The 72,089-nt window shown below is 37.0% G+C and overlaps 1 protein-coding gene across 15 annotated transcripts; it reads left to right on the forward strand.

The window, feature by feature from the left end:
* Positions 1-31,590: 31,590 nt before the first annotated feature.
* Positions 31,591-50,249, forward strand: LOC104223029 (F-box/kelch-repeat protein SKIP11-like). Of its 15 annotated transcripts, none has more exons than XR_011400810.1 (5): positions 31,912-32,775; positions 33,183-33,473; positions 41,461-41,539; positions 45,267-45,350; positions 50,009-50,249. XR_011400810.1 is itself a non-coding variant. In XM_070150418.1 (5 exons), exon 5 carries the CDS (start codon positions 48,354-48,356, stop codon positions 49,629-49,631), a length of 1,278 nt encoding a protein of 425 aa, XP_070006519.1. In that variant the 5' UTR covers positions 31,912-32,775; positions 33,183-33,473; positions 35,280-36,528; positions 41,461-41,539; positions 45,267-48,353; the 3' UTR covers positions 49,632-49,926. The 15 variants fall into 15 exon arrangements, 13 of the variants coding, with proteins under 13 accessions (XP_070006527.1, XP_070006525.1, XP_070006519.1 ...); XM_070150418.1 differs by lacking the exon at positions 50,009-50,249 and adding an exon at positions 35,280-36,528 and having other exon boundaries at positions 45,267-49,926; XM_070150420.1 differs by lacking the exon at positions 50,009-50,249 and adding an exon at positions 35,280-36,528 and having other exon boundaries at positions 33,183-33,461; positions 45,267-49,926.
* Positions 50,250-72,089: the final 21,840 nt, after the last annotated feature.

Raw genomic sequence — 72,089 nt, forward strand, 5'->3', positions numbered from 1 at the left:
AGTATTTGAACTACAGGTCCAAAACTATATGTCTTTCATATGAAACCAATTCTACTTGAATTGTTACTTTAGACTTAAGATCCTCATATATATATGTAGCCCTATCATAGATGTCGTCAACGAAAATTTGTATTGGTTCCAACCTCTTTATTTTTCAAAAAGACATAACATAGAGATCTGTTCATTCATATATTCAGGTACCTAAATCTCTCTTGAGATTTTATGAAGTATTATGTCATGTGATCTTCTAGATCACTTGTCTCCTTATTATGATCATTGGCTCGTTTTCTTTATCAAGAATTATATTTGAAACTGATTTGTCTATACGCTTTAAACGTACCATAGACTTTGTCCTTCTAGGACTTATTCTAATAGGAGCATTTTCAGTGATAATATAGTTACTTTCTTTGGGTCAGCAAATGCATCTGGCACGTTTTGCAATATATTGCAGATGAATTATCTTTTTATGAAATTCAAGTTCATATTATCTTATTCGAGGATCCATATGTAGAAATGATAATTCATTCCACATAACTTTTTTTCAACTGTTTATCCTTTCTCCCCCGCATGTTAGAAAAACTAACTTGCTTCCTCAACTTTGGAAGCTCACCTTTGTGCGTTATGATGTTAATCAAAATATACATCACATCAATAATAATAAGATATAATTATTTGTTTCCACACCTGAACCACTTGTGATGGGAGAATGTAATATACTTTTGTATATATCGTATGTCAAACTGATATAGATAACTTTTTTATCATAAACAATAGTTTAGATACTAAGTTAAGTCACTCAAGAAATTATTTGGCTAAACCAACTACGATGTAAACCAACTTATCAAGATGAACTATCTTGAATAAAAAAATATGGAATATGCTCTAAATTAAATTTGAGCAGTAACCTCGCAAACACCAGGTTGTAGGTTAATAATAATCGCACATGTAACTATCTCATAAATGCATTTTATGTGGTATACATGGCATGTGAACGGGCTCATATTCACCTTTGATATTTCCAACATTCATGAGATTCAATCCCATTTTTAGTTTGGTCTATTAATTAATGAGAACAAGCAATATAAGAGAATTCGTAAAGAACTTTCTAGTTCTTTAATGTTTAACCATGTGATTTTTTTTTTGCACATCATACTTAAATTAACATGGCTAAACCAATTATCCCAACCGGATAAATTATCAATATTGGTAAACTTCAGGTTAATACCATGACGTGTGCAATTATTAATAAACTCCAAGTTTATTACGATATAAGTTTTTATATCAGTAAACTTCTACTTTATTATTGCATACTTTTTATTTGCGTAGTACAAACTGGAAAATAAAACAGGTAGCTTTTCATATACATATTACCCGCTACAAGTTATAGTAAAAGAAGATATTATATCTTTCCTTTATTTATAGTGTCAATATAACTAACCGCTTTTGTGAATACTTTAGAAACTAAATAAGTTTCTTTGATACTTACTACAACACAATACCTTATCGATTATCAATTTTATTTCTCCAAAATAGTAGCTCTTTCAGAACTCTCAATTAAATTTTGTACTACCACATATTTATCAACATATATATGGTGTATATCTCTTTCAAGGAGAAAGTTATATCATTATGGTCATAATCAAAATCATTATAGGCAAAATAAGTTGTTTTTATTACTTTTGCCCGGTAATAATCACATTGCCATAATATTGCGGCATCATCACAATAGGTACGTGATCAATGACCATTCATGCCATAATAATGAAACTATTTTCTTATTTCATCTCAAACATCTTTCTAGAGGTGAGTGTGATATATTCACAATCACTAGCACGTTCATATTCTTCCAAGAATGAATATGTATTCATAAATCACATATTATCACATTCACATCATAAATGGACCATAATCATCTAATGTGCTTTACAAAATCTCATGTCAAATCAATGATAAACATTACCTTTATAGAGTGAACGATTATTTTGAGAATCCTTATTGTTCTCATTACCACAATGATGCCGATTATAATTTCATTTATTGTCACGTCCACATCCATTGATAATTTCACGGTAATAATTTTATCTTCTTTCAGACTTATTACTATTGCTACCATATTTTCTTAAGGGAATGAGAATGAAGCAAATTCAGTGGAACGAGTTTCCACTTCTTTGCCCATAATCATACATGAATTTGATCATGGCAAGGTATAGAAATTTTACCACTTCGGGTGATTATAATTTCTTATAAACTCAATTAGAGTTATAATCAAAATTTATTGCATTTGCTTATATTTAAAATTAAATTACAGAATTTCAAGAATTTAAAAGAGAAAAATAAGGTAAAATACTTGCCTTAAATCCATAATTTATTCTTGAGGGAAGTTTATGGAACAATTGACAATCATTATGCTCAATATTATGTGTATGCTGAGCACCATGCACGTATCCCAAAGCCTCAACTCAATTGGTTGGAGTTTCTTGCCGATAAGGTGTTATAAACAATAAAGGAAAAAGAAAAGTATTGCAGAGAAAAGTAAAGAGAGAAGATAAATTACAATAGAATAGAACACTCTATTTATAAGGGAAAAATGACTTAGTCACCAAGTAACAAACCCTAAAATCTCTCTAAAATTAGACACTCATCATAAATAAAATACTATTTCTAACACTTATAGCATTATTATATTTAGGTTGTCAAATGTCTCATGCGAGTGGCGGAGCTAGCCTTTCGATTACGGGTTTGGTCGAATCAATTAGCTTTGGTCCAAACTCTATATTTATTTTAAAAAATTTATTGAATATTTACAAATTATTACTTTAGAACCCAGTAGTTTAAGAAACTACATTTTTGAATTGATAAACTTTAAATCCTAATTCAGCCTTGTCATTTTGCCATATATTTTCTAGTTTTTTGCCCTTTTCTGATTTCCATTTCTTAGAAAAAATGCACTTGCTTCTTCAGACAAACCCCATCCCCACCCCCACCCTCAAATATTGTGAAGTTACCATATTGTTTTTAATTTAAGACATTATTTGGAGAATTTCTTGAAACAAGCCAAAGAAATATTAGCATTTTCTAATTAGAAGGAATTAATTGTTCCAGAAGTTGAAAGGTTGAACAACATTTTGTTAACAGCTTGTTTGGATGGTTGTTACGTGTCGTATTGTATCGTATTATTATTTTAATCACAACATATGCTTATTTTAATTGTTACTTAAATTTTATTATATCGTATCGTTAAATCCTTTTTTACGTAAAGACGAAAAATGCCACTTTATAGAATGACCGATTTGGCGTGGTCAGGGGCGGCTCGACATAATATGAGGCATAAAGCGAAAATGAAAAGTTAGGCCTTAAATTTTTTTAATTTTTTTTCTATATATAATATATCGAAATCTAAAGAAGATATAATTGGTTTTAATTATTGCCAATATCTAAAAAAATTGTTTAATTTCTCTTGTGTTATCATGTTGAATTTTATTGATTTAGCGTTAAATTGTTTTTTCAACCGAGGCAACTGATATAGAAATTGTTAACGGTAATTGAATTAACACTTTTACGTGATTGAGTTTGTCAATTAGAGTATTCTTCTACTTATACAATTTCTCTTAGCACTTTTAATTCTAAATATAAGTTGAAATAAATAATACTGTAGTAACTGCTATGTTTCAAGAATTATTCAATGTTAATGACGTATTTTAATAGTTACTTATCAAAGTAGCTTGAAAAATGTCTACAAAGACACTCAAAGAATTAAGAAAAAATATTCTAAACTAACATTGTAAGAAGATCGATTTAATTTGAGACGAACTAAAGACATGAAACAACTAGTAACTACAATTTAAGATGTGTAAAACTTTTAGCTATAACTATTTTAACCAAATGATTTAAAAATTCTATCAATAGTTCATAATTACTAAATATTATATATATTATTTATAGATTTTGGGGGCCTAAAGCCATTGCCTTAGGCTCCAGCCGGCCCTGGGTGTGGTCGTGTTGTTGCCTTATTTTTCTCTCTTATCTTGCCCTTCCATATTATTAAATAATCATATTTTATCATTTACCCTACCTTTTTTTAATAATAATTCTACCTCGTATTTTACTTTTTCTTTATAATATTGCAAGTTTATTCTTCATATTGTTCGCCTCAGGTATTGTATTCCCTGTTGCTATTATTTGGTACTACTTATCATTTATCTCTCCATTTTCTTTTCTCTTCCATCTTCCTTCCTTCCTTGCTTTCCTCTTTCTTCTTCTTGCGCTTCCTGAGCCGAGGGTCTATTGGAAAGAGCCTCTCTACCTGTATTAGGTAAGGTAAGGTCTGTGTACAGACTACCCTTCCCAGACCCCACCTATTGGGATCAAACTGGATTGTTGTTGTATTCTTCATATTGTTGGTACATGATGCAACAACGAAAAATAATATATTCTATCCAAATAATATATATATCAAAACGATACAGTACAATAGAATACACTATAATACATTATGAAACGATACATAACAACCATCCAAACAAGGTGTAAAGGGCGTAACTTATATAAATCACATTGTTAGTATAATTTGTTTAAGGTATTAGTATATTTAACTGGTTATAATAAAATTTAACTGGTTTAATGTATTTTAAGGCTATCAAATTAGAATTACGATGGTTGGTTACATAGTGTAAGTCCTCTTAACCAAATGGTGTAAAAATACTGTGCAATATTAATGCATGTAAGTTAAAAGTTAAACTCACATTTGAATGAAAATAGATCCGTAAGGATGAGTACAAAGTTAGCTTTTAGAAGAATTTGAATATTGTTTAGGAAAAAAGTTGGACAAAAATCACTTTTAACCGCGGATAAAATTATTTATATTTAGTAGCCGCAAAAATATATAAAATTTATCTATTATTTGTATATAACATTTGAATGTAAATACTATAAATTATCAGCTATTATTTAAGAGGGGCGTGTCATTCTTCCCAAAAAGTAGGTTCCAAATTACTCTCTTTTTCTTTTTTACAGAAAAAAAAAAAGGGTACCTAGGCGGAGTTAGAAATTGAAGTTTATGGGTTCTGAACTTGCAACCGATCCCATAGCTCATTAGTTACTGGGTTCGCAATTGAGTATTTACATATATTTAATGGATTTTCTAATACAAATTCAAAGTTTAAACAAAAGCTACTGGGTTCGTCCGAACCCGTACATAGCACTCTCCCTCCGCCCCTGCGGCTATAGAGAAGCTTTTTTTAAAACGGTTGACACATATTTCTAACGATCTAGGGGCAGTAGACTGAAGATAGATATTTTTTATTTTTTTGGGTACATTAGAAAAGTGATAGAATTAATTTCTGTTAAGCTGCTAAACTTCCTCGCATTATGCTCTTTCTCTCTTAATTCATTTCGCACTCGTTTGAGAATCAATTTGACAAAACAATTGGAGTCAAATCAAGTCATACTAATTTTTATCAAAATTTTGGATATTTAGAGATTACATGAAAAATATTTATAAGCTACAATTTTTTTCATATCAAGAAGGAAAAAAAATTGTTTACAAATGCTAGTTGAAGTCCCTTAATCTAAACTATATATGGTGAACATTTAAAAATGAAAAGTTTTCTAAAATAACTTATTAATATCTTATACAATAAAAGTGTTTTCAATCAATTATTTTTAATTCTTAGAACTGGAATTTAATATAAAAATAGCGAGATTTACAACTGATAATTGAAAAATAGTCATAGTTTTAAAAGTAACCGAAATTTTGCATTTTTTAATGTAAAGATAAAATCTGAACAAAAATGTTGGAATTTCATAATGTGTTGGAGTTCCAACATAATATGCGGGAAGTTTATATGTAGGAACTCCATAATCCAGAATATTATGCTGGAATGCTGGAACTTTCGTATTTCAGCAAAACAATGATTATTTTTCAATAATTTTGTAAACACTAACTATTTTTAATTACCCGTCGAAAAACTAGATAGCCCGTGCTATTTGCACCTTTTTTAAGAGGGGAGGGATCCATTATCCCATCACACTCTACGTTGAGAAATAGGGAAAAAAACATTTATTTCGTATTTTAAAGTGTAAGTGCATTGTTACAACAAATAATTCATTCTTTTAGTGTGTGGACATTAATTAAGCGTTCACACACATAACTATTGACAGCCTAGTACAGCTACACGTTGTCGACTCTTTCCTGTTGATTTTTTCGTAGTAATTAATTAAATTTTGTCTTAAAAAATTATCAGATCCACTTAAACCAACAATCAATATTCTAACGACCCCAGGAAGGTTTAATTAATGTGCGAGCTTTGAATTAGCCAATTCACCTTTTATTTTATGAAAATCGTTCGTATTGGAGATGTAGATATAAATTTTTAATAAAAAAGTTACTTGCGCCTTTTGTTTAAATACCAAACAACTTCAACTTACATGATTAAGTGATTTAATCATGTAAAATCTATATTAATTAACCATGATTAAGTAGGAAAAGCTTGTATGTAAACATCGTATATTTATAAGTCTGATGTAAACGTCCGGTGCAAATAAGTCAAAATTAAAGGAAAACTTAACTTTGTAATATAAAATAAAATTTGGAAGAGAAGATAGAATGTTTAATATGTAGCACATTAATGCTTTGGTGTATAAAAGTAGATAAAATAATGAAGTAAACAAGTTTCATGTGAGGGAAAAAGGTAGAGAAGAAACAATCTGGGTTTCGGCTTCAAATGATGGAATATCAAACAGCTTGTCTGCTATTAAATGCAATTAACTACTATGTTTTTTTTATTGTGTTCAGATACTTCTTCCGGTCCACAATAAGTAACCAATTTATTTTGGACACACTCATTAAAGAAATATTAAATTCCAGACAAAAATAGTTAATGTGATTAAACTACCCTTCATTAAATGTTGCGCCATAGTTATAGTAGCACTTACTTCTCTCTCAAATGTAAGGAGTAAATGACTTTTTATGGTTAAGTTCATAAGAGTAATTTTGGAAAAATAAATTAAATTTTTTCAAGGTTATGTAAATGAACATTTATTTTGGACCAAAATAAAAAAGAAAATTGGTCACTTATTATGAACCGGAGGGAGTAATTAAATTTCTGTTATTTTGAGGAATTATTTGGTAAGGTTTGTTGTTCCAAGAGTGGCATCACGTGGAAAAGGAAATAGAACAAGTATAAAATGATGAATCGTTAGAGAATATTTATTCGCACTAAATATTTACACTAAGTCAAATAATATGATAATAAAAGCCACATATTAAAGAAAAAATACATGACTTAACAATTATTAGATATTATGAAGTTTATATGCAAGAAAAAAAATACAAATTTGTCCTCAACCTTTTACAAAGATTTAAAATTTCACTTTGATTACAATTTAATTAAGAATTAAGGATAAAATTGAGATTGTATTGGTAAGATCTGACTTTGACATGTGGATAGATTGCATGGCGATGCGATATTACTTGAGATAAGTTTTATCCCAGGGATAAACCAACTAAGGAATTCTGCCCCCGCGATAAAAATGTCTCTGACTCGGTAACTCCTTCATGGGAGAGACGACAACCATGTCGCGGGGAAGCACTCCAATGATGGTTCAGGGGATCCATTAGTGAAGCAGTAGCTTGGGGTCTAATTTTGTCATCATTCGTTTATTATATGCTAGAGATCCACCCACATCTACTACGCAAGTTACTTTTCCTACAACCGATGAATATATCGACGATTGCTAACTATCAAGAGCGATGTGCGGAAGCAGGACTGGGCATATGAGCTTTAGCTATAAATATCTCTGCTTTCCTCACTTATAATTCAGTCAGAGACGACTGATCTTTCTCATTATTAAGTCTATTGCATCTCATCCAGCCAATCGATCTTTACTTTGCAAGCTGTATTCGGTTAAAATAGGGCCTGCCCGATTTTGCTATTTAATCGAGATCAGAAAATTACGTTGAGGGTCGGTCTCGTAATGGATCAGGTCATAGCACTAAGATAAGATATCGAGCTCGAGAATCGAGGTGCTCGTTGAGTCGCAGCCAACAGCGGTCGAGATCATATATGACAGACTTCAAACGAAGCGCAATAATGGAAAGGCAAGATATATGTAACCGGTCACGGCGATAATCCTGAAACTGGTCAAATCAAGGGCGGATGTTTAGGCTAAACATGGGGTTCACTTATGTAATTAGAGTTATACCATAATTAGGATACCTCTATTATATAAAGAGGAGTCCCCGTCATTTGTAGGCACTTTTATATTCACACAAATCAAGACAATACAATATTCTCTCTTTATTCTACATTCTCTTGTTTATCAGCTCGTTGCATTTTAACTGTTCTTGCATAACTAGCTCGAGGGTATCCAAGCTTGAGGGCTCTGTCCAAACACTGGTTTGCTTTATATTATTATCAATTTCATTACTTATCTTTACGTTTATCAATTGGTATAAGGTAAAATCACATATCTTTAAGACCATATTATAAGTTTAATTGTTATTCACTTTTTAGGGTAAATAGTTTGGTGCCCACATTAGAAGTTTAATAATTTGAACAAGTCGATTTTTGGATGGCAGTCCCCGAGTACGGGGTTGATACCGGAGGCACCCCCGATTCTAAAGGGTTTAGATTCGAAGAAGTTCGTACAGAAGCCTTCCCCACCAAGTGCGGCTCCGAAGCCTATTACGAAAAAGTTTCGCATGCCAGAAATTCTCAAATACAATGGAAATATTGATCCTAATGAGCATGTCACTTCTTATACATATGCAATAAAAAGGAAATGACTTAGAAGATGATGAAATCGAATTTGTTCTGTTGAAAATATTTGGAGAAACTTTATTGAAAGGGGCGATGATATGGTACCACAATTTGCCGCCCAATTCCATCGATTCCTTCGCCATGCTTGCCGATTCATTCGTAAAGGCACACGCCAAAGCGATAAAGGTTGCGACTAGGAAGTCAGACCACTTCAAAGTGAGACAAAAGGACAATGAAATGCTAAGGGAATTTGTATTATGGAACGCATGGACCTACCCCCTGGTTACCGATGATTGGGTTGTCCAAGCCTTCACTCAAGGTTTGAATGGGCGAAGTTCTGTAGCATCACGACAACTAAAGCATAATTTGATTGAATATCTAGCAGTGACCTGGGCCAATATATATAGTCGATACCAGTCAAAGATTAGGGTCGAGGATGATCAGTTGGGAGCCCCTTCTAGTTCTGTTTACCCAAATACATCCAAAGGCAGGATTTAAAGAGATATCGATAGAGAGCCCTGATCAAACAGAGATCGGTACCAATCATATAGCACAGATCGTAGAAATAACGGACCGGGCGTAATCTCGTTCGAAATGATCGAGGTCAAAATTCTCAAGGGTTCATGAGTAAGAGTGACTTCTATAAACATGTCGAGCCTAAAGAAGTGCCACAATTATCGGAATACAACTTCAGCATCTATGCTTCGGGTATTATGTTAGCCATTGGAAGAATCAAGGATACTAGGTGGCCCATACCCCTACAGACCGATCCATCTCAAAGGAACCCAAATCAAATGTGCAAGTACCATGTAACCCACGGTCACAGAACCGAAGACTGCAGGCAATTAAGGGGGGAGGTAGCTCGTTTATTCAACTAGGGTCACCTTCGAGAGTTCTTGAGTGACCGAGCTAAAAATCACTTCATAGATAGGAATGAAAACAAGAAAAACAAACAAGAAGAACCGTATCATGTGATTCATATGATCGTTGGTGGGGTCGATATTCCACAAAGCCCGATATTTAAATGCACCAAAGTGGCAATCACAAGGGAGAAGCATACCCGGAACTACTTACTAGAGGATACCTTATCTTTCAAAGATGAGGATGTAGAAGGGATCGAACAGCCTCACATCGACGCACTGGTAATATCTATCATTATGAATAAAATTCAAGTTAAACGTGTGTTGATTAATCCAGGTAGCTCGGCAAATATTATTCGAACGAGGGTCGTAGAGCAACTCGGACTCTAGGATCAAATCGTGTCTGCATCTCGAGTGCTCAACGGTTTATACATGGCAAGTGAAACCACCAAAGGGGAAATCATGTTGTCAGTAAACGTGGCCGAAACTATTCAGGAAACAAAGTTCCATATAATCGAAGGTGACATGAGATACAACACACTGCTTGGAAGGCCTTGGATTCATAATATGAGGGCAGTACCTTCGACGCTCTATCAAGTATTGAATTATCAATGTCGGAAGGGATCAAAACGGTGTACGTCGAACAAACCACAACCAAAGAGATGTTTGTAGTCGACAAAGTAGTACCAGTATCGGCTTTTTCATCAGCGAAGGAATTAGAGTCGAAGGGAGAACAAGAAGTCAAATAGCAACCACAGGCACCAGCCCCGGCCCCATCAGAGGAGTAGGAAATCTTCAAGGATGAGGATTATATGATACCTCAATCCTTCATTATCCTCGATGATTCTGATGCAACGAAGTCAATGGTTGAGGAGCTGGAACAACTTATACTAATCGAACAACTTCCCAGTCGAAAGGTATACCTGGGAACACGGTTAACTCCCAAGCTCAGGAAAAAACTCGTTCAATTCCTTTTAAATAATATGGATTGTTTTGCTTGGTCCCATCTAGATATGACAGGATCCCACCGGAGATCACAACACATCGATTAAACCTGGACCCAAAGTTCAGACTGGTAAAGCAAAAGAGAAGGCCATAGTCCGAGGTTAAGCATGCATTCATCAAGGATGAGGTAACCAATCTTCTCAAAATAGGATCCATTCGTGAGATAAAATATCCCAAATGGATAGCAAACGTAGTCGTAGTCCCTAAAAAGAGGAATAAACTTAGAATGTGCGTAGACTACAAAGACTTAAACATAGAATGCCCTAAAGTTCCTTTCCTTTGCCGAATATCGATCGTATGATCGATGCCACGGCCGGCCACGAGATCCTAAGCTTTCTCAATGCCTAATCCGGGTACAATCAAATACAAATGAACCCGGAGGATCAGGAAAATACTTCCTTCATTACTAAGTATGCACCTATTGTTATAATGTAATGTCGTTTGGGCTAAAAAATGTTGGTGCTACTTACCGACGCCTAGTAAACCGAATGTTCGAAGAACAAATAGGTAAATCAATGGAGGTATATATTGATAACATGCTATTTAAGTCCCTGCGTGCAGAGGACCATTTGACACATTTGCAGGAAACCTTCAACATATTGAGAAAATACAACATAAAGCTCAATCCTGAGAAATGTGCATTTGTGGTCGGTTCGAGAAAGTTTCTTGGCTTTATGGTGTCAAATCGGGGAATCGAGATCAACCCAGATAAAATCAAGGCAATCGAAGACATCACAGTCATGGACACCGTTAAGGCAGTACAAATATTAATAGGGTGGATAGCTGCCTTAGGCCGGTTGATGTCTTCGGATCGAAGTCACAGGTTCTTCTCACTACTCAAAAAGAAGAACAATTTCGCTTGGACCCCGGAATGCCAACTGGCTTAGGAAGAGTTAAAGCAGTATCTTTCGAGCCCACCAATGCTTCACACTCCGAAGGCGGATGAGCAACTCTACTTATATTTAGCAGTCTCGGAGGTCGCGGTAAATGGTGTCCTAGTTCAAGAAGAGCAAGGTACGCAATTTCCTGTTTACTATGTTAGTCGAACTCTAGGTGAAGCCGAGACCCGGTACCTCCACTTAGAAAAATTAGCGCTTGCTCTAATAAGCGCCTCTAAGAAATTAAAATCATATTTTCAGTGTCACCCAATTTGTGTGGTGACCACTTACCCTCTTCGTAATGTTCTGTACAAACCCGAATTCTCAAGTTGATTGGCTAAATGGCCGTCGAAATCAGTGGGTATGATATCAAGTATCAACCCCAAACGGCCATCAAGTCTCAAATCTTAGCAAACTTCGTGGCTGACTTCACGCCAGTCCTCGTACCCGAGGTTGAAAGGTAACTTTTGATAAAAGTGGGTACGTCTTCGGGGGTGTGGACCCTTTTCATAAATGGTGCTTCAAATGTGAAGGGGTCCGGTCTAGGCATCGTTTTGAAGCCGCCCACAAGCAATGCAATTAGACAATCTATCAAAACCCCTAAGTAGACTAACAATGAGGCTGAGTATGAGGCCATGATTATAGGTCTCGAGATGGCTAAAAGCTTGGGGGTAGAGGTCATCAAGGCCAAGTGTGATTCCCTACTTGTGGTTAACCAAGCCAACAAGACCTTCGAGGTTCGAGAGGATCAAATGTAGAGGTACTTGGACAAACTGCATATAAACCTACACCGGTTTAAAGAATGGATCCTACAGCATGTACCTCGAGAGCAGAACAGTGAGGTTGATGCCCTTGCAAATTTGGGGTCATCAGTCGAAGATGATGAAATTAGCTTGGGGACTGTCGTACAACTTTCAAAGTCAGTAGTCGAAGAAGGCCACGCCGAAAATAAACTCCATAAGCCTAACTTGGGATTGGAGGAACAAATACATCGACTATCTAAAGAATGGGAAGCTTCCATCGGACCCTAAAGAATCGAGGACTCTACGAACGAAAGTTGCACGATTTACATTGGTCGAAGATGAAACGTTGTACAAAAGGATGTTCGATGGGCCGTTGGCAGTATGTGTGGGTCCGGGAGATACCGACTACATCCTACGAGAAATTCACGAGGGTACTTGCAGGAACCATTTTGGTGCTGAATCACTGGTTCACAAAGTCATCCGAGCAGGTTACTATTGGACCAATATGGAAAAAGATAATAAGGAGTTCGTTCGAAAATGCGACAAATGCCAAAGACATGCATCGATGATCCATCAACTTGGGGAGCAACTTCATTCAATCCTATCCTCATGACCATTCATGAAATGGAGCATGGATATTGTCGGCCCTCTACCATCGGCCTCAGGTAAAGCTAAATTCATTTTATTTATGACTGATTATTTCTCTAAATGGGTTGAAGCACAGGCTTTCGAGAAAGTCAGAGAAAAAGAAGTTATAGACTTCATGTGGGATTACACCATATGCCGATTCGTGATACCTACTGAGATAGTATGTGACAATGGAAAATAATTTATCGACAGAAAAATAGCGAAATTCCTCAAGGATCACAAAATAAAAAGGATATTATCAACGTCGTATCATCCAAGTGAGAATGGACAGGACGAATTAACAAACAAGACCATCATTCAGAATCTAAAGAAAGATTAAATGAGCTAAGGGAAAATGGAGAGAAATTTTGCCCGAAATCCTTTGGGCATATCGAACAACGTCAAAATCTAGTACGGGGGCAACACGGTTCTCTTTAGAATATGGCGTCGAAGCTCTAACCCCGGTCAAGGTCGGGGAACCCATCGTCAAGTTTCAATACACAACGGAAGAGTCGAATCACGAGGCTATGAACACAAGCCTCGAGTTGCTAGATGAAAAATGGGAATCCGCCCTCAATAGAATTTCGGCACAGAAGCAGTGCATTAAAAGATACTACAATCGAAGAACCAATCTTTACCACTTTCGAATCAGGGACTTAGTTCTGAGAAAAGTCACCCTCAACACTCGAGACCCAAACAAAGGGAAATTCGGCCCAAATTAGGAAGGACCATATTAGTTCCTCGGTGTCATCGGAAAGGGATCTTACAAACTTAGCACGATGAATGGCAAACCCAAATAATTAGTATGTATCACTCCTCAAATGATATTATTGCTAAGCTATGACTCTCTCCCTTTTTCATCTGTATTTGATACTAACTTATTGCAGGTGTTCGATCGAAGACATCGATAAATTCTTCAACACACAAACCTCAGGTTTTAAAGCATGTGTTGCACTCTTCTTCCCATAGATTGATTTTTGTCCCAAATGGGTTTTCTCGGTAAGGTTTTTAATGAGGAAACAATAATTTGTACTGCCTGGGGATAATTCAACAGTATCCAAGGCTTCTTTACAATCAATCTCAAATATTGGGGGGCATTACCCTCGGATGTTATATTCTTAAGGAAAATACTTTGTATCAGATAGGTAAATTTTGTAAAGGTTCAAACGATCAAATGAACTGTGTCCATAGAGATTACTCGAGCCTCAATGGAAAAACATGTACGCATGAATGATCTATTGAAAGAAATATTTTTTCCTTACAAGATGTTCCAAGCCTCAGTGAAATTTCTACTTTACAAGTTCTACTTTACTTATCCAAGCTATCAACCCCATACTTGGGGACTCCCATCCAAATCTCGACATGTTCGAATTATTAAACTTCTAGCCCATAAGACCTTGAAAAGGCAATCCTCAGCTTTATATAGGCCACAACCACCCCACTCAGGGACTAACACTTCGAACAAGTTCGGAGTATAATTGAAGAAAAAAGCCCAAAGGGAAAATCTCAAGTTAAAGGCTACGGCCAAACTAACACGGTTCGGAGACGTCCGAATTCTGTAACAAAACAGGCCTTCTAATATTTTCAAAACCGGTTTAAAGGGCTACCCTCGGCAAATTTACAAAGGATTTCGATCATATCAACCCCCAAAAAACCCTAAGGGGTATCAAATTGTTCGAACTCCCGAACAAAATCATTTCACACTAAGGCGTAACAAAGCAAAGGGTTCCGATAACTCTAACCCCGGAAAACCCTAACAGATTTATCTAGTGCTAAGGCACAAACAAATTTTTATGATTACTTTTTATGTCGAAAAGGGATAAAAGTCATTCTTTTTAAGGCCATATCGGCCTAATTCAAGAGACTAAGGGCCATTTTTGAGTTTGAGAAATCATCCTCACTCAAGTAAACCTAAGGGTCGTCCTATTTCGAGTTCGAGCAAATACTCACTCAATTATAAGGATACGCTAGTCTGATCTCGATCAAATTGCCTAAGCCTCATGAAAACTTTCAAGACATGGTCAAAACGGAACTTGTACGAGGCAGAAATTAAAATGAAGGCAAATAAAAATGAAGAAAGATATTTTATATACGGAAATATTTACAAGTGTCGGTTAAGACCCTACACAATAAATTCAAAGCGCCTATCCTCCTCGTAAGCCTCATCTTCATCTTCACCGCCCTCGAAACCACTCACGCTCCCAGAATCATCATCGTCAGAAGAGAGAAACGCTTTAGCTTCAGTCTCAGGCTATTTCACACTCTCAATCTCGACAACAAGGTCAAAGCCGAGAGCATGAATCTCCTTGGGAGTTTCTCTACGAGACTAGCATTTGGCATGCTCGGCAATACATAATGCTCAAACCTAAGCAGCATCGGAAATTTCTTTTGCTCGAGCTTGAGCGGCCTCGGTATCGGATCGGTAGACAACAACAATTGACTTAGTGATAATAGGCTAGATTCATGTAGTTTGGCGACTATTTATGCCCCAACTTGACTATACTTCACCATTCTAAGGATAGTTAAATGACGATAAATTGGCTCTAATTGTGAATTTCATGTTTTGCAGGAGCAAGTTGCGCTCATGAGGACTTAGGACAATGTTTGGAGCTAAATTAAAGCAAGGGAAGCCCCTTGGAGCTGAGTACGTATGGAAGAAGAAAGAAAAGAAGAGATAAAATGCTGAACCATCTTAGCGCGGCCTTAGCGCGACCGCGCTAGTCTAGAAAATCGAGGCAGAACACTATGCAATATGTGCGGCCACTAGCGCGGTTCGAGCGCGGCCGCGCTAGTCCAGTCCGGAGCGCATAAGTTCATGGGTAAACTTGGAAGTTTGGGGGTAATTCCACTTAACCTATAAGAGGTCCAGCTCACCCAAAAAGATATTATCAAGGTTTTTACAGTCGAGTTGAAGGCAAGAAGAGGCAAGAGGCAAGGAGGATAATTCGACATCGAGTTCTACCTTTCTTCCTTTTGTATTTATCATTCATGATGAATTTTGATGTTGTTATTATGAACACGATTATGAGTAGCTAATTACTTAGTCTAGGATTTTGATGGAACATGTTGAAGGATGAACTCCTTGTTGTGTTAATATAATTTACAGTTTAATCTCTATTTGTTCAACTACGTTCTTGTTTTAGTTAATTGATAGGATCCTCAATTAGCTGTGCATATTTAGTATGTATTATTTGGGAGATAGTGCATATTTAGGTAGTTGTTGAACAACACCACTCCCAAAGTATATGAGGAATCAATAACTGAGGGTTTACAGGTGGGATTAGGGATAACAAAACCTTGGGTGCGATCTAAAGTGAGATGTAATAAAAGCCAGCTAGCGTAACTCGGGAGAGTGCGTATAGTAAATTGTCGTAATTACTCAGAAGAGATTTACGGTAATAAGAGTGCTCATGATAGATAGAGACAATTAGGTAAATCTATGCGAAACATAACATGAAGGGATTCCATCAATAGGGGAAATCACAACCTTAGATCCTTCTCTTATTTGTTTACAACTCAATCATAGTTAGCTTTTAGTTTACTTAACTTCATTCAGTTATAGTTAGTAAAAACATCACCAATTGTTATTCAAAATATCTTGAAAGTTGATTACGAAGAATTCAGTGAGTCTGACAAAAGTAATTGGTAGGTTAATTCCCTATGGGATTCGACTCTGGGCTAAATACTCAGATTATATTTGCAACGACCGCTTTGTCCTTTTTATAAGGCATAGTTGGGCGTGATCACTCAGCTGATGGCCTCCTCATAGAGCTGCTCGATCTTCTAGGCCTTTTGTTGAACCTGCAGGATCGAAGTATTAGTCCTCATCCCCGAACTGATACATCACACTTCTAAAAAATTTCATTACCTACTCAATCAGGTTGATTTGCTCTTTATGGGCTGTGGCCAATTCGGCTCGGAGGACCTTGATCTCCTCTTTCTTTTGCCCGCTGAGAAGTTTGAGGGCATCTCTCTCCTCTGTGAGCCTCTTCAGATCGACCTCACACCAGTTCAACTTTGCTCGGGATTTAGAAAACTTTTCCTGATAAAGCATCAATGCCTATGAAGAAAGAAAAGAAATCAAGCAAGAGGAAACAAAGGCAAAAATAGTATTGATAAAGGAAGCTAAGGCTTACCTGACTCAGAAGTCGAAGAGCCTCGTCAAATATACTCGATGCATCGCCTAGATCAGAAGCATCTTCGACCCCCGTGAAGCAACCACAGAAAAGGTCCTCCCTTTCGTGGGTCGTTACCACATTAGGGGTCCCCATGGCCTGGGCTTCCTGAATTTGTCCCTCGAAAAATATGGGGACGGATGGCGAATCGCTAATATCTATTGCCCCAAGCGAGTCACTTGGGGCGTTCTCTTAGTTTTGAAGGGCCTCAGAGTTGGCCCCTTCAGGTACGTCCGCCGATTGCTCGTCACGGTAGGAGGCATCTTCAGCCTCAGACGACTCGGGGACTTTTCTCGAGCCATCTTCTGAGATCTCCTTGGTTCGAGGCTGAACCTCTTCGATAATCACTGGCTCAGCGACCTTTGGGACCTCGGTGCTTCTCTTTCGAGCCACCAGCTCGAAGGCAGCATCTTCATTCTCCTCTTCTTCATCTCGTAGTCACTGAACTACATCCACAGGCAGGATGGCGGTATCCTTCTTCAACCTGCGAGCCTTTCTCTTCTTAGGCTTTGGAGTATTGGAGGGCGAGACCATTTTCCTCTTCTTATCCTTAGCTGGCTTCGGGGCCTCCTCCTTCCCAAACGGGGGCCTCATGACGCCAATGTCTCTGAGGCCTGTATAAAAGGAAATCAAGTGAATGAGAAAGGAAACATTTTAGAAAAAGACCATCAAATACATGAAAAGTAGCTTACCATGATTTTTGGCCTCCCATAGGCCCCTTGCCAAATCGCGCCACGAGCGCTCGGCATATGAAGAGGTCGATGCCAGTTTTTGAACTCATCCCTCAAGGTTCGGAATTGCACTAGGCATCCAAGAAACCGCTGCATTATAGGAAGGAATATCGATAAGAAAAAGCGAAGGAAACAAGACAGTAAATGGAAGCCATGGGGAGGGGGTTGTACTTACGCTTTATGTTCCATATCTCGGGGAATGGCATCTTCTCAGTCGGGATTATGTTGGAAGTCCTCACTCGGACGAATCGGCCCATCCATCCTGGATCCTTGTCCTCGTCTATGCTTGAGAACAACACCTTGGTAGCCCGACGCTGAAGCCTTATTAACTCGCCTCGATAGATACATGGGCTGTACATTTTGATGAGATGGTCAAGGGTGAAAGGCATCCCTTCGACCTTGCTCATGAAGAATCAGAGCAGAATAACGATCCTCCAGAAGGAGGGATGAATTTGACCTAGGGTTACTCGATATTCGCGGCAAAAGTCAATGATGATGGGATCGATAAGCCTAGTATGAAAAGGTAAGTGTAAACACTTAGAAACCCTTTTACGTAAGTAGTTATGTCTTCTTCAGGGGTCGCAATCACCACCTCTTTGTCTCCCTAGTTGCAATCCTTTTTCACCAGCTCGAGGTCATCCTCAGTTATCGAACATATATATCTCGACATTAGCTCATATCGGCCAGGGACCGATGAAGTTTTCTCGACTTTGAAGTCGGAAGTAAGATCACACCCCCAGGAACACACTCCTCGAGGCATGGCTCCATCGACGGCCGTGATGAAGAGGCTTTTTCATTTTGAGGAACGATTTTAGATGTTTTGCCATTTTTATATAGTTTCAGAGAAAGAAGAAGATGAGATTTGTTGTTTTGAGAAAAGGTTGACAAATAGGATTTGAAGAACTTGCAAAATTGAAAAACTTGAAGGAAGTAGAGTGTTGTGAATATTAAGGGAAGTTTTGAAAGTAAAGTTTGAGAAAATTATGATGAAGACCTATTTGTAATGTTTGCTATGACGATTCAAAGACACTGGTGGCAGACCATCAACTAACGCTCATTAATGATTTTGGGAACCGTACTGACGCAACACTTCGGTCGCTTCGGTCGCATACGTCACAAGGGTGACGTCATAGCAGGTCGAGATATAAAATCAAAGGCTCAGATCGTTTCTTCTCATTACATTCCAAGAAACGAGAGGACTATTTGTATATGGTTAAAATAGGGCTTAGCCGATTGGCCATTTAATCGAGACTAGGGAATTACTTTGAGGGTCGGTCTCCTAATGGATCAAGTCAGAGCACGAAGATAAGGTATTGAGCTCAAAAATCGAGGTGCTCGTTGAGATCGAGGCCAACAACAGTCGAGACCATATATGACAGACTTTGAACGAAGAGCAATAATGGAAAGGTGAGATATATGTAATCGGTCAAAGATCACATCGAAAATCCAGGAACTGGTCAAATCAAGGGCAATTGTTTAGGCTAAACATGAGATTCACTTTTGTAATTAGAGTTATACCATAATTAGGACCCCTCTACTATATAAAGAGGAGTCCCCATCATTTGTAGGCACTTTTACATTCATATAGTTCAAAACAATACAATATTCTCTCTTTATTTTGCATTCTCATGTTTATTAGTTTGTTGCATTTTAACTGTTCTTGCATAACTAGCTCGAGGTTATTCAAGCTCGAGGGCTCTGTTCAAATGCTCGTTTGCTTTATATTATTGTCAATTTGCATCACTTATCTTTATGCTTATCAATTAGTATTAGGTGAAATCACATATCCTTAAAATCACATTATAAGTTTAATTATTATCCAATTTTTTGGGTAAACACAATCATTGTGACTCGTAACGAAGCTTAATAAAAGGCGAAATACATAAATCGCCCCTTTAAGTTGTCCCTAACGATCGTGTGAACACCTTAACTTGGCATATGACCAGCCACACACCTCTGCTTGGAAGAACTGTATCTCTTACACTCCTCACGCTGACATGGCAAAATTTGTGTGTTACACTCATATCTGAGCGCGTGAATCTCTTTAAAATTATTTATCTTCTTTTTTTACCCGAAAATCAATATGGACCCCACTTAATTCATACCTCTTTCTTCTCCGATTTTCCTCTACCATCATCTGCAATAACCTCCTCTGCAACAAGCGATAAGGAACTTGCAAACCAAACTACAAAATTGAGGTCGCTACATTCTTAGACAAAGCCATAGAGGTCTTCAAGCAGATGCTCAGCCTCTAGGTCGACCGGGTCATCTCCGCCACCAATTCCGACGACTACGATGACTTTTTTATTAGCTTACTCAGATCCATCATCAAATTGCTTCACCACCCCGTTTTCCAAAGCAAGCCTCTTCGGACCCGACCCGGTCTCAAAACTCGACCACCCAAATCCTTCACAAATTCAACAAGATCTGGAGCCTCCAAATCGATATTCGGTTAGAGAAAGGCACGATGATTAGGTGGAAGACATAAGTGAAAGGTGGGTTGAGGGTTCTATTTTTGGGAAGAGATGACGGAAGAAGATGTGTTGAGTTCTGTATTCGGGATGACATAAGTGAAAGGAGGTGAGGGGGAGATGGGGCAAAAGGAAGAAGAATATGTTTTTTGTAGGGTGAGGGGGTGGGGGTGGGGGTGGGGGTGGGGGAAGAGCGTTGATCTAGCTCAAAGCAAGGAAGAATGTATTTTCCTTGCATTTTTCTTTTAATGTCTTTTTTTTTTAATTTATATTATACGTGTCTAATTTTTTATTGCAAATAATACGTGGTATTTTTTAGTTGGTTCATTTTACACGTCATTGGCAAGTGTAGCTCATGCTCATGGTCTGTTGCACTTGAGTGTTTATTTGATACATTTAATAGCCACTTGAAGTGTCTATATGGTAAATGGATCAATAAAAGTATTTCTATGATCGTTGAGGACAACTTAAAGGGCCGTTTATGTATTTCGCCTTAATAAAATCATTCTTTCTTCTGCTTGTATACTTTAATTGTTTTATTATCGTAATTTATTGCTCATTTAGCCTAATCATATGATTCATTCAATTAAGCTTTGATTACAACTGATTGCTAGTGACCTTATTAAATATAAATTCGTTTATTTTATCGTGAGATTATTTTGGAATTAAACAAAGGCATTTTCCTAATGACCAGTGTATATGGTCAAAATCGTATGCCCCCGATTTATAGGCTCGAAGGTCCATCCTAGACCCAAGTCCGGGCGAGGTCGAGCCCGATGGACCAGACTCGAGCTCGAAGACAGAGTGCAATGCTCGAAGATAGGAGTACGAGGAACACCAAGGCCAAGTATGCTCGACCCTGAAATAGTACCGTTATGGATTTGTAATAGAATAAACTAGATTCCTGCCACGTCCCCAAGATCATGGCGCAAATCCCGCAATAGGATTTGTACGATTCCGTACTAGGCGGTTAGACAGTTGTACCAAGAATATTCCTTACTGTAAATAGAAATATACCTTATTTAGGGTTCCCCTATTATATAAAGGGGACCCCAATCATTTGTAACATCATCTAATCATTGAGCAAAGAATATACTTTTTACCTTTTGCCTACTGTTCATCCTTCAGCTTTACTGTTCTTATTTTACTTTTCTTGCTTAATTGTTCTTATTGTTTTAAGCCCACCTCGAGGTCGCTAAGCTCGAGTAACATTGGTTTGATTTACTTGTTTTTTTTATTTCTACTTCATATTTCTTGATTATTAATTAGTATTGAATTAAATCACATATTTTTAAACCCACAAATCAAATTAAATATTACTCTTACTACCGAGGTAAACAACCAGAAAAACATAAGACCAAAAGTTTAAATTTTAACGAAAGAATATTTTGTTCCATTTCGAGCAATACGTAAACAAATTTGAAGATAGTTTTTACTAATGAGAGCTCAATATACGCGTGCTTCAAAGCGCCACAGATCGTTCGTTTTGGCCGAGAATGGGAATTTCTACACTTCAAAATAAATTATCTGAAACACATCGAACAGCCATTTACAGACACTAATATTAAAACACGTGGATATTCAGCCTCGGAAGATCTACAGGCTCGGTCCCGAGCCTATATAAATTTCCGAACCTATTGATTCGCTAAGTGGGACCCAATGTGTACAGCTAGTGAACACGCCTTCCAACGTTATGCTCCTGACGTAAACAAAGTACTGTTATGAACACACATGCGTGATTGCGCTACAATTCTTTGATTCTTTTGTTTTTGGAATGTAGTCCCTCAATTTTTGGCCATATTACTAGAAAGGTTAAAAATTTATCGGCATTGTCTCTATCGAATCATACTAATTTATTATGATTAAATAATAAATTAAAATAATTATATATATATATATATATATATATATATATATATATATATTTGTATTTATGAATACATATATTGAGTATTTTTCATTCCAAAAAAAGTTATTAAACTGGTAAATGGTATATGCAGGAATTACTTATGGACTGGTAGTCATGATACTAGTCATAGGGCTCCTATAGCATGGGAGACTTTGTGTAAACCAGAAACTGCTGGAGGTTTAAACATTATCGATTGTGAGATATGGAATAAAGCTGTCTTGACTAAGCTTCTTTGGGCCATAATGTCTAAAAAAGACAAACTCTGGATCAAGTGGATTCACTGCCACTACATAAAGAAGAAAGACATTACTACTATGGAGATTCCTGGGCAAGCTAGCTGGCTAGTAAGGAAACTGTTTGCAGCAAGAGAGTGGTGGGCTAATGATTTCACAAGAATTCAAACATGCACTCAGAATGAGAAGTTCAGTATCAGGAAGGCTTACCTTCATACTACTCCACAGTATCCCAAAGTCCACTGAAAAACACTAGTTATGGTAACTGGAATGCTACCAAAACATAAGTACATTTTATGGATGACAATGCATAGAAGATTGGCTACAATTGACAGATTAGCCAAATGGGGAGTTCAAGTAGATCAGGCATGCACATTATGTGGAAGAGATATTGAAGAGACACATGACCACTTGTACTTCGAATGTTCATACTCACAGAGTCTATGGAAAGGAATGTTAAGATGGCTAGAGTACCAAAGAACAATTGGTAACTGGGAAACAGAATTGCAATGGCTAATTGCCAATGTAAATAATAGGAATCCAAGAAAGGCACTGCTAGGAGTGGTATTTGCAGCAGTAGTATACAATATCTGGATGGAGCGAAATGATAGAAGGTTTCAACAGCTGAGCAGAGAAACCAAAGACAGAGCAAAGGAAATTGCTCTTCAAGTGCATATTGCTGGACAGAAGAAGCCTAAATGGTCATCTATTCTGCAGTCATTCAATAGTTATCCTACATGTAATCCAAGGCACATATGACAGCTAGAGTCTATATAGTGTTAGGATTTTGCTAAACAACAATAGTTGTATGGTGTTTTATGTGGTTGTACTTATGAGATTTGTTCTATAGTCCACAAGAACAGATGATGTAAACTGACAAAATGGTTGAAATAAAAAAAAAAACTTTCGAAAAAAAGAAGTATTTATTGAATTTGTATAAGCACTTGGTGCGAATAAGTATTTATTCCCTCCGTTCACTTTTAGTTATTCATTTTGGACTTTTCACGCCCCTTAAAAATAATAAATAAAATATATATTTTTATAATTCTACCATAATATGATAGCATTTTAAAAAAATTAGGGGAATGAGTAGTTAATAATAAGATTAAAACAGAAAAAAAATTGTCTTTTTCTTGATTTAGTATAGTGTACAAGTAAAAGTGAAATAATATTTTTAGCATAATTGACATGTAAAAATGGACGAAGGTAGTACGAAGGATGTCATCATTTTGAGTGAAATTTGCTTTTCATTCTTTAAGTAAATATTAATCCCACTATTTTATTTTATGTGTTGCTATTACACTTTGGGAATTCAAAGTAATTTATATCTTGGCGATTTTATAGATATTTTTAGAAATTTTATGGTAATAATATTATTGCTTTTAATGCTCTTTTATTTTTGCAATATTTAAATATGTAAAGTTTATTTCTTAATTTTTAAATAATCTACATATAAAATCACAAAGAAGTGAGTAATTTGACCCTCGTCCTTCTTCCAATTCCGCCACATAAAAAAAACAAATAGATAGAGTATTAATATTTGGTAATGTCGTAGTCTCTGAGAATTAATTAATAAATTTTATAAAATTTGTCTTTTCAGATGATCAAAATTAGCAATTCTAATACATAATAATTAAAAAGATACGAAGAGAATGTCTTTGAAGTGTTAACTAAAATAATTACTTCTATTATTATTATGTCACGATTTTAAACAAGCTGGAATAGCTATATGAATTTTCTGCCGATCATGATATTTTAATTGGGAAAACTTCACACAAGAACAATGAATTTTTACATTTCTATGCCACATAGGAAACCTTATTACCCTCGATGTTTAAGGTTTTACACTTAGTATACCAAATTGTCAATTCTATACCATAATTAATTAAGGGTATAATTAATTGTACGTTTTTTACTCCTTAATTAACGGAATATGTATATCCCAGTATCCCCACTCATCCCACGTTTCTCTCTCTTAACCCCTCAGCCCTACCCACGTTTTACTCATACCCACATTCTTTTTACCATTTTCCATCTTCTAAAACCAAATTCTCCCTCTAAATTCACAGAAAATTGAAGAAACCCTTCAACAAAGTTGGTTCCCTATTTTACTCCGTTGAAGTTCATCAATAAAGAACAACAAAGCTTCGAAACAAAGTCCTAAAAAATCAGCAGTAGCTGATATACTCTCATTTGATTTGGGTGTGTTATCACTAAAATCACCCAAAAAGCAAGGCAAATCTCCACATGCAATTGCAGAGACTACTCATAGTTCCTCTCCCCGACAAATCAGAGTCAAGATAAGAACCAAAAAAAAAACATGATGTAGATGCTGGAGAAACTTCTACACCAGGCAAACAAGTCAAACGAAAAGGAATAGAGATTTTGGTAGACGACGACTTTGTAGAAGAGGTCCCTAATCTTCGAACAGGAAAGAAAGCAAAGGTGTCTCCTGGTTCAAAAAATCCAAAAATGGAGAAACATTAAAAAAATACCCTAAAATTGTTCGGAACCAATCATTGGTGAAGGTAAACATTTATTAGTTTCGTTTCTAATTTTTTTAGTTTGGTATATGATGGTAAAATCTGTGTTATACGTGTTTTAGACAAGTGTAGAGTAATTGTCTTAATTTTGAAGATTATTTGTAGTTGTGATATTCTGCCTTTAGAGTTGTAGATATTTTGTAGTTTTTTTGCAGTTATATTGTTAGGTAACTTATACTATTTGAAGCAGAATTGTAGTTATCATTTGTTGCTGCCTTTTTTTGTAGAAAATGCTTTAAATTGTAGATATTATGTAATCATTTATAGTTATGTTCTAGATAAAATGTAGATGAATGTATCCTTTTTATGCATTTTATTAATGTGAAATAATTTACTATTTGTGCAGAATGAACACTTTTTTGCCCCACATAATGTTGATTATGGGGTGCTTAGATTCCACACTTTGTGTGATCCTAGCATTCCTAGCCAGATTAAAGAGCTTCTATCCTCAAATTGGTTGAAGCTTTTCAAAAAGACGTGTTTTAGATACTTATTATCTCTTCCTACCATATGCATGCAAAACCAAGCCATTCATCTTCTGATGAAGTATGAATTGACCAAATCCAATGCATCATATTTTTCTGTACAGTTAAAGGGTGAAACATTAAATTTTGGATTGAGTGAGTTTGCATTAATTACTGGTCTCAGATGTGTTACCTAGGTTACTGATTTTGGTTATAGTCCCACTTATGTTAGCAAAATAATGAGCGGTTATTTTCCTAACAAATTAAGAGTGGAGAAGTCTTATTTAAAACAGATAGTAACCACTAGATCTTGGGTAAACGATGAGGATGCGATGAAGTTGTGCATCCTTTATCTTTTAGAATTTTTCATTTGTCCTTCGGACAAAGTCATGTTTCTTTTGTAGATCACTTTAGGTTCTATTTGGTAGAATCTGGGCAGTATGAGTCATACCCATGGGGTATCAAATCTTTCACCTAGATGATGGAATCTATTAGGCACAGACTAAATCCGTATGTACATTCTGATCTCATATGAGAATGCTCACTAGCATTGCAAGTATGGCTTTATAAGTGTTGCTCTACTATCAGCAGTGATCTAGCTATGAGGTGTTCTAACTCAATACCTCACATACTAAGATGGTCAGCTATTAAGGGGCATATTTGGTTAGCTGCCTTTGAAGATAAGATGATAAAGCTTGAGTGGATAAAGGTAAAGTTTCTTTTTTTATGATTATACATTTACCTTCAAAATATCTACAATTATTCTACATTTTCTGCCTTGATCAAACTAATTTATTTTTCCTCATTCAGTTTACCAACATAGGTGAATCTGGAGAAGAGATTGCAGTGCTGATTTTGCTCGACAAAATTGAGTACAAAGTTCAAGAAGGTGAACAAACATCTGAGGTTCCCAATGCTGATCCTCCTACGTTGAAACCCAAACAAACAGATGGAGAAGAGGACAAGAAGTCTATTGCTAAGAAGATCAGAAAATTAGAAAAAGGAATTGAGTAGGCAATACATATAAACTACAATATATCTACAAAATATCTACAATATATCTACATTTCATAATCTGTCTACAAAATATCTACAAATTTGTAAATTCTGATATATATCTATATATAATTGCATATGTTTTTGAATGTATGTTAGGACATATTATGAAGTTAACAACTTACTATATTGTAACTTGTAGGTTAATGGAAAGCTTGGAGATTTTAGGAAAGCTGTCTTTGTAGAACTCGATAGCCTTTGAGGGTTTATAAATGAGTTTGTGCAGACTGTTTTGCAAATGATAAACAGTAGAAATGCGCAAGATGATGCAAAGATAAGATCTGACTTTTATTTTTATAGCAAAACAATTTAGACATATGAAAAAATATATACAAACTAACATAAAACATTCAGTTTGCTGGCAGTTCAACAAAAAACAATGACCAACAAAAAGACTTGAACAATCAGCATTTTCAGTTCAATATTGGGGAACAAGTGCAGGCCAGCACCAGCAAAACAGGTATCTACAAAATACCTACAAAGTATCTATAATTTGTGTCAGTGTATATACAACATATCTACACTTATCCAAAAATTATCTATAATTTTGATACACATATGCTACAACTTTCAAGCCACCATTATCCAGTATTATTTAGCATTTTTAATTATTAAACAGAACATGTTGAAGGTGCAATTGGTCCAAAAAATCTTCCAGCACATGGTGATTTATATACACATTTTCAAGTTGCAGCTGATGAAGACAAAGTAGGTATCATACTGTCATTCAGAGATATTTTCTTGTTGTTTGTAAATTTTAACATTCTTGTTAAGTAAGATATGAATTGTGTTACAGTGATGGAAGATATCAATGCACAATCCCCAGTTCACGGAGTGACAGTAGCAGCTCAGACAAAACAGGTCATTGAGGAACATGATAATGAAGGTGCAGATGCACAATATGTGGATCTAGGTGATTCAGAAGGATCAGGAGTTGAGAAGAAGGAGGTCACACTAGATGATTTTGAGTTGCCTGACAACTTATCCCAGTTGGTTAAGTTTGGCAAGCCCATACAAGATGATGCAATACCTATGCATCCGGGGAGAACAAGGCATCCGTGAAAGCATGCCCGATCACCATTTATCCCTCTATACAGTTCTGGGGGTAGCAGCTCGGTTGGACCTAAAATTTTCTATCTCAAGCACCCTTTTACTACTGTTATTGGTGAAGATGTAGATTCGAAGATTTTAGATAACTTCAACAAGTGGTTATACCACTGTAGCGACAAAGGTTCAAAGAGGTATGAATGCATTTTTGACACTTGCATTTCAACATTTATCTTTTACATATCTAATTCAATCTACAATTTTTTTTTGACATTTATATGTTGTTACAGGAGGAAGGCTCCGTTTTCCATAACGGATAACCAAATTAAGTCTTGGTTAGACCTTGGAGTGAAAAAGGTTGATAAGAAGGAATGGTTATTTTCCCTGGCTCACCCCGGACAAGTCCTCAGTGACTCGGTAAGTATCAAGTAGTCTATTCCCAAGATATAATTTATAGTTTAATTGTATTTATGTTATATATATCTATAATATATGAAGATGACTGGTAGTATAAATTGTAGATATGATGTAGACATGATTATAAATGATCTTTATTGTATCTAGTGTAATTGTATGTAGGTTTCAGATTATGTATCATATTTGAAGATTATTTATAGTATAAATTCTATATATATTTTATGGACAGAATAGTTTGTTGTTGTATTTCCTGTTTGTAGTGTAATTGTAGTTATTTTGTAGTTTATGCAGAACATTACAAGATTAATTATAGTATAAAATGTAGATATAATGTAGACATGATTGTAGATGTTGTGTTACATGTTTGCCCAGTAACTGTAGATAAATTGTAGTTATTTTTAGATTATTTGAAGTTGACTTTGTAGTTTAAATTGTAGAGCTGTTTTTAGACATCATTGTAGATTTTTTGTTGACTTGCATCCTCATCGAACACAATGCCATCAACTTGAAAATCTCTAAATCTGTCATAGCTATCCCAATTCCCATTTAATTGTACCATGATTGGGATTTTGGACATGATTACGTGTCGTTGCTGAGGTATTGTTCAATATTTTGTCGTTTTTTATTTTTATTTTTTGGATTAAGAAAAAAAGACGAAGAATAGAGTATCGGCAGAATTGACTTCTGCAATTTGACTTGAATTTGTTGAATATTTTGTCGCTTTTTTGATCAGTGGATTGAGAAAAAAAGTCGACGAACTGAGCTTTTGCAGAACTGATTTCTATAATTTGATTCGAATTTGTTGACGATTTTGTCTTTTTTGATTTGTGGTTTAAGGAAAAATATCGAAGAATAGAGTTTTTGCAGAAAAGAGTCTATGTAATTTGATTTTAAATTGAAGATAAAGGATTTCCGTTTCAAATTTAATCTGAAGGTCGCAAAATCAATTAGAATATTCCGTTCCTGATTTGCAGTGCGCCTAATTAGGAAGAATTCAGCTACTAATAATTAGTATTTAATGAATGGTATAATAATTGTAGAAAAAGTGTGAACATGGCAGGTAAATTAGAAACTATGCACATATTTGGTAATAAAGTTTCATATATGGTATAGGAAGGAAAAAAAATCCCAACAAGAACAATTGAGATCCCTACTTTTCAATTTTATAGCTCATATTTTAATTTACAACCAACTAGCCCAAAAATAATAGGCTAAGATCAACATCCAACTCCAATAAGTTCTCAAAATTACTATTTAATTTTAAAAAAAGACTGCTCAAGCTTTTAAGTTAATTTTCGAATCAGTAACTGTAACTCAAATATCAGTTCATCAAACCAAATCCATTTGGGTGGTGAAAATTAGATTTTTAACAAGTTTAAATATGTGAGTTTAAATTCCGAATTTGATTTTGTGAGAAATTTGGAGTGGGTATTATCTAGAATTGTTAAAAATAGTATAAGAAGGTTCATATAAAATTTGAAGTCATTTAAAGGAGATTTGGACTGATTTTGAACAAGAATTGCAACTGAAAATCGTGGAAGAAGTTCGTATACAGACGCTTGTATAAAGGTGTATAAAAATGTATAATAGTGTATAAGATGTGTTTATACACTATTATACAAGATTATACATAATTATACAAAAAACTGACTTCGTCTTCTTCCTTGCGTTTTTTCTGAAATTTAACTCAAATCTTGCTCAAATCTACACCAAGTCACTTCAAATTTAAATTTTGAACTCCTTTTGATATTTTCAATCAATTGGAACAATACCTAATCCAAACAACTAACAAACTCAAAAAGTCTTATTTTTGAAAGCAAAACGTTGAATGGCGTTTAGTGGTGGAATGTTGAATCTTCAATTTTCTTACATTGCAACCACGTGATACAAAGAAGAAGCAGTAATGGCGGACGACCCTTTGAAGCATATATAAAAGATGTGAGAAGAAAAGAGAGTGAACGCATTGATTGTGAGAACATAGATTTAACTCCATGGCTTTTAGAACCAATGGTTGTAAGAAAACATATTTGTACAATATAGGCTAGGTCGGGCAAAACTTAAAAATATATGTCATTTTTTGTTATGGTGTGAAATCAAGTGTATTTTACGGTAATTCTTTCTTAATTTTAATTTAGACTCATCTCAAGTTAATCTTATACAAAATAACGGTTAGCAAGCTATGAATGAAGTCTTTCTGAACAATGACCTTAATCATATCACAGTTATTCTTATCTTCGTATGGTAATCCTAAAATATGTAAAGAAAAATAAGAAAAAAACACATGTATCAATTCTTATCTTCATCACGGTTTACATATTTGTGCAGGTAAAATGCAGTGAAATGGCTCAAAATCGTTTCTTAAGTTTGGGCCTTAGACTCAAAATAGTCCATATTATATGGGGCGAATCACCAATAGCTCGTAAAGTAGCATAAAGTAGTGTAAATTTGATCTAGGTAACAAAAATCGAATTAAACAACGGAAAATTTTAAATAAAATAAACATATAAAAACTAATAGACTCGTTGATTTTATTGTTGTTGGATTGTTATTTTTTAATGTCAGGCAAAGTTGAGCGATACTTGTGGATATTAATGATGTGTGAGGTAATGCGATACTTGCAGGTATCCATTTCCTTATTTTGTATCACTATGGTATTTTCTCTTTGTGTTTTTAGGGCTGGTTTGGTACGAGGGATACGAGATTATTAATTTCGGAAATAAATTTGAGATTATTAATTATCCCGGATTATAGTGTTATTTTTATCCCTTATGGGAGGGTGGGATAACAATCCCGACATAATTAATCCTGAGATAACTTGTTTCCTAACCAAACGATCCCTTAGGGGTCGTTTGGTTGAAATACGAATTATACCGGTATAAATTATACTGGTATAAGTTATATTGGGATAAGTTATGCTGGGATTAGTTATGGTGGGATTGTTGTTTATTCATTGTTTGATATATTGTATTAAGAATGACAATTGTATAATATCTAAGAAGAAGATATAAGTTATACTGGTACTAATTATCCTATCTTCTATAAGGTATAAGTTATCCCAGTGTTAAAATTAACACCGGGGTAACTTATACCTGATTTGCTAACCAAACAAAGTATTAAGATGATATTAAATTTTTATAGCACCTTTATACCTCATACCAAACGACTCCTTACTGTTTATTGTGCTTTAGAAGAACGATTCTTTGACCATAGTGTACTGCGTTACTGTTGGTGTTGTTGATGAGAAAGTTTGGAACGTTTAGGTCATATTGTATTGAAGATAGAATAAAATTTGGAACCTTGGTTTTGACATGTATAACGTGATCCATAGCACATTTTGGTTTTCTTTCGTTCTATCAAGAGTGCTACTATGTGCTCAAAATGTACTTTGTACTTGCAATAACTAGGCCAAACCGTAGTTTTTAGGAAATTCAACTAGTATTGCTACAACTGAGGGTCCATTGAGAATAACCTCTCCAAGGTAAGTTCTGTTTACGTACCACCCTCCTCGGACCCCACTATGTGGGATTACACCAGGTATGTTGTTATTGTTGTTGTTGTTGTAATTTATGTGCTGCTGGCAAGCTTAACATGAAACTAGCGCATATAAATTAGAAATAACAAAAAGCCAAATGCATCGCGAGCCCCTTAAAGTTGTCCACCCTTTTCACTTAAACACTCAGTTTTAAGTCTGTTCCATTTGAACACTTTAACCAAGCTTTTAATGTGTCATTTAGACACAAAATGCTGACATGGCAAGGTGAGTGTTTCTCGCATTTTTCAAGCGCCTAAAAATGGTCCGAAAGACAAACCTTTCATACTTGCCGGAAAATAGCTTTTGCCGGAAAACTTTTCCTGTAAATACGTTGTAATTGGATAAGTTATTAAAAATATGACGGAACGAAAGACCAAGGAAAGAAAGAAGAATACACCAAAATGCAAGTGCTCCACCAAACACTGGTGGTTGTTTCTTGTTGTAAGTGAATGCAACGAAAAGACCTGTAAATAACTAATAATGAAACAATTTATATATTAACATTTCGTGCTCATTTTTAAATTTCTGCTTTGTTATTCTCATCTTTACCGGTAACCACAGGATGATCCAAGAAAGGTAGTAGGATTCGAACCTATGACCGGCCTGCCCTCTGGGTTGGGTGGCCGGGTTAGTACCCCTCGTATTTCTTTTAAATTTTTAGATCTTTCACACCATTACTATCATTTCCTCCTCCAAATCTAAGCACACTACCACCACCGCCACCTTTAAATTTGGCTACCGCCATAAATTTTTTATTTTTGTTTCTCGTTTGTAAGATCCCATCAAAAACACCTTCAGAACTAAAAGTTTTGTGGGGAGCCCAAATGGGTTGCCGTTTGTCGGTACCAATTATTCCGGCGAGGCAATGTCGGGATTAGTTCAAATTTGAAAGCTACAAAATTTCGTTAGAAGTTTTGATACCGCCAGGTGGTTACACCTCTCTGCTATGCCATCTCCATTACAACAGTTAATTTGCCGATAGGTGGTTACCCCTTTCTTCTTTCTTTTAATTTGCCGAGATGACGATTTTTAGGTTAAAGCTTAACGACAAATTTGGGGAACCCCTTTCTTCTTGCCGACAGGTGGTTATCCATTACAACCCCTTTCTTCTTGTTCAGAAATTTGGGGAAGATTAGTTGTTAGGGAAGATGACGATTGGAAAATACAAAAGGTGTGCAAATTAGCAGTTGGGGAAGATGACGATGGGAAGAAGAAGAGACCAAATTTCTGGAGAAGAAGACAGAGCTGGAAAAGAAATAGCCGAAAATTAATTTTCCGGCGAGGAGGGGTCGTTGGGAAAATGACGATGGGTGGGGTGGTTTCTGGTTTGTGTATTTATTTATTTTTTAATTTTTAAAAGTTAAATCCACGTGTTTCGTTACTTTGATGTGTGAATTACACGCACCTTTTGTATTTTGCCGCCTATGATTTTGTGTCTAAAAGACAGTAAAAGCCTATTTAAAGTGTTCAAATGGAACACACTTAAGATTGAGTGTTTAAGTGAAAAGGATGGACAACTTTAAGGGGCTGGCGATGTATTTGGCCATAACAAAATTATACAGTATGCGGAAGGGGTAGAGGTTATTTCATTTATTTCATTGTATGGGTTCACTCCCACACTTTACTTTCCTGTTTTGGGGAATATATGCTTTTTAAGCAATTAGTTTTCTGCCAAACAGGATGTACCGTATATTGCATATCAATTCTAACTGTATAATGTTTTTTCCCGTAGGAAGGATCAATTGGACACAATGGTCGAATACAATAGAGTGAAGGTCAAGTGTTTGATTGAATTTACTAGAGGTTTTTGCGTATGTATGGTCAAACTTCTGTTATTCATTCAAAGAAATGATCAAAAGATCTTTATTTGCCGGAGAAGTGGGCGTTTCCAATGATAATGCATGGCTACTTAACAGGGGGAATTAACAGCAAATACTAGTTTATCTCATTATTGTTGATAAAATGGCCTAGTCCTTCACATCTTGATCTACCGTGCATTGTGCTCCAAAAGGTACTAAGAGAGGTTAGCCTATACCACTATATCTCAATTGGGTTATATGATGTTAGCTCTAGCAGTTCTAGTTAGTAATATATAACTTGAATCATGCACAATCACCCCCCCCCCCCCCCCGGCCCCAAAAAAAAAAAAAAGAAGGAAAGAGGAGTTCATAGCCCCTGTGAAGAAGTCTTTACATATTTAGAGCTTCTTCTTTCCATAAATGATTGATAATTTTCCTTATAACACTTTGAGAGAACAATAAAAAAAGAAACTTCTTTAGGAAAAAGAAGAGAAAGAGTGTGTGTAGTGTGAGGTACCTCTTGGATTATTAGTTACATTACTTAGTCTCTTGGAGCTTTCCCCTGATGCATCTAATTTAAGTATCATCAAGTATTTTATCTAATTTTAATTTACTAGAAATTTTGAAAATTACAAGCTTATATCATGTATTTGTGAATTTAATTCCCTACAATGATAGAAACATGATGTCATCAGAATCTTTCTATGGGAACAAAACAGATTTTGAACTCTAATCAGCATGTTTCACTAGTAAAAGGATGAAGAATGATGGTACCAAGGTTGGGGAAGTGCTAACTAATTTTGGACGTATGAAAACACCTTTGACATTTGTGTTGAATTCCGTTGGAGCAATAGAGGCAACACCATTTGCTTGTATAAAAATCTAAAAGAATATGTAACTTGAGTATCATGCATAATCCTCCAACGTTCCACCCCTTGAAGGAAATGAAAGAAAGAAGTTCTTATTCAATAAAAAGAAAATTTTGTCTATGAAAAGCTTCTTTCTTCAAAAAGATTTATAATCTTTCTTGTAGCACTTTCCATTTCAAAAAAGGAAAACATCCATTTTCAAAAATCTTTTTTGTAGTACTTTGCAAGAATAGAGCAAGAAGAAATTGCTCTAGGAAAAAAGAGAGTACATAGTATTAACTGACACTATGTAGTAGATTGAGAATGACATAATGTTAGATCACCTAGATTACTTGGTTTTTCTATTGATTTATTTACCTTTTTGACCTTTTCCCCTGATGTATTTAATTATTTTTTCCTCTTGAGTTGCTTCACTTGCTAATATGTTAATTCTAGACACCAAGTCTTCTCCACATTTGTGCACATAATTTGCAGATAAGGGGTGCTTCTTCCTTTAAGAAATGATTGATAATATGAAGAGCTTCTTCTTTTAATAAATGATTGATAATATCCTTGTAGCACTTGAGAGAATGAGAGAGTCTACTCTAGGAGAAAGAAAAGAAAGAGAGCACATAGTTTGAACTGACACTATGTCAGACGCCTAGATTACTTGGATTTACGATTGCACAACTTGGGTCTTTTGGAACCTCCTTGATGCATTTAATCCTTTTTTCCTCCTGAGATGTTTCACTTTGTCATACCTTAGTTTTAGACACCAACCTTAACATCGATGCACATAATTGTGTTGAGTGCCATTGGAGTAATAGAGGTAAGAATAATGAAAGAAGAAACTACTCTAGGAAAAAGAAGAGAGAAAGTACACAGTGACAATTGACATAGGGTCAGATGACCTAGATTACTTGGATCCTAGATTACATTACTTACTCTTTTGGTGCTTTCTCCGCAGACATTTAATTATTTTTTCCTCTTTGGATGTTTCACTTGGTTATATGTCAGTTCTAGACTCAAGCTTTCTTTGTCTGTACGCACATAATTTTCACATAATTAGCACATAGGTGGTGATCCCAAATTTTTGGTAGGAATCCCTGGTATTACTCTTCCATCAATTAGGATGTGCATTTTCTACTTGACCCTAACACATAGAAATATTTTTGTTAATAGGCGGCGTTAAAACTCAAACTCGAGTCCTCTGCCTAAGTTGGTGCCATCCGGAAAGAGAGAACATGTTGAATTGTGTGAACTACCTTATCTGAAAGCGCAAGCTATTAGAGATAGAACATAGTTATTTATTTATGTCTGCAGCCTGATCTAGAGGATATGGAGTCTACAAGGGGAGAAGCACATTGGGATTTGAAGTTTTGGAACAACTTGCGCAAGACTGGAAGGTCGAAGCACATGATAGTCAAGATGTAAGGAGATGGGGTGCAGGGGAAAATGGTGTCTTTTATGTAAGTCCTATTATGAGAAGTTTATGACTATGGAGGAGTCGAGAAAGGTGTATATGTTTTCACTTGGCTAGCTGCGCGTGGGGTAATCTTGACGGTGGAGAACTTGGGGAAGAAGAAGTTTATTTGTTGGTTGGCGCTTCATGTGTAAAGACTCATGGAAAAATGTGAATCACTTCCATTTACTTTGTCGAATAGCGTCTTAGTTGTGGTGGGAAATCCTGTGATGGTTTGGACCAGAGTGAGTAATGTCGAGCACTGTGAAAGAAATAATATTTGGTTAGACCTTTAGAAGACGGCTAAGTTGCTCTGACATGGGTACGGGTGTCCGACACGGGTGCGGATCTAGAGGTCGGATCCTTTAAGATGAAAATTTTAAGATTCGGGGATACGGATCCTAGAACCGATACGGGTGCGGGAATACAGCTAAAAGTTTGCACACTTGTATTAATATTTACCGTGCTAAGACAAAAAAATTTGCACACTTGTAGTAAATTTGCTACAGTAACGTGGTCATAAAGGTAAAGTATGTCAAAAAGTATATCACTTTTTAAAAAGAGCTACAATAACTCTTTTTTGTGACCCATATTGCAAGGGGATGCAATATTTAATGAGAGACAGCTATAACTCTTCATAAACAACAAAATATTAGCTGTCAATTAAAAAGTGGTCAATTCTTAATTTGTCTCATTCTTCATCCGTTCTCTGAACTCGCCTCTTCTTCTTTCCATATCTGATCTTCTTCCCCAACAAAACCTTTTCCATCTCTTTGTTTTTTTAAGTACAAAACCCATTATGCCTCAGTCCAGTAGTCCACCACCCATCTTTTGCTTCTCTGCCCAAAAAAGAACAGGAGCTCTTGATTTCAATAACCTGCAGCATGAACAAGACGATTGACCAAGACAAAAAGCTTCAAAGGAGACAAAAAGACTAATATAAGAAGGAGAATATCAGCGAAATTGAAGGTATTTCGTTTCCCATCTCTTCAAATTTTTACTTAGTGAAATCAATTGGGAAAAATTTTGGTCAACGCACCCGATCTTGTCTGACTATATCTGACACAGATCCCACACCCTTACCCGTGTCAGTGTCGTGTCGACACGGGTACGACACCCAAATTGCCGTGTCCGAGCAACTTAGGAAGACGGAATAGAGAGCTTTTTGTACTGACCTTATTTATATTTACCCATGCTACCTATTATGTTTATAGTATAAAGAGTGAGGATTGAGGAATTTGTATATCTTGTGTAAGCATGCAAATGCAGAAATGGCTCACGAAAACTCATGTAGGCATTCTGAAGGCAAAGGTTAATAGTGGTGGCTTTGTTGCAAGTTTACTACATAGAGTACGATGCAAGCATTTATTAAATTTCATCTAGGTTGCTATCCATTGAAACTTCTGTATTGGCTGGTTTTCCAGAATCTTTTACTTCAGATCATTGGCCACGTTTTACTGAATCCACTGACAACGTTCTATCTCCTCTTTGTTTTGCCTGCACAATAAGAAACTTATGAATTGATCCAGAAAAGATACCACATATATATCTAATATCTAATCAAACTGAACTTTTAAGTGCAAGAAATACAAATATCTTAAGGTTTATTTGTTGAGAAAGATATTTACTTTTTATAGACTTCCATGTGCTGTAGTCTTTTATCATCTAGCATTGATGCATTGACTGTATGGACTGATGCAGTAAAAAGCTGAAAATTTAGAGTATCTGACTAACTAAGTTGAGGTAGAAAACATCAAGTCGAATATAAAAGATATTATGTCTGGAGACGTAGCAATGATCCTAATACCGTACACCATTTCAAAGTTGAAATTTATACATACGTTTTGCATTAAATACATTTAAGTCCCTGCTCACAATGCCATGTAAGTTTTAGGTGAAAATCACTTAGATAGGCTGTAATTTGTTGCAAATGTATATCATTAAACATTCTAGCATATCTCCCACAAACCATAATTTATTGAAAGTAAATATTTCTTGAATAATGTAATTGGTTGCCATTGCAGATATTTGTTATTTAATACGTAAACATTTAATTTTCCTGCTAGACTATTTTTCGTATTGTTAGTTTATAAGTGTATCATATGTAGCTTCCATGTTTGCTATTGTTATTTTTATAGGCAATAATTGCCGCTAGCTGTTTCTGGTTTTGCTATTATGTAGTTAATCCTTAGATGGAAGGTTTTTTTTTTTTTGGGGGGGGTGGGGAGGTGTCCTGCAAGTCCTACAATGGTAGCTGTTTTCCCTTAAAAAGTATTTTTCATGAAAGCTTAAACCTAGAAATTACAGGTTCTACTTATCTAGAGAAAATGTTTAATATCAGTGCTATTTACTAAATGCGCTCATCACCTATGCTCTTATATGTCGCATAGCGGGTGGTCCCAAAATTTTGGTAGGCATCTTTAGCATTTACTCTTCCATCAGTTACGGTTTACTATCATGTTTTATACTTCTCCAAGTAGCATATAAGTAAATACTTCAGCAAAATTTACGAGAAAGATGAATAAAAAAAATTCCCTCCCATATCATCAATCTGTGAATTCAATTGCCTAAATGATAGAAATAGAATGCATGTCAATCTATCTATGGGAACCAAAGAACTTTCAAATGCTAATCAACAAATTTTACTGGAAAAATATAAACAACACTGGTAGGAACAATGGAGAGGTGCTAACTAATGTTAGGCGTGTTGGAAGACGTTTGACCTTTATGTTGAATACCAGTTTATGTTGAATACCAGTGGAGAAATAAAGATAAGCCCACTTATTAGTGAAAAAATTTAACAGATTTAGAGTCATGAAATGTAAGTTGAGTATCATGCACAATCCCCCCACTCCACCCCTTAAGAAAACAATAGAGAAGTTCTTCTCAATTTAAGAAAATTTTTGTGTAGGAAGAGCTGCTTCCTTCAAGAAAATATTGAAAATCTTCTTTGTGGCACTTGAGAGAATAACGAGAGAAGAATTTGCTCTACGGAAAAAAAGTGAAAGAGAGAGTGCTTAGTGTGAACCGAGACTGTTAGATTACTTGGATCTTTGATTACATTACTTACTCTTTTTGCACTTTCTCCTTGGGCATTTAATTAATTTTTCCTCCTTATGAAGCCAAATCTTACTTTAATTTCAGAAGAGAAATTCAAAGGCCCCGATTCTTCTTCTACCAAATAGTACAAAAATTAAGTAACTACCCTTATATACTAATACATACCGAAAAAGAAAAAGAAATAAAATACTATATTAATAGGAAAATCAAGAAAACAACAGAGGTAGAAAATTCACCAGATACAAAAAAGGTTGTCTTTTTCAGTTCATTGCAATCAACTTCTTCCTTCATTTTATCAAATCCTCTTTGTTTTAATATGGACGACATGTTAGAAGATCAGTCTTGTTTGGTTTCAAAGGATTGTCAGAGAGAAAGTAACTTGGTGGCTTGCATGAATGGCAAAGAGCCATTGGTAAATTATCAGGAGCGTGAACTTGTGAAATGCAAGTTGCCAAATAAGTCTGATGCTTTCAACAAAGTGGAAGGCGCTCTATCTTTGGGCAACTCTTCAGCATCCCCGAACGAGCAAGTTGGCAATAAACGTCATGCTGGGATAATTCTGATTCGAGCTCTCTTATTTATGCCATTGGCCGTGACAATTCCATCGGCTGTCTCATTCATTGCTCTCGGTCGGATTATGGTTCCATAGCATCTTTGAATCGTAGCTTGCGCTCATTGATTAGGAGCGGAGAACTTTACAAATTGCGGCGGGAAAATGGTGTGGTTGAGCATTGGGTTTATTTCTACTGCGAATTGGTTGAATGGGGAGCTTTTGATCCTAGTCGCTGTCGTTGGATGCATCTGCCAGCTATGACTCTTGATGAGTGTTTCGTGTTGGCTGACAAGGAGTCGTTGGCAGTTGGCACAGAGCTGCTTGTGTTTGGAAAGGAGATCTTTTCGCATGTCATTTATCGTTACAGTTTATTGACAAACACGTGGTCATATGGGATGCGGATAAATGTACCAAGATGTTTGTTTGGTTCTGCCAGCCTAAGTTGCTCGGACACGACAATTTGGGTGTCGTACCCGTGTCGACACGACACTGACACGGGTAAGGGTGTGGGATCTGTGTCGGATATGGTCAGACAAGATCTGGTGCGTTGACCAAAATTTTTCCCAATTGATTTCACTAAGTAAAGATTTGAAGAGATGGAAAACGAAATAACTTCAATTTCGCTGATATTCTCCTTCTTATATTAGTCCTTTTGTCTCCTTTGAAGCTTTTTGTCTTGGTCAATCTTCTTGTTCATGCTCAGGTTTTTGAAATCAAGAGCTCCTGTTTTTTTTTGGGCAGAGAAGCAAAAGATGGGTGGTGGACTACTGGACTGAGGCATAATGAGTTTTGTACTGAAAAAAAAACAAAGAGATGGAAAAGGTTTTGTTGGGGAAGAAGACTCAGAGATAGAAAGAAGAAGAGGCGAGTGCAGAGAACGGATGAAGGAGACAAATTAGGAATTGACCACTTTTTAATTGACAACTAATATTTTGCCGTTTATGAAGAGTTACAGCTGTCTCTCATTAAATATTGCATCCACTTGCAATATGGACCTCAAAAAAGAGTTACTGTAGCACTTTTTAAAAAGTGATATGCTTTTTGACATACTTTACTTTTATGACCACATTACTGTAACAAATTTACTACAAGTGTGCAAACTTTTGTCTTAGCACGACAAATATTAATACAAGTGTGCAAACTTTTAGCCGTATCCCCGCACCCGTGTCGGTTCTAGGATCCGTATCCCCGAATCTTAAAATTTCCATCTTAAAGGATCCGACCTCTAGATCCGCACCCGTGTCGGATACCCGTACCCGTGTCAGAGCAACTTAGCTGCCAGCATTGGGGAGATTGGCATTCTAGCTGGTGGCTGTGACTCACAAGGCAATATACTTGGCTCTGCTGAACTTTACAATTCGGAGGCAGGAACGTGGAAGACTTTACCGAGCATGAACAAGCCACGTAAGATGTGTTCAGGGGTATTCATTGATGGGAAATTTTATGTGATAGGAGGAATTGGAGGAGCCGAATCGAAGCGGTTGACTTGTGGGGAGGAGTATGATCTTGAAAAAGGAACATGGCGTGAAATCCCAAACATGTCTCCTGTGCAAGCTAACGCTGCTACATCTGATGCACCTCCTTTGGTGGCAGTTGTAGACAATGAGCTGTACGCGGCTGATTATGCTGACATGGAGGTGAGGAAGTATGACAAGCAAAATAAAGCATGGGTTACCATAGGACGGCTGCCCGAAAGAGCAGCTTCCATGTATGGTTGGGGTTTGGCTTTTCGAGCATGTGGTAACAGGCTAATTGTAATTGGTGGACCGAAGGGAGGTGCAGAATATATTGAAGTGAATTCATGGGTTCCAAGTGAAGGGCCGATACAATGGGACTTGCTTGGCCAAAAGCGATCTGGTAGCTTTGTGTATAACTGTGCTGTCATGGGGTGCTGATCTTGTAATCCTAGTCTTTTGTCCTTGATGATGTTATCTTGATCCATATTTCTTTCTGTTTTGAATTCATGTTTGTTCTTTGCCAGCAATCTCTATCGTTGCACTGCAATATGCATTTAAAGGGAAAAATAGGACAATGAAATTCCATAATTGTATGCTGATAGACAAGCGAACTCCTATCTCATCTCATCTTTATTTTCCCTCCTTTATATGATTGGATATGTTTGAAAAATAGTTGCATCTTTGTGAAGTCAGACCATTACTTCTTGAGATCTGACATATGCATGTGTTTTACATGATTTTTTTATTCATTCCCTCTGAAGTTTTCCACCAAGAGTTTTAGTTAATTCACTCATAACTCTTTGCATTTGTTAATTTCTCTCTACATCGTAGTCTCAGAGCATCTAGTTCTGGAATGAAGGAGGGACACATCCACCACAATTTGCTGAAAAGAGGAGAAGTGGAAAATAAGGTGAAGTGCATTATACGTTATAACTCTTTTGAGGTTTGATTCCTGCGCTTGGTAAAATTAGTGTAGCATTGCGTACCCTTGTCTTGGAAATTTTTTAACCTATTACATTCTTCACTTTGAACCCGAACTCATTTTCTAGACGACTTAAAGAGACTATTCGACATGCAACATCTCTTTTTGCTGTTTCATATTGGTAAAGCACGACATCTTCTCTCTTGTTGTAATGCCACAGTAGCAGCTTGGATTATGTCGCTGTTAATAGACTTTTATGTTCATTCTTGAAAGTTATCATCCAGCTGGAATCTCTTCATAAGCAAATCCATTTGATCTCTGTAGATTAGTGTGACTAAATCAAATCTCCAAATATTAAATGAGCGATACTTAATTTTCCAGAATAGCATGTGCAGTAACATTATATAATGGTCAATAAGAAGTTTTCACATCGAAATGCAAAGAGGATCTTGAATTTTTTTTCCTGTTATTACTTGCCCTTTCGGCTCTTAATTCTTTTTCCCTCTTTGGAGGTTCACTTGGTCATATCTGAGTAATTAACTGTCATAATAAAGTGCACCCTCTTTTTAAAATTTGAAGGGAATTTTTAGTTTGCATCTATAGAACTCGGTATCCTTGTCCATATGTATTAACTGTGCTGAGTGTGCACCCTGTTGTAGTTTGTGATAGTTGAATGTATTCATTAGTGAAGCCAAAAATGTAAATAATGATACAGCTAAGTACTATCTGGATTTAATTTACTTGAATAGCCTTCTTTTGGTTTTTTTCTCACCTTCGTGAGGTTCTTATTGTTATTTGGGAATATAATGCCATGTGTTATTACGGTAAAAACCAAAACAATTTAACCTTAGTAGTATTGCTATGGCTAAATACTTTATAGTAAATATTTAGTCGCACTTGGTTTATACACGAAATCAATCAATATAACCATAGTAGCATCGGATTCCATTTTTTTTAGTTTTACGTACTCAGCATATGTAGTGAGACCGTAACTTTGGCCCCCCTAATCCTTTTTGATGTCCATAAATAGCATGGTTTTTTCTTCAAATACATGAAGTGGCAAAACATTATGGATTAACATGCATTTTCTTGTATCACTTTTGGCGTTCTTTTTTTCCTTTTTGGGTTGTGAAAAGAAATATTTAGCTATTTTCCCTTTGATGGTTGCTTCTAAATTCTGATGGGAAGATAAAATTGATGGGAACATCTTTTATAAGCCTTTAGCAAACAATTAAATCAATTAATATAAAGCACAAGTGAATGTAGCCTTCTTTCTGAAATTCAAACAGGGTGTTTTGCACTTGAAAATAGGTAGTATTTTAGATGGAAAGCGTAAAAAGATTTCATAGCCATTGTAAGCAGGATGAGATGAAAACTTTTACTGTGTTCCTTTCTTATTTATCTGGCTCCAATTTGGGTCTAAAGGGCAGTTGATTTTACTACCCTGATGCAAGCATCAATGGCTGATTTTAGGGCTCGAATTCGTAATCTACAGGTCACACAACAGAGACACTAGTTAAGGCATTTTATTACGAAGAAAAAGCTGAAAGTTAACAATGTGTTTTGCCTTTAGTTGCTTTCTAGTTCCAATGATGGGTGCAGTGGTCAAAATCTGTTTGGGACAAGCTCATCTTCAATATTGCGACACAAATCTCAACCAAATGAATTCAACAAGTAGGCATGGCATAATGCTCTATCATTGTGCAACACACCATCTAATTTAGCTGATCATATCGTAGATCAAGTAAACCTTGATGGTTATGATGCACGCCAGTCTCCAACATTGCATGACACATCTTCTGCTTTAGCTGAGCATATCGTCGATCAAGTCAAACCTTAGTGACTATGACACTATTAGGGAAACTGACTTATAGGATCTTGGAGATGAGGTTTTGCCCATTTCTAAGATCTTGGCCCGTCCTACAACAATAGAAATTATTATCACGACCTAGTAGTTATGAATTATGATCTTTTGGACTACAAAGAGATGTGATTTCTTAAATGAATTGGAGCATTAAATCAAATGTTACAACGATATAATTTTAGTTGTGAAATTACAGTCCGCCAAAACTGATCCAATTGGGATAGCAAAAGTAAGTTCGACAAATTAGGTCAAGAGGACAAGAACAGAATATTTATTATGTTATTAACAAGTGAACTACTCCTTCATCAGATGTTACTCACCTTTTGCTTCTTAAAATTCAACTTAATTATATTTGAATGGTACGAGGAGAATTACAATTTTGTAAAGTTCTGAATATTTACATTTCAATTTATAGCTAATGAACTTAATCTAATAATTTATATTAGCTTTTGTATAGTTTGTGAAAAAATCATTATATTTCAAATTTAAAATAAAATAAAATAAAATAGTCAGATGTAGTCCTGAAAATTAAAAAAAATGATTTTTCATAATTGAAAAAAAGCCAAACAGATTAATATGGAAGGAAAATAGAACTTCCCGAGTGGAGTTACATTACCAGGAAGAGTTGAATTTTCTTATGGTGAAATACTTTGGTAGATATATACCATTTGTCCATAAATAATATTTAATATTTGAACCAATTATTTTTTTTCAATTCCAACATCAAACAAGATATTTTTGTCCATTTAATACTCCTTGCGATTGTAAGTGCAATATTCAAACGGTCCATAAGTCCTAATAGAATGGGATTATAAGCGCGATGTTTATAACTTGCTATTATAAACAACAGTAGCGTTGTTTTTCACCCCTTTCTTGCGCTAATGTCCTTCCATTCCTCGTTTTACTTGTATAGAAGACAAATGAAAATCAATAAAGAGCTAAAAATAGAAAAAGAAATTTAAAGCAAACTGGAAGGAAGGCAAACAGATGCAGAAGTTGAGTTTAGTGTCATAAAATAGGACACCTCTATTTTGCTAATCTATTACAGGTGCCCATTTCCTACATTTTGTATTACTATGGTATTCTCTCTCTGTCTGTGTGTTTTTAGTGTTTATTGTGCTTCAGAAGAACGATTCTTTGACTATAGTGTACTGAGTTACTGTTGGTGTTGTTGATGAGAAAGTTTGGAACTTTTTGGTCATATTGTATTGAAGATAGAATAAAATTAGACTTACTAAGGAGCTTGAGAAGCTGAATTATTATCCAGATTAGTACAGTTTGTATTGATTAGTAGGTCGGAAGAGTGGATGTTAGTTGTGCTAGTTCTGTGCTATAGTTGCTCATCTGCAGGTTTTTGTCTTTGACTGTACATAATGCATTTGGTAATGAAATTTTTTATTTACCAAAAAAATAAATTATAATCTTGGTTTTCCAAATGTATAACGTGATCCACAACACTTTTTTGGTGTTTTTTTTTTTTTGGTTCTATCAAGAGTGCTGCTATGGGTTGAAAATGTACCCTGTACTTGCTAAAACTAGGCCGAACCGTAGTCTCTAGGGAATTCAACTACTATTGCTACAACCTAGTTTATATCTTGGAAATTGTAGTGATGATTTTGGATCAGGAATTTGTAAACAACCTCTCTACCTCTACAAGGTAGGGTACACACTATCTCTCCAGACCACAGTATGCGGAAGGGGGTAGAGGTTATTTCATTGTTTGGATTCCCTTCCATGCTTTACTTTCCTGTTTTAGGGATTATATGCTTTTTAAGCAGTTAGTTTTCTGCCAAACGCGATGCATCGTATACTGCATATCAATTCTAACTGTATAATGTTTTTTTCCCATAGGAATGATCAATTGGACACAATGGTCGAATACAACAGAGTGAAGGTCAAGTGTTTGATTGAATTTACTAAAGGGTTTGTGCGTAGGTAAGGTCAAACTTCTGTTATTGATTCGAAGAAATGATCAAAAGAGCTTTATTTGCTCGAGAAGTGGGCGTTTCCAATGATAATGCATGGCCTCTTAGGATGGGAATTCACCGCAAATACTAAGAGAGGTTGATAAAATACTAGTTTATTTATTGTTGATAAAATGGCCTAGTCCTTCACATCTACCCTGCAATGTGCTCAAAAGGTACTAAGAGAGGTTATATGATATTAGCTCTAGCAGTTCTAGATTAATGATATATAACCCGAGTTTCATGCAGTATTTCATAGCCAGTGTATAGAAATCTTTGCATATTTAGAGCATGTTCTTTCAATAAATGATTGATAATCTTCCTTATAACACTAGGAGAGAACAATGAGAAAAGAAACTTCTTTTGGAAAAAAGAAGAGAAAGAGAAATAGAGTACGTAGTGTGAATTGACACATTGTCAGATCACCTAGATTTCTTGATTATTAGTTACATTACTTGCTCTCTTGGAGCTTTCCCCTGATGCATCTAATTCTTTTTTCCTCGTGAGATGCTTTGCTTGGTCATATATCAGATCTAGACACCAATTCTTCGCCACATCGATGAACGTAATTTGCACATAAGAGGTGATCCAAATGTTTTGATGGCATCTATTGGCATTTACTCTTCCATCAATTAGAGTTTATGTTCTCATGGTTTATAATTCGCCAACTATCATCAAGTATTTATTTTGTTTTAATTTACTAGAAATTTTGAAAATTTACAATCTCATATCATGGGTATGTGAGTTTAATTCCCTACAATGATAGAAACATGATGTCATCAGAATCGACCTATGGCAATCAATCAGATTTTGACTCTAGTCAGCATGTTTCACTAGTAAAAGGATAAAGAATCGAGGTTGGAGAAGTGCTAATTAATGTTGGACATATGAGAGCACGTTTGACATTTGTGTTGAATGCCGTTGGAGCAACAGAGGCAACACCATTTGGTTGTATAAAAGTTTAAAAAAATATATTACTTGAGTATCATGCATAATCCTCCAACATTCCACCCCTTAGAGCAGTAAAGGCAAGATCACTTGGCAGTATAAAAATCCAACAGATCTAGATGATAATATGTAACTTAAGTATCTTTCACGATCCTCCGCCATTCCACCCCTTAAAAAAAAGGAAATAAAGACCTAAAGAATATTTTTTTTATATGAAGAGCTCTTTCTCAAAAGAATGATTGATAATTTTTTTTTTGTAGCATTTTGAGCGAATAATGAGAGAAGAAATTGCTCTAGGAAATAGAAGAGAAAGAGAGTACAAAGTGTGAACTGATAATGTCAGATCACCTAGATTACTTGGATTTTCAATTGCTTTATTTACCATTTTGACATTCTCCCGTGATGCATTTAATTATGTTTTTCTCCTCATATTCTTTACTTGCTCATATGTTAGTTCTATACATCAAGTCTTCTCCACATTTATGCACATAATTTGTAGATAAGGGGTGCTTCTTCCTTTAAGACATGACTGATAATATGAAGAGCTTCTTCCTTTAAGAAATGATTGAGAATGAGAAAAAAATTCTCTAGGAGAAAGAAAAGATAGAGAGTACATAGATTACTTGGATTTACGGTTGCACTACTTGGTCTTTTGGAACTTCTTTGATGCATTTAATCCTTCTTTTCCTCCCGAGATGTTTCACCTAGGGAATTTATACAAAGCTCCTAATGCTAATTAAGGAAATAAAATAAATCTATACAATCAATCCAGCTATCAAATAAAATAAAATTATATCTCCTAAATATAATCAAATCTCCGGAAATCATGCTAATCAACACTCCTAAATCAAGTCTCCTTGAATCATGCTAATCAACACCTGCAAGTCCTACAACGGTAGTTGTTTTCCCTTAAAAAGTATTTTTCATGAAAGCTTAAACCTAGAAATTACAGGCTCTACTTATCTAGAGAAAGTGTTTAATATCAGTGTTATTTACTAAATCTTCTCATATGCTCTTATCAGTGGCATAGCGGGTGGTTCCAATATTTTGGTAGGCGTCTCTGGAATTTACTCTTCCATCAATTACGGTTTGCTCTCATGCTTTATAATTCTACAAGTAGCATATAAGTAAATACTTAAACATAATTTACGAGAAAGATGAATAAAAAATTCCCTCCCATATCATCGTTCTGTGAATTCAATTCATAAAATGATCGAAAGTTAATGCATGTCAATCTATCTATGGGAACCAAAGAAATTTTGAATTCTAATCAACTAATTTTACTAGAAAAATACAAACAACACTGGTAGGAACGATGTAGAGGTGCTAACTATGTTAGGCGTGTTGGAAGACGTTTGACCTTTGTGTTGACTGCCCGTGGAGAAAAAAAATGTAAGCCCACTTATTAGTGTAAAAATTAATGGATTTAGATTCATGAAATGTAACTTGAGTATCATGCACAATCCCCCACCACTCCACCCCTTAAGAAAACGATAGAGAAGTTCTTACCCAATTTAAGAAAAATTTTGTATAGGAAGAGCTTATTCCGTCAAGAAAATATTGATAATCTTCCTTGTGGCACTTGAGAGAATAACGAGAGAGGAATTTGCTCCACGGAAAAAAAGAGAAAGAGAGAGTGCATAGTGTGAACTGAGACTGTCAGATTACCTAGATTACATTACTTACTCTTTTTGTACTTCCTCCTTAGGCATTTTATTAATTTTTCCTCCGTATGAAGCCAAATCTTAATTTTTCCTCCTTATGAAGCCAAATCTTACTTTAATTTCTGAAGAGAAATCCAAAGGCCCGGATTCTTCTTCTACCAAATAGTACAAAAATTAAATAACTACCCTTATATACTAATACATACCGAAAAACAAAAAGAAAAAAAACTATATTAATAGGGAAATCAAGAAAACAACAGAGGTAGAATTCACCAGATACAAAAAAGGTTGTCTTTTTCAGTGCATTGCAATCAACTTCTTCCTTCATTTTATCAAATCCTCTTGGTTTTAATCTGGACGACATGTTAGAAGATCAGTCTTGTTTGGTTTCAAAGGATTGTCAGAGAGAAAGTAACTTGGTGGCTTGCATGAATGGCAAGGAGCCATTGGTAAATTATCAGGAGCGTGAACTTGTGAAATGCAAGTTGCCAAATAAGTCTGATGCTTTCAACAAACTGGAAGTCGCTCTATCTTTGGGGAACTCTTCAGCATCCCCGAACGAGCAAGCTGGCAATAAACGTCATGCTGGGGATAATTCTGATTCGAGCTCTCTTATTCATGCCATTGGCCGTGACAATTCCATCAGTTGTCTCATTCATTGCTCTCGGTCGGATTATGGTTCCGTAGCATCTTTGAATCGTAGCTTTCGCTCATTGATTAGGAGTGGAGAACTTTACAAATTGCGGCGGGAAAATGGTGTGGTTGAGCATTGGGTTTATTTCTCCTGCCAACTGGTTGAATGGGAAGCTTTTGATCCTAGTCGCGGTCGGTGGATGCATCTGCCAGCTATGACTCCTGATGAGTGTTTCGTGTTGGCTGACAAGGAGTCGTTGGCGGTTGGCACAGAGCTGCTTGTGTTTGGAAAGGAGATCTTTTCGCATGTCATTTATCGTTACAGTTTATTGACAAACACGTGGTCATCTGGGATGCAGATGAATGTACCAAGATGTTTGTTTGGTTCTGCCAGCAAAGGGGAGATTGGCATTCTAGCTGGTGGCTGTGACTCACAAGGCAATATACTTAGCTCAGCTGAACTTTACAATTCGGAGGCAGGAACGTGGAAGACTTTACCGAGCATGAACAAGCCACGTAAGATGTGTTCAGGGGTATTCATTGATGGGAAATTTTATGTGATAGGAGGAATTGGAGGAGCCGAATCGAAGCGGTTGACTTGTGGGGAGGAGTATGATCTTGAAAAAGGAACATGGCGTGAAATCCCAAACATGTCTCCTGTGCAAGCTAACGCTGCTACATCTGATGCACCTCCTTTGGTTGCAGTTGTAGACAATGAGCTGTACGCGGCTGATTATGCTGACATGGAGGTGAGGAAGTATGACAAGCAAAATAAAGCATGGGTTACCATAGGACGGCTGCCCGAAAGAGCAGCTTCCATGTATGGTTGGGGTTTGGCTTTTCGAGCATGTGGTAACAGGCTAATTGTAATTGGTGGACCCAAGGGAGGTGCAGAATATATTGAAGTGAATTCATGGGTTCCAAGTGAAGGGCCGATACAATGGGACTTGCTTGGCCGAAAGCGATCTGGTAGCTTTGTGTATAACTGTGCTGTCATGGGGTGCTGATCTTATAATCCTGGTCGTTTGTCCTTGATGATGTTATCTTGATCCATCTTTCTTTTTGTTTTAAGTTCATGTTTGTTCTTTTCTAGCAATCTTTATTGTTGTATTGCAATATCCATTTAAGGGGAAAAATAGGACAATGAAATTCCATAATTGTACGCTGATAGACAAGCGAGCTCCTATCTCATCTCATCTTATTTTCCCTCCTTTATAAGATTTGATATGTTTGAAAAATAGTTGCATCTTTGTGAATTCACACCATTACTTCTTGAGATATGACATATGCATATGTTTTACGTGATTCTGTCTTTCATTCCGTCTGAAGTTTAGTTAATTCACTCATAACTTTTTGCATTTGTTAATTTCTCTCTACATCTTAGTCTCAGAGCATCTAGTACTAGAACAAGGGGAGGACAGATGCACCGCAGTTGCTGCAAAGAGAAGAAGAGGAAAAGAAGGTGAAGTGTGTTATACGTCACAACTCTTTGAGGTTTGATTCCTGCGCTTAGTAAAATTAGGGCAGCATTGCTAACCCTCGTCTCGTAATTTTTTAACCTATTACATTCTTCACTAACTTTGAAATTTAAAATGATAATCAAAGAACTCATTTTCTAGTCGGCTTATGGAGATTACAACTCTTTTTGTTGTTTCACAATCAGAAAACGCGATTGACATTTTTAGTAGACTTTCATTTTCAGTCTTGAAAGTTATTTTCCAGCTGGAATCTCTTCATAAGCAGATCCATTTGATCTCTGTGTAGATTACTGTTACTAATGAGTGGTAATTAGTTTTCCAGAATAGCATCTGAACTTACTATTGTATTATACACTCTGCAGTAACTTTATAATGGTCAATAAGAAGGTTTCACTTCTTAGATTTTATTCCAGTTATTACTTAACCTTTTGGGGACTTTCCCCTGATGAATTTAATTCTTTTTCTCTCTTTGGAGGTTCATAATAGAGTGCACTGTCTTTTTAAATTTGAAGCAAAATTTTAGTTGCATCTATAAAACTCGGTATCATAGTCCATATGTATTAACTGTGTTGAGTGTGCACCCTGTTGTAGTTTGTGATAGTTGAATGTATTCATTAGTGAAGCCAAAAATGTAAATAGTGATACAGCTAAGTACCATCTGGATTTGGATTACTTGAATAGCCTTCTTTTGGTATTTTCCTCACCTCCATGAGGTTCTTATTGTTATTTGGGAATGTATGCCAGGTGTTACTACGGTAAATATTTAGCTGCATCTAGCCAAAACAATTTAACCTTACTAGTATTGCTATGGCAAAAGTTCTTTATAATAAATACTTAGTCGCACTTGGTTTATACACCAAATCAAATAATTTAACTTTAGTAGCATCGCATTCCATTATTTCTTAGTTTTACGTACTCAACATATATAGTGAGACCGTAATTTTGCATTAGGGCTTTGGCGTCCCTAATCCTTGTTGATGTCCATATTTTGCATGGTTTTTCTCCAAATACAGGAAGTGTCAAAACATTGGATGCATGGATTAACATGCATTTTCTTGTATCCCTTTTGCTTCGGTAAGGTCTGCATACATACTATCCTCCCTATATCCCACTTGTGAGAATATACTGAGTATGATTTTGTTGTTGGTTTGGAAAAGAAATATTTAGCTATTTTCCCTTTGATGGTTGCTTTTAAATTCCGATGGGAAGATAAAACTGAAAATTGGAACATCTTTTATAAGCCTTTAGCAGACGACTAAAGCAGTTAATATAAAGCACAAGTGAATTTTGGCTTCTTTCTGAAATCAAACAGGGCGTTTTGCACTTGAAAATAGGTAGTAGTATTTTAGATGGAAAGCGTAGAAGATTTCATAGCCATTGTATGCAGTATGAGATGAAATTTTTTACTGTGTTCCTTTCTTATTTATGTGGCTTCAAAATGGGTCTAGCTGGGGCATTTTATTAGGAAACAAAAGCTGAAAGTTAACAATTTGTTTTGCCTTTAGTTGCTTTCTAGTTCCAATGATGGTCGCAGTGGCCAAAATCTGTTTGGGACAAGCTGATCATCAATATTGCAACACAAATCTCAACCAAATGAATTCAACAGTAGGCACGGCACAATGCTCTATTCATTGACGTCGTAGTCTCTACCATTGCATGACACTCCATCTGGTTTAGCTGATCACGTCGTTTATGTCAAACCTCGATGGCTATGATGCACGTCACACGCTAGTCTCCAACATTGCACGAGACACCATCTGATTTAGCCGACCTTGAACCCGTTTGGCTTAGCTGATTTAAGTAGCTGATAAGCATTAGGTGCTGAAAAACACTTTTAAGTGCGGAAGCTGATTTTAAAAATAAGCAGTTACGTGTTTGGATAAAAGTGTTGAAATTAATAATAAGCAGCTGAAGAATTGGGTATACGAAGAGTTTTGTTTAAAAAAAATTATTTTAGGGATAGAATAGTAAATATTTTGGTCAAACCTAAAGTGCTTATAAGCTAAAATTTGATAAGTTGGGGGAGACCAACTTATGGTTTTTGGCTTATAAGCACTTTTAATTTTACCAAACGCGTAGATAAGTCAAAAAGTGCTTTTAAGTCAGTTTAACCAGCTTATAAGCTTAGCCAAACACGCTCCTTATCGTAGATCAAGTCAAACCTTAGTAATTATGACGCACTATGAGGGAAACAGACTTATAGGATCTTGGGATGAGGTTTTGCCCATTTCTAAGATCTTGGCCCATCCAACAACAATAGAAATTGTTATCGCGGCTTAGTAGTTATGAATTATTATCTTTAGGAGTACAAAGAAATGTGATTTCATAAATGATTTGGGAGTATCAAATCAAATGTTACATTGGGATATCATGTTAATTGTGAAATTACAATCTGCCAAAACTGATCCAATTGGGATCGCAAAAGTGTAACTTACTTCGAACAAATTAGGTCAAGAAGACAAGAACAGAATATTATGTTATTAATAAGTGAACTACATCAGATGTTAGTCACTTTTTGCTTCTCACAATTGATCTTAATAAAATTTTATTGATACGAGGGGAAATACAATTTATAGTATTTTTTTTGCTGTAATTCCGAAGATCTACATTCCAATTTATAAATAACTAGTTTTAGTATACGTGCGTTGCACGTAATTTACATCTGTAAATAAAAATTCATAAAGAACAAAAAATAAATTTTGAATATAGACTTGAACTCATAAGATTTTTTTCCACCTCATAATAATGATTGAATATTTAGAAAAATCTATTATTTTATGCATCAACGTTAAAATATATAGTATTTAGTTCACATGAGTTGAACAACATACACGTTCATTCTTCAAAGTTCGCCCAATGTCTAAGTGTAGTTTATTTACAAATTTATATATTAATATCAAATATAGGTTCAAAAGAAAACTTGAACTAAAAATAAGGATTGAGCATATTAGAAAATTTGATTTCCTAATTAAAACACTAACGGCACTATATATGCAAATTTTTTATGAGTAATTTATCTACAACCGTCTAAATTCAATAAATAGATATAACTTTCAAAACATAATATTGTAAGTTGTTTTAGTGTGCAAGGTAATTATATTTAATTAGCAAATTTTTATATTATAAGTGAGACAGAAAATGATAAGTGAGACATTAATTATGAATTTTGAACCAAAAATGACAATTTGGAGTTGAAAGTGGTTGAAATTTTTAACTAAAATATTTGTAAATAATTAATTGGTTAAAATTTAATGACAAACAAAAAAACTTCTAAACCTAAAACTAAAAGGAGCTTAAAGTGCTCCAAAGTTTTCTAACAGTAAAACTAACGTGATTTACTGTATCAAGAAAAACTAACGCGTTACTATTTTCCTTTTACTAATACGGTATATTACCAACTTCTAATAAGGAAAATTTTAATAACTCGAATTGTAGTTGCTTTTAAAATCTTAAGTCTTAAAAGAATAATTAATTAATTATTTTATTTAACGCGAGTTTTATTTTTAAAGAGTAAAAAAGACGAACAATATTACGCTAAACGTTAAAAGGGACAAACTATGGATTATAATGCTTTGAGATTAGAAAGTTTTTAATTGATTATATGCTTAGAGATATTAAAAGTTTTGAGGTTCTAAAAGTATTCAACATAAGTTAGTTCATATATTTGGACCTATATTAGAACTTCAATTTATACAAGGAAGAAATTTAGTTGATGTAACGACCCGGCCGGTCATTTCATGAGTTATAGCCTCGTTTCCCCAATTTCTGCTTCTTTATGTGTTCTTCAGCTGTATTTCATCGTATCGTGTTGGTTGGTTGGGGTTCAGAGTGATTTTGGAGTGAATTGAGACACTTAGTCTCTTTTGAGAAAGATAAGTAGGAAAGGTCAACCGGATGTTGACTTACGTGTAAACGATCTCGGATGTGAATTCTGATGGTTTGGTTAGCTCCGCTAGGTGATTTTGGACTTGGGAGCACGCCCGGAAGGTAATTTAGAGATCCGTGGTAGATTTAGGCTTGAATTGGCGAAAATTGAAATTTTAGCGTTTCTCGGTTGGTAGTGGAAATTTTGATATCGGGGTCGGAATGAAATTCTGAAAATTAGAATAGGTTCATAGTGTCATTTGTGACGTGTGTGCAAAATTTTAGGTCATTCGGACGAGGTTTGATATGTTTCGGCATCGTTTGCGGAATTTGGAAGTTTGGAAGTTCTTAAGCTTGAATCCGAGGGTGATTTGGTGTTTTGATGTTGTTTTGAGTATTCGGAAGATTTGAATAAGTTTAAATGGTGATATGTGACTTGTTGGTATTTTTGGTTGAGGTCCCTAGGGCCTCGGGATGAATTCGGATGTTCACCGGTAGAGTTGGAATTTAGTTTGTGCAGCTGAAGCTGCTGCTTCTGTTATTTCCGCACTTGCGGATTGGGGACCGGAGGTGCGAGGTCGCAGATGTGAAAGGGGGATCGCAGGTGCGTATTTGGCTAGCTGGAGCTTGAACACAGGTGCTGAGGTGTTGCCGCACCTGCGAGGCCGCATGTGCGAGGGGAGAGCCGCAGATGCGGAAGTGGGTGGATAAGTGGAATCCGCGTGTGCGCTCTTTGGACCGCAGATGCGGTAGCACAAGTGCGCGTATGTGGACCGCATGTGCAAGACTTCTGGGCAGAATGTATAAAAGCCATACTTCGCGAATTTTTACCCATTCTTCACCATTGTTGGCCGTTTTTTGAGCTTTGGGCAGTGATTTTCAAGAGGGAATCGAGGGATATCAGTGAGGTAAGTTACTTGGGGTCTATTACTTGTGTTCATGATGATTTTTTCACTGTTTAATCATAAAATTAGTGGAATTTGGGGTGAAGTCGAAGGGGTTAGGGCTTGAGTTTTGGAGAGTTGAGTTGGGGATTTGAGGGACCATTTGAGGTTAGATTTTGATGAATTTGGTATGTATAGACTCGGAAGAGAAAGAAGTTTCTAGTTTTGTGATTTTTGTCGGATTCTGAGACGTGGGCGGGGAGGGGCAGGTTTGGGTGAATTTCGGGATTTTGGTCTAATTTGATAATTTTTGTATGGAATTGGTTCATTGGCCTACATTGATTGCATTGAAATGCTTTTGGGTAGACTCGGGACGTTTGGAGACCGATTCCAGAGGCAAGGGCATTGCAGAGTAGGGATTTGACCAGTTCGAGGTAAGTAATAATTATAAATCTTGTCCTAAAGGTATGAAATCCCGGATTTCACCTCGTTTCATTATTTTGAGGTAACGCACATGCTAGATGACGAGCGTGTGGGCGTGCACCGTTGGGGATTGTGACTTGGTCCGTCCCGTAGCAACTATTAAAGTGCGTAGTTGACTGAAAACTATATGATACTTATGTGTTTTAGAAAGAATTTCTATGATTTGGGTTGAATGCCATATTTAGGCCTTGTGCCAAGCTGTATGGACCCTTAGGGGCCTTTTCTTATTATTTCCTCATTGTTTTGACTTAATATTTGTACTCAGTCATGCTATGTTTTACTGATTTCATAACTCAGTCTTTATTACTCCATTTTGATGTATAAAATGATATTTTTGAGCTGAGCACCCTGTTTTACTGATAGCCCGAGTGGCTTGAGAGGTTTCTGACCGAGTGAGGTCGATGACCTATGTTGTGAGGATATTATGGGATCGGGCTGCGCGCCACAGCATATTGTTACTGATTTATGATATATGAGAGGCCGAGGGCCTGATTGTTTATGCCACGAGGTGGCTTGTTATAGCGCTTGGGTTGTAGGAGCCCATCCGGAGCTTGCACTCCCCTAGTGAGCGCGGGTACCCTGTGTGAGTGATATGATATTATGCCCGATGGGCTGTTCTTGATTCATGTTGTGTCCGAGGGGCTGTTTTTGAGTGACTGCAAGGTTTGCCCGAGGGGCTGATTCTAAGTGATGTTATGCCCAAGGGGCTGTTTTCGATTCACGTTGCCTGAGGGGCAGTTTACGGATTATGTTTTGCCCGAGGGTTGTTATGATTTTTATCATTTTACTCTAAATCGCATTGAGCTTCTGTTGAAAAATGTTGAAAAGCATCTTCAAATGATTTTTACTGCAAAATTGGGTTTTTAAACGATAGAATTTGACTCATTTACTGATTAGAAAGCATGTTGAACTTACTGAGTTTTGTGATGTAGATTCTATGTGTTTCCTACTGCTCGGTCTTTATTTACCTTTATTACTTACTAAGTTGACGTACTTACATTACTACCTGCACCTTGTGTGCAGATCCAGGGGTTGCTGGACGTGCTAGCGAGCGTTGATCTTCATCCGCTGCGGATATTTGGAGTTGGCAAGGTAGCTGCATGGCGATCGCAGCCTCGTTATTCTCCCTCCTATCTCCCTATAGTTATTAGTAGTTGATTTCTAGATTATTTTAGTCTTATTATGTTTCGGAACAATTGTAGTATTTTCTCATGACTTAGTGACTCCCGAGGTCGGGCTTTTATTTTCGCATTTTTGGTTTTGACTTTATATCTTTGATGGAGATTTCAGTATGAAAAAGATATTTTTCCAAATTTTAATGAAATGTCGAGTTATTTTGGGAATGTATCGGCTGACCTAGTTCCATGATAGGCACCATTATGACTGGGTTGGTTTTGGGGTCGTGACAAGGTGGTATCAGAGCCTAGGTTATATAGGTGTCACAAGTCATGAGCAAGTTTAGTAGAGTCTCGCGGATTGGTACGAAGACGTCTGTACTTATCTTTGAGAGGCTGCAAAACCTTTAGAAAAACTTCACATTCTTGAATTCTTGTCGTGTGAATCTGTTTATTCTGGTAACTAAATGTCTCTTATCCTATTCTATCACAGATAGTGAAGACATGTGCCACCGGTCAGGACGGACGACCACCAGTACCACTAGTTGGGGCCACTAGAGGTCGAGGTTGCAGTCGAGGCCGTGGTAGGGGCAGAGGTGTAGCCCGCATAGCAGCTAAGGCGGCACTTGCAAATCCACCAACCGAACCAGTTCATGATCAGGTCCCAGTGTGGACGCTCCAGCAGGACCAGCTCAGGCACCGGCTGTGCCTATTGTTATTCCAGGTCTCCAGGATACCTTGGCTCAGATCTTGACCGTGTGCACCAGTCTTGCTCAGGCAGTCACAGTTTCTACTACAGTAGCTACTTCTCAGGCTGGGGGAGGCACTAAGACTCCTGTCGCTCATACACCCGAGCAGGTTGTTCAGGGACTACAGACACCGGAGGTACCACCAGCCCAGCCGGTTGCACCTACTCAAGATTTTGTGGTACCAGTCATGCCTGATGACGAGCAGTAACGATTGGAGAGGTTTGGTAGACTTCAGTCTTCGTCTTTTAGTGGTACAGAGGGCGAGGATGCCCAGGGTTTCTTGGACAAGTATTAGAGGATGTTTTGTACGGCGGGTATTCTAGAAACCAGTGGGGTCTCATTCACTACTTTTTAGTTCTCTGGAGATGCCTTTACTTGGTGGGAGGCTTATGAGAGGCGTAGGCCTGTTGGTGCAGCGCTCCTCACCTGGCAGCAGTTCTCTGTTCTCTTTCTGGAGAAGTATGTAACATAGTCCCGCAAAGAAGAGCTGCACAGGCAGTTCGAGCAGTTGCATCAGGATGATATGACTGTGTCGCAGTACGAGATGAGGTTCTCTGAGTTAGCCCGTCATTCTATCTGGTTGGTTCCCACAGATAGGGAGAGGATCAGGAGATTCATGGATGGCTTTTCGTGTCAGTTACGGATTTTTATGACCAGAGAGAGGGTATTTGGTGCTTCTTTTGAGGAGGTGGTTGACATTGCTCGGGAGATAGAGTCAGTTCATCGCTAGGAGTGGGTTGAGAGGGAGGCCAAGAGGCCTCGGGGATCCATTAGTTTCGGTGGTATTCCTCCTAGAGGCCAGTTTCAGCACGACAGACATGCTTAGTCAGCTCGCCCATTTCATCGTGGGGCATCATCGGGCCATGGTTCTCACAGTTCTCATCAGGGCCATTCATCACTTAGTTCTCTCCAAACTCAAAGTTTGTCTCGTGCTCCATCAGTTTAGCGCTCCTCCATGCCAGGTTCTTCTACTGGTCATCCCGGTGCTAGGGGTTCCCTTCAGTCCCCGTCACCAGCACCAGGGGGTTGTTATGAGTGTAGAGGGTTGGGGCACATGCAGAGGCAGTGTCCTCATCGTCATGGGGGTCTGCCTCAGCAGAGGAGTCATCCATCAACTTCAGCACCAGTTACTTCACCACCCACCCAATCAGCTAGGGGTGGAGGACAGTCAACTAGGGGTCGCCCTAGAGGGGGAGGTCGATCAGGTGGTGGTCAGGCTCGTTTCTATGTACTTCCAGCCAGACCAGATGCTATTGCTTCAGATGCTGTGATCACATGTATTGTCTTAGTTTGCCACAGGGATGCCTGTGTATTATTTGATCCTGGTTCTACTTTTTTATATGTGTCATCATATTTTGCTCATTATTTGGATATGCCTAGGGAGTCTCTTGTTTCATCTGTTCGTGTATCTACTCCAGTGGGCGATACTATTGTTGTGGACCGCATATATTGGTCGTGTGTGGTGACTATTGGGGGTTTAGAGACTCGAGTGGACCTCTTATCACTTAGTATGGTCGATTTTGATATGATATTGGGCATGAATTTTCTATCTCTGTGTCGTTTGTCACACCTCCTTTTTCTGCACCCGAGAGGGTACAAGGGAGTTTTTTCCAATTAAAGGACAATCGAAACGGGATTGGTTTATTTACTTCAGAGTCGCCACTTGGGAGATTTAGGGTGTCCCAAGTCACCAATTTTAATCCCGAATCGAGGAAAAGAATGACTCCATATTACAGTCTGCGTACCAGAAATCCGGATAAGGAATTCTGTTAACCCGGGAGAAGGTGTTAGGCATTCCCGAGTTCCGTGGTTCTAGCACGGTCGCTCAACTGTTATATTCGGCTTGATTATCTGATTTTATACAAATATGAACTTATGTGCAAATTTTATCTTTTAACCGCTTTATTATTATTGTTTTTAAAAGAAATATGAACATCGCTTAAAACACGTCTTTGGACTGCGTTACATGAAATGCACCCACAATCCGGAACACGTTTTATTTGATGTTTTGGGATTTGGATTCGGGTCGCATGAAATGCACACCCAGGCTTAAGAAAGTAAAATATTAAACACGCGCCTAAAGAGACTATCGCGTTATTATTTTGGGGAAGACCGTGAAATTCGCTAAACGGTCCTTCCGAATTCTAATTAAACCATACATTTTGTGAGGGCCCCGCAATCTATACGTTTTATTTGGCGAGGCTCGTCTCATTTTTATTTTTAAAGGATAAACCTACAATGACTATATTTTCTATTAAGTTCGTCTCTAAAATAAAAGAAAATCTCTTAATTATTTACATGCTGAAAAACGTAACTTATTAGTTATTAGTTTACGGCTAATGCGAATGGAAAATTGCGATCGAGTTTGTACAAAGAAAAACTGCTTTCATTTTATATTCTGTTATTCAATAATACTAGAACATGAGATTGACCATAATATCAAAACAGATTAATTATTCTCCGTAATTTAAACTAACATTATTAGATGAAGAAAGTATACATATGCAACCTCATTATTCATTAATCATTCAACTACATCTTTATACGAAGAAAGAAAAATTATATTCAACCACAAATCTAAACAGACAAAACGCAAAAGCAAAGAACACACCGAGCCAACAACAGTAACATGAATACTCACGTTTAATAGCAGCGTCGAGCTTCAAATATCTCGAACTCGCCGGAAACTGGACAGCAACAACTTCGACGGAACTCATAACCCGAACGGCAACCTCAAGAGTGGTTTCATGGCTGCTCTGGTGGTCGTTTATGGAGGTCTGGAGAGGAAGAGAGGTTGGTTTAGGTGGTCGTTGGCGATGTGATGCAGCAACGCAGCCACAACTGCTGCTCGAAAGGAGACGATGGGGAGGCAACAGCAGTTGCTGTTCGAACCAACCCGAGGCGTGGTGGTTGCCGGACAGTGACGACGAGCAATGGCTGGTGCGTGGGGGTGCCGGAAAGGATGGAGGGAGCTGGTTTTCTGGTTTCATTTTCCGGCCAGTTATGGAGGTTCGCTGGAAGGGTCGTTTTAGAGGTGGTCGTTCACTGGACTGCTTGGTTCAGCTGTGCGCGAGGGAGCAGCTATGGCGAAGGGGAGGGCTGCTAACGGGTGTTTGACGGACGAGGCAGCTGGAGAGGGTTTGGAGGTGGAACGATGGTGGTGGTGTTTGGACCGTCGGGTGGAGGGTGGTTTTGGGTAGTGGTCGACGATGGAGCTAGGAGGAGGAGGGATGGTCGTGGGCTGATGTTTGGGTGGTTCGACGATGGTTTGGGGTGAGGTTTTTGCTAGGGTTTTTGTTTTTTGTTTTCAGTCGGGTCCTTCTTCTTCTTCTTGAGGAAGAAGATCTACAGTAGTCCAAAGTTTCCAAAATCTGTCCGTCCCCTTTTCCAAGTCCCTTGTCCGTGTATTTGTGTAGTTTTGCCAAGAAAAATGAGCCCCGCGCGTGGTGGGGTTCGAGACTTGTGTCCCCCACGCGTGGTGGGGTTCCCCATGTGTCGTGGACTCGGTTTATTATGGGCTAGGTCCGAAAATTAGGCCTAAAACCGGGTAGTTTGAACCCGAATATTATTCTTTTGCCCGGACCCGAGAAATAGGAACACGACGTTGCTCAACTAGTCCTATGTAAGCAAAATAACTAACAAAAATAAGACTAATATTTAAAACAAAACTATATTATTATTTTCTTAATATTTTTCGAGATTAAAAATAGCTACAAAATATTAATAAAACTATTTTTTGTAATTTTCGTTTTTATATGAAGATAAAATATAAAGTAATATTTTTGTATTTTTTCAAAAATTAAAATGACTACAAACATTAATAGAACTATTTTTTGGTAATTTTCGAAATTATGTAAAGTACAAAATAAGGTACTATTTTTTGTATTTTTCAATTTTATGAGAAATACATAAACTAAAAGTTTATGTATATATTTTTTGTAATTTTTCTTTTTGTAACGAAATAAAGCAAAAATAGTCAAAATAGGTATATTAGACCTAAATTACATATTTATGCTAAAAATGTGAAAATTCTCGGGGAGGGTCAAAAATCCGGTGTCTACAGCTGCCCCTCTTTGACTGGAAATACGAAGAGTTTTCCGACAAAGAACGACTAGACATGTTTTTGACCCGACCATTACTTGGACGGATTACACTAAGGGAAGGAAGGGAATGTGACCGAGCCCTGGTATCTGAGCTGCCTACATATCCTTGGTTTTACAGGAATCAGGCCACGTGTAGTTCGGAAATGGGAGAGATGGTAGAGTGTACCGAGGTGAAGAGCCGATCGAGGTGCCGTTCCGTTGAGGTTCCGGTCCGCGGTCCTGTCATTACAACAAAAATGAAAACTGAAAAAGACTAACTAAGCCTATCAGCTACTAGTTACAAGGATTCCTATCTCTAAGTCTTCTGAAACTTGATCTTGAGTCTTGAATGGTGCTTCATACAGACTTTGGATTTGAACCTTGATACTTGCTAGTTGTAGGCGCTAGTTCTTGAGCAGATCACATCTGTTCTCCACATCCGTGCTTCGGATTCATTCATTTTTCTTTTTCTTTTTTTTTTCTTTTTGTTTTTGTGACTAGCTTTTGTTGACCCTCTCAGACTGTTGACTCGCATTCTTGGGGCGAGCTTCTTGTTGCTTCTATCTTGGATTGAGTGCTGGGGATTTTTGTTGTAGCCTTCTGCCTTCCAATGGGTTACGGCTTGACTTTGAACGATCCCGCTGTTCTACAGGCGGACCCCTAACTTCTTCAATCTTTGACATATAACAATCTCCGCTCTATAGGCAGGCTCCTGACAACCAAAACAAACAACACAAATGAAATTTCCTAACCCAGTTTGCACTAGGGAGGTTTGTGAGTCGTTAGCAAAATTGTAACCCACTGATACTGCTGATGCAGTGCTGAGAGTGAACTAAAGACTAGACTAGGATGTGCATCTCCTACGGGTAAAATCTCAATTTAGGAAGTGAGTCTCCTAAAATATAACTTGAAATGTATTCCTCTCGTTATACAGGTGGGCGCCTGAAATATGAAATGTAAAGACTGAAAAGTTTGCCTCTGTTATATGGGCGGGCTCCCAATTTCAACACTTAAAAGTAAAGACTGAATGTATTCCTCTCGTTATACAGGTGGGCGCCTGGCAAAAAAAGACTGAAAAGTATTCCTCTCGTTATACAGGTGGGATCCTAGGAGAAGGTTCATCAGACTAGGTCTTTTCTTTTTGGTATCTTAGGAGAAAGATTCATCAGACTAAGATTTTGATCCTAGGAGAAGGTTCGTCAGACTAGGTCTCTATCTTAGGAGAAAAATTCGTCAGACTAAGATTTTGATCCTAGGAGAAGGTTCATCAGACTAGGTCATTTTTTGTTTTTTGGTTATCTTAGGAGAAAGATTCATCAGACTAAGATTTTGATCCTAGGAGAAGGTTCGTCAGACTAGGTCTCTATCTTAGGAGAAAAATTCATCGGACTAAGATTTTGATCCTAGGAGAAGGTTCATCAGACTAGGTCTTGTTTTTTGGTATCTTAGGAGAAAGATTCATCAGACTAAGATTTGGATCCTAGGAGAAGATTCGTCAGACTAGGTCTCTATCTTAGGAGAAAAATTCATCGGACTAAGATTTTGATCCTAGGAGAAGGTTCGTCAGACTAGGTCTCTATCTTAGGAGAAAAATTCGTCAGACTAAGATTTTGATCCTAGGAGAAGGTTCATCGGACTAGGTCTTGTTTTTTTTGATCCTAGGAGAAGGTTCATCAGACTAGGTCTTTTCTTTTTGGTATCTTAGGAGAAAGATTCATCAGACTAAGATTTTGATCCTAGGAGAAGGTTCGTCAGACTAGGTCTCTATCTTAGGAGAAAAATTCGTCAGACTAAGATTTTGATCCTAGGAGAAGGTTCATCGGACTAGGTCTTGTTTTTTTTTGTTTTTTTTTTATCTTTAACAACCACTTAGGAGGAAATGCATCTCCTACGGGTGAAACTAAAACGAACTTAGGAGGAAATGCGTCTCCTAGGGGGTAAAACTTAAACTTAGGAGGAAATGCGTCTCCTATGGGTAAAACTTAAACTTAGGAGGAAATGCGTCTCATATGGGTAAAAGTGAACTTAGGAGGAAATGCGTCTCCTATGGGTAAAACTTAAACATAGGAGGAAATGCATCTCCTATGGGTGAAACTAAAACAAACCTAGGAGGAAACGCGTCTCCTATGGGTAAAACTAAAACAACATTAGGAGGAAATGCATCTCCTATGGGGTGAAACTAAAACAAACTTAGGAGGAAATGCATCTCCTATGGGTGAAACTTAAACCAAACTTAGGAGGAAATGCATCTCCTATGGGTGAAACTAAAACAAACCTAGGAGGAAATGCGTCTCCTATGGGTAAAACTTAAACTTAGGAGGAAATGCATCTCCTATGGGTGAGACTAAAACGAACTTAGGAGGAAATGCATCTCATATGGGTAGAACTCTAATGATTTCAAACTAGGAAGTGCGTCTCCTATGCGTGAACCATTTCCTTCTTCTTTTTTTTTTTTTTGAATTATTTACTTACCTGCGTTGTCTTCCCTCGAAACTGTTGGGGATTATTTTGATGGGGATGACTTTTCCCTTTTTTTTTATTATATTCTTTTTTTTTATTCTTTTTTTTTTGTTTTGCTTTTGCATAGCTTCTTCCTTCGAAGACTACCTCCCTTGAGAGTCGTTTTGCCTTTCCCCGAAAGGAACCGCTGAGGATACCGACTTTCCAACCTTGTGTTGGACTCCTCGTAACTGATAGGGATAACACTGTTGGGGAATTATTTACTTACCTGTTGGGGGTAAAATGTTATCAGCTGGGGGTACCTGACTTCCAGAAAATTATCTAAATGGAAGGAAAATTTGCTGCCCCAATTCGATAATATCCCTTGTGGCATGCAGTTCTGGCATCAATGCGATTTCCGTTACCTGCTTCAAATCAAACAAAATTTATTAGTTTAAAACATGGTGGTTGGCTGTGATACTCCTATTGGGATGACTTTCCCTTTCTCCTTCATTGCGCTGTATTCCACGACTTGTTGGGGATGATATTATTTGCTGGAGATAATCCTTTTCTGCTGAGGATATCCCTCTTCTTTTGTGGCATAGTTCGGAAACCGGCATTTCCCTAACCTTTTAGTCTAGTAAGAATTTCGCCAAATCATGCTCACTGCTCTCCTTGCTCCGTTCATGGGCCTTGGCCTTGAGGTTTATAACCTTGGTTTTGGCAGGGATATCCCTCTTGACACTCGTCAATCCTTTGGTTAATTCCCTTTTGCTGGGGATATTTTTTGACACTGGCCTCGCGCTTGTTCCTCGCTGACTATACCACTTGGATGTACTAGTCAGATCTCATCTTGAAAAGCTGATGGCATATTTGAAGTCATTTCATACTTGTTCTGACCAGACAGACTCTATTGGGGAATTTTTCTATGAAAGGAGAAAGATAAAAGAAACAAAATAAAAGACAAAGGAAACGATGACTCTTTTACAAAAGAAACTATAAATAAAGATCTATCAAACGCAGATACCGACTCTAATGGCCATGACATGCGTATGTGGCCTATCCTCTACCGTCAATCATCTTTTAAGATCTTCAAATGGCGATTCCCCATCCGATTCTCAATCTTATTCGACTTGTAGTGCCCGAAGGGTTTTCACTATCAAGTCTCTCTCATTTTTGGGTTCTTCTCTCAGCTTTCATCGCCTTATGGTGCCTGTGAAGGTTTTCACCAATAAGACTCTCTCGTTTTATATCTCTCTCCAGCTGGGGGGATTTGGAGTGTTGCCGGTATGACTCTTTCTGTTGGAGATTAGAGTCCTTTCTGCTGTGGAACAGAATGTTATGTCGCCGGTAAGACTCTTCATTTGTCTGACTTGGCATCTTTTGAAGACTGATCAGAAGGTCTTTCTTTGGACCATAATGTGAGTTTTGGATAGGCTAGAAAGAAAGGGTATAAAAGGCTCAAAAAATACATTAATTTTGGGCTATTAGTTACAACCTTCGGAATTAGATTTATTTACAACAAACGCAACCTTTGCCCCAGTTTCTTGCTTGGGGATATTTTAATTGATTTTTTTTCATTTTTCAAAACTATGACCGAGCCGTGAAGCGCCTACGTATCCTCTTTGAGGAATCAGGTCAAACGTAGTTCCCAATTCCTCTTTTTCTTCTGATTCTCTTTTGTTTTTGTTATCGTTTTTCTTTTTCTTTTTTTCGTTTCTTTTTCGTTTTGTTGTTTTCTTTCTTTCTCTATTTTTTTTTTCGTTGCTACTGATTCCGAACGAGGGGTATGAAAGAAAATAAATAAGGCTCAAAAGGGGTAACGAAGGATAAAGTGTTTAGGTAACAGAACAAAATGCCTTCGTCATTCCAATCTTCAAAACATACCAAGTGCAAACAACACAATTTAAATTTGTAGTCTCTTCTGATGGTGCTTGACTTGACAATTATATTCAATATCTGTTTGTTCATTTGTCACTTCTAAAGCACCGTTGGGCGACATTCTCATTCTCATTATTATGAACGACCCTCATGCCAATTTAGGGGAATCTTTCTTTAACGGTTTTCTTTGTGTTTAACTTGCCCCAGTTCCATATGACTCGAGCTCTGAATAATCTCAACCGTCCTTATTTCCTTTAAGTGGTCTGATCACCTTTTCGGGGTTTTATGATTAACTTTTAAGATTAGGCCCAAACTGTGTGTGCATGTCATGTCACTAGAATCGGCACTGAACAAAATGATAAAAGACTAAACAAAAAGATGACTGGAAATGAAAAGGACCGGATTTTGCATTGGATTACCGGTGAAATGGTTTGAATGACAACACAAACAGAACAAACCAAAATAAAATCCTAAAACAACTGGACAAAATTTACACAAACTGCTATGACAAAATGGAAAGATAAGAAGGTTTGACACAGGAAAAAATCCAAATTACAACCTTAATAATCCAGACAACAGAAATGACAACAAAATAAGCCACCGAAAGCTTCTCTCTTGCTAACCAAGGAACGGAGCGTGCTCCCACTTTATCAAAAACTGGCATCTTAGCCACTGAGCTTTGCATCAATACTGCCAAGACCATTACCCGCTTCAACATCATCACCCTCTGTCAACAAGTTCTCGATAGGGTTCGAGTGCTCCATGTCACTGTTATTGATCACAATCCGCCCTTCTTGGATCATTCTTTCTATTTCTCTTTTCAAATCCCGACAGCTTTCAACATTGTGCCCCTGGGCATTGGAATGGTATTCACACCTTTTAGAAGGGTCAAAGCTTCTTGCACGTGGGTCCACACGATTTGGAGGAATAGGTGCAATCATGTCATGATTCTTTAACTTCTCAAATAAGCTTTCATAGGACTCTCCTATTGGTGTAAAATTATCTTTCAACCTTTGTTCCCCTTTATACCTCTGGCTTGGATGTGGGTTATAGGGCACCTGAAAATTTTGTGGAGACTTCTGGAGATTTTGTAATGCTCGTGCTCGCCTCCTGGGGTGTTTTGGTGGCTGGACAACATACTGAGGTGGAGCGACAGAGTATTGAGCGTCCTGAGGTGGATAATACTGCTCAGGGGAGCCATAGAAAATCTGAGGAGGCTGCTCATACCTTCGAGATGTTCTCCTGGGACCTCTTCTAGACCCTGATGTCATCATGATTTCTTCAATCTCCTCATTTGTGTCGCTAAGATTATCTGACTCAACCCGGACAGCCTGAGTTGCGGCTTTAAGAACAGCTTGACTTATAATTTTGCCTGTCTTAAGACCATTCTCTACCATTTCTCCAATTTTGATTGCTTCCGAGAAGGTTTTGCCAACTGCGGACACCATGTTTTGAAAGTAATCTGGCTCTTGCGCTTGAAGGAAGACAGTAATTAGCTCGTGGTCATCCATGGGTGGCTTAACTCGAGCTGCTTGCTCTCTCCATTTTATGGCATATTCCCTGAAACTTTCACTTGGTTTCTTCTTCAGGTTTGAAAGGGAAATGCGGTCTGGGGGAATGTCGATGTTGTATTGGAACTGTCTGACAAAGGCCTGTGCCATGTCATCCCAGACATACCAGCGAGACGTGTCTTGATCCATAAACCATTCGGAGGCTACTCCCGTAAGGCTTTCCACAAAATAAGCCATCAACAATTCTTCATTTCTTCCCGCACCTCTCAGTTGATTGCAATACCTTTTCAGGTGGGCTATGGGATCTCCATGTCCATCGTACTTTTCAAATTTGGGAGTCTTGAAACCAGGCGGCAAGTGGACATCGGGGAACATACATAGATCTTTGAAGGCAACACTCTTTTGGCCTGCCAACCCTTGCATGTTTTCCAACCATTGTTCTAAGCTTTTCACTCTTTGGGTCATTTCTTCCTGTACCATCTTTCGGGCAGGCTTCTCAGTTTTTGCAGCAAGATCAAACGAGTACGAGTGGTACTCAGGAGAGTGGTACTGCTCTTGTTGTGTCGCAAATTGTGACACATGACGAGGAACCCTCCGACTCTGAGTCTCTGGAGCACTTGTAACAGCTTCGACGTTAGTTGTCATTTTTCTTTGAGGCACAAACCGACCACCTCAACTTTCTTCACAATTCAAAACCAAATATGTTAGAATGGACTCAGTCGGTCCTTATTATTATCAATATATATATATATATATATATATATATATATTTATTTATTTATTTTACCTTTGTTTTTTCTTTTTTTCTTTTTTTTCTCTTTTTCATTTTTTTTCGTGGTCGAATCTTATGGAGATTGCCTACGTATCATGACCCTGCATGAATCAGACCTTGCGTAGTTCGGACCAAATAAACGATAAATAATAATAAAACATTTTTTGAATTTTCAATTTCATAATAAAACAAGCTTGATTACAAAAGTTTAAAAACTAACAATACTAACAGATTTTGACAAAAGACAACAAACGGTCTCGAAAATAAAATAACTCGCATACTCTAAAAATATTATAAACTCAAAACAAAAGGCCAGCTCCCTTTCTCCTTTAGACAAATGCAACCAAACGGTTATTTTTGCAAATATGGCCCCTGGCAAACTTCACATGAACTTTGAGGCCGGGGAGGATTATTTTGACACTTTACAAACTTGTCCATTCTTTTACGAAAATAACCTTTTGACAACTGAAAGATACTCTAAGGCTATTTCGGCAAGAACAGTTTAAGACGCGGCCGAAGCTGGCTCGGCTTATTATGACAAAAATTCAAACAATATTCACCTGACCGCCGACTCTTTGTTTTTTTTTCTTTTCAAATTATAATAAAAACCTGGTATTGCAAACACGGCCCTTCATCGCCTCGGGGACGAATATTTATAGGGCTGTGTGGGTCAACTAGACCAAAAATCCTAAAATGACCCAAAGGTGGCTGTTTATGTGAAGTCAGCCTTCCGGCGTCCCTTTCGGGAACATTCGGCTATGTCTTGATAAAACAGCGTCACCTGACTTATTTATAACTCTTTTTATCGTTTTTCAAATTAGAAAAGTCAATATTGCGAACACGGCTTTTCAACGTCTCGAGGACGAAGATTTTTAGGCCGTGGGGGTCAACTGGACCAAGTCTTAAAAAAAATGACCCAAAGGTGGCTGTTTATGCAAAGTCAGCCTTCCGGCGTCCCTTTCGGGAACATTCGGCTATGTCTTGATAAAACAACGTCACCCGACTTCTTTATGACAAATTTAAAATTTTGACATGTTTCTTTTCATTTGTTCTTGGTTATTTTAGTAAAAGGTGGGGTTGGATCCGATGAGGGTTGCCTACGTATCTCACATCCGGTGAGAATCAAACCCGCGTGGTTCGGGTAAATAAACTATTTTTTGAGAAGACCCTTTTCCATTTTCTATTTTTTTTTACAACAAACAAACAAACTATTATTTTTCATTCATAACAAACAAACGAAAACATAAAACATTACTTCTTCTTTTTTTTCAAAATTTCGGCAGAGTTTCAACACTACTTGGACATTGATTTTTTCTAAAAATAAGTAGTATATCTCTACAATGTTATTTTTCTCCTCTTTTTCATGATTTTTTTTTATTTGTGGAAAATGATGAAAAACATACAAAGTCTTTTGAATTTTCATGCTTTTTTTATATGTATTTTTATTTTTAAATTTATTACTATTTTCAAAAATGTGGCATGGGAAACATAAGGATTTCCAAGACATCTTGGATTTCGCAAATGTTCCCTATGCGCTTTTCCCAACATGTGAAGCATGGGGGACATAGGGAATTCCAAGACTTCTTGGATTCCACAAATGTTCCCCATGTGCCTTTTCCAAAAAATGAAGCGTGGGGGACATGTGGAATACCAAGGCTTCTTGAATTCCACAATGTTCCCCATGTGCTTAATTAATATAATAGCATGCTTATCTAAAAAATCGTGCAACTTTCTTATTTAACGTGATCAACATAACAAGGTGTGTCATTTGTCCGCAACTATCATTGGTCCGCCAATTGACCCATTCACCCTTGAATAAATACAACATGTAGCACATAGGATGCCAAAAGATGGTCTATTATTTTCAGGTTGCTTGTCCTAGACGGACTCAACCCCTGTGTTGAGTCCCCTAAGTCAAATGCACATGATGCAAATAAACGCTCCTACTAGGGATCCGGCATGTGGCTTTGTTATACTAGGTTCAGAACCTGGGTCGATGTTCTAGACAGTGTACCCGAGCGGACAACTCGAGCTGAGGAAGGAGCTCCTTTCCGGGAACCAAAAGGCCAGCCGGCTTAGAAACTTTCCGAGCCTCTTTTATTCAGGGTATGACACTAACAGAATAGGGAGTCTCAACCAGTAAGCACATCCCCGGAGGTAAGAAGAGAAAGGTTTCGGCACAGTTTATATACAGTTCAAATAATATCAAAGCGGTAAAAACAACATTTAGCACATTAGGCTCAAAACATGTAATAATCAGATAATAAATAAAGCCAAATAATAACAATTATTCTAAGCTCGAATTCTTAACCTGAACCAGTGGTTCTGGTTTTTATCCCCAGCAGAGTCGCCAGAGCTGTCGCACCTCCTTTTTCCGCACCCGAGAGGGTACAAGGGAGTTTTTTCCAATTAAAGTACAATCGAAACGGGATTGGTTTATTTACTTCAGAGCCGCCACTTGGGAGATTTAGGGTGTCCCAAGTCACCAATTTTAATCCCGAATCGAGGAAAAGAATGACTCCATATTACATTCTGCGTACCAGAAATCCGGATAAGGTATTCTGTTAACCCGGGAGAAGGTGTTAGGCATTCCCGAGTTCCGTGGTTCTAGCACGGTCGCTCAACTGTCATATTCGGCTTATTTATCTGATTTTAAATACAATTATGAACCGATGTGCCAATTTTAACTTTTACCACTTTATTATTATTATTTTAAAAGAATGTGAACATTGCTTAAAACATGTCTTTGGACTGCGTCACATGAAATGCACCCACAATCCGGAACACATTTTATTTGATGTTTTGGGATTTGGATTTGGGTCGCGTGATGGGGTTCGAGACTTGTGTCCCCCACGCGTGGTGGGGTTCCCCATGTGTCGTGGACTCGGTTTATTATGGGCTAGGTCCGAAAATTAGGCCTAAAACCGGGTAGTTTGAACCCGAATATTATTCTTTTGCCCGGACCCGAGAAATAGGAACACGACGTTGCTCAACTAGTCCTATGTAAGCAAAATAACTAACAAAAATAAGACTAATATTTAAAACAAAACTATATTATTATTTTCTTAATATTTTTCGAGATTAAAAATAGCTACAAAATATTAATAAAACTATTTTTTGTAATTTTCGTTTTTATATGAAGATAAAATATAAAGTAATATTTTTGTATTTTTTCAAAAATTAAAATGACTACAAAACATTAATAGAACTATTTTTTGGTAATTTTCGAAATTATGTAAAGTACAAAATAAGGTACTATTTTTTGTATTTTTCAATTTTATGAGAAATACATAAACTAAAAGTTTATGTATATATTTTTTGTAATTTTTCTTTTTGTAACGAAATAAAGCAAAAATAGTCAAAATAGGTATATTAGACCTAAATTACATATTTATGCTAAAAATGTGAAAATTCTCGGGGAGGGTCAAAAATCCGGTGTCTACATCGTTCTATTTTGGACTGTCATGCTAAGATAGTGACGTTGGCTATGCCGGAGGGTGATACGGATTTAGTGGCGGGGTTCGTCGGATTATGTTCCTAGTAGAGTGATTTCATTTTTGAAGGCCTATCAGATGGTTGGGAAGGGTTGCCTTTCTTATTTGGCTTTTGTTAGGGATGTCGGTGCTGAGACCCCTCCCATTGATTCAGTTCCGGTAGTGAAGGATTTTCTGGATGTATTTCCTGCAGACCTGGCGGGCATGCCGCCGGACAAGGATATTGACGTCGGTATTGATTTGGTGTCGGGCACTCAGCCCATTTCTATTCCATCGTATCGTATTACACCGATGGAGTTGAAGGAGCAGCTTCAGAACTCCTTGATAAGGGGTTTATTCGGCCTAGTGTGTCGTCTTGGGGTGCACCTGTTCTATTTGTGAAGAAAAAGGATGGCACGATGAAGATGTGTATTGATTACAGGCAATTGAACAAAGTCACAATCAAGAACAAGTATCATTTGCCTCGTAATATTGATGATTTATTTGACCAGCTTCAGAGAGCAAGAGTGTTCTCCAATATTGATCTCAGGTCAGGGTATCACCAGTTGAAGATCAGGGACTCGAACATCTTAAGATTAACTTTCAGGACTCGATACGGTCATTATGAGTTCCTTGTGATGTCTTTTGGGCTGACCAATGCCCCAGCAACGTTCATGCATTTGATGAACAACGTGTTTCGGCCTTATCTTGACTCGTTTGTGATTGTTTTCATT

This window comes from Nicotiana sylvestris, chromosome 7 (assembly GCF_000393655.2).
Source record: "Nicotiana sylvestris chromosome 7, ASM39365v2, whole genome shotgun sequence".
In the NCBI taxonomy this organism is placed as follows: domain Eukaryota; kingdom Viridiplantae; phylum Streptophyta; class Magnoliopsida; order Solanales; family Solanaceae; genus Nicotiana; species Nicotiana sylvestris.

Bases quoted from the DNA above. Each gene is read 5' to 3' on its own strand.
- LOC104223029 (XM_070150426.1), top strand. From the start codon at position 48,354: ATGTTAGAAGATCAGTCTTGTTTGGTTTCAAAGGATTGTCAGAGAGAA.